General features: G+C 46.5%; 4 protein-coding genes and 1 non-coding gene across 11 annotated transcripts; 4 read left to right on the forward strand and 1 right to left on the reverse strand.

Moving 5' to 3' along the window:
• The first annotated feature begins 641 nt into the window (after window positions 1-641).
• On the forward strand, window positions 642-2,162 carry htr1b (5-hydroxytryptamine (serotonin) receptor 1B). The gene has a single exon (XM_003962700.3). It carries the CDS (start codon window positions 956-958, stop codon window positions 2,105-2,107), a length of 1,152 nt encoding a protein of 383 aa, XP_003962749.1. The 5' UTR covers window positions 642-955; the 3' UTR covers window positions 2,108-2,162.
• A 7,126-nt stretch (window positions 2,163-9,288) lies between these two features.
• On the forward strand, window positions 9,289-23,607 carry impg1b (interphotoreceptor matrix proteoglycan 1b). 2 transcript variants are annotated; one of them, XM_029833049.1, is made up of 17 exons: window positions 9,289-9,575; window positions 9,747-10,012; window positions 12,345-12,548; window positions 13,220-13,386; window positions 13,458-13,486; window positions 13,565-13,593; window positions 13,666-13,706; window positions 13,778-13,927; window positions 14,367-14,425; window positions 14,548-14,747; window positions 14,827-15,177; window positions 16,188-16,849; window positions 20,910-21,129; window positions 21,212-21,422; window positions 22,094-22,279; window positions 22,758-22,841; window positions 23,228-23,607. In XM_029833049.1, exons 2-16 carry the CDS (start codon window positions 9,946-9,948, stop codon window positions 22,795-22,797), a joined length of 2,616 nt encoding a protein of 871 aa, XP_029688909.1. In that variant the 5' UTR covers window positions 9,289-9,575; window positions 9,747-9,945; the 3' UTR covers window positions 22,798-22,841; window positions 23,228-23,607. The 2 variants fall into 2 exon arrangements, with proteins under 2 accessions (XP_029688909.1, XP_029688910.1); XM_029833050.1 differs by lacking the exon at window positions 9,289-9,575 and adding an exon at window positions 9,587-9,667.
• A 77-nt stretch (window positions 23,608-23,684) lies between these two features.
• Window positions 23,685-45,995, reverse strand: myo6b (myosin VIb). Of its 5 annotated transcripts, none has more exons than XM_029832664.1 (33): window positions 45,763-45,985; window positions 43,579-43,725; window positions 42,020-42,089; window positions 41,860-41,933; window positions 41,257-41,386; window positions 41,024-41,129; window positions 40,831-40,886; window positions 40,646-40,743; window positions 40,407-40,571; window positions 39,814-39,894; window positions 38,247-38,427; window positions 37,862-38,006; window positions 36,579-36,736; window positions 36,344-36,435; window positions 35,822-35,894; window positions 34,707-34,834; window positions 33,942-34,037; window positions 33,663-33,833; window positions 33,401-33,439; window positions 33,216-33,309; window positions 32,923-33,053; window positions 32,773-32,850; window positions 32,573-32,702; window positions 31,836-31,926; window positions 31,193-31,343; window positions 29,793-30,004; window positions 29,627-29,705; window positions 28,321-28,481; window positions 28,163-28,213; window positions 26,628-26,731; window positions 25,860-25,994; window positions 25,014-25,232; window positions 23,685-24,941 (listed from the first exon to the last, which is right to left on the reverse strand). In XM_029832664.1, exons 2-33 carry the CDS (start codon window positions 43,693-43,695, stop codon window positions 24,742-24,744), a joined length of 3,816 nt encoding a protein of 1,271 aa, XP_029688524.1. In that variant the 5' UTR covers window positions 43,696-43,725; window positions 45,763-45,985; the 3' UTR covers window positions 23,685-24,741. The 5 variants fall into 5 exon arrangements, with proteins under 5 accessions (XP_029688524.1, XP_029688519.1, XP_029688520.1 ...); XM_029832659.1 differs by lacking the exon at window positions 28,163-28,213 and adding an exon at window positions 38,926-38,934 and having other exon boundaries at window positions 45,763-45,979; XM_029832660.1 differs by lacking the exon at window positions 28,163-28,213 and having other exon boundaries at window positions 45,763-45,978.
• Window positions 45,996-52,414: 6,419 nt separating this feature from the next.
• colec11 (collectin sub-family member 11) lies at window positions 52,415-54,380 on the forward strand. Of its 2 annotated transcripts, none has more exons than XM_011617900.2 (7): window positions 52,415-52,561; window positions 52,752-52,913; window positions 52,987-53,058; window positions 53,376-53,447; window positions 53,514-53,558; window positions 53,661-53,756; window positions 53,948-54,380. In XM_011617900.2, the coding sequence occupies exons 2-7, from the start codon at window positions 52,781-52,783 to the stop codon at window positions 54,337-54,339; spliced, it is 810 nt and encodes a 269-aa protein (XP_011616202.1). In that variant the 5' UTR covers window positions 52,415-52,561; window positions 52,752-52,780; the 3' UTR covers window positions 54,340-54,380. The 2 variants fall into 2 exon arrangements, with proteins under 2 accessions (XP_011616202.1, XP_011616198.1); XM_011617896.2 differs by having other exon boundaries at window positions 52,416-52,561; window positions 52,749-52,913.
• A 7,312-nt stretch (window positions 54,381-61,692) lies between these two features.
• On the forward strand, window positions 61,693-61,766 carry trnat-agu (transfer RNA threonine (anticodon AGU)). Its single transcript has one exon. It is a non-coding gene; the product is annotated as a tRNA-Thr (tRNA).
• Window positions 61,767-69,876: the final 8,110 nt, after the last annotated feature.

The raw sequence follows: 69,876 nt of genomic DNA on the forward strand, positions 1-69,876 counted from the left end.
ACATCAATGGCCTCCAGCCCTCCCTCACCTTGATACCGCGGCCTCGTCACCTCTTGTCCTGATTATTGCAACCTTCTTCTTTTGTCTCGTCCATCCGAGAGCTTCCCAAGCTCCCTCTGTTCCCCATCAACCCCGTCCTGCAGCAGCTTTACCACCTCCCAGTTAATCTCTGTATAGTCCCGAAATCCTCTGATTTTCATTCGAGTCCATCCACAACCTCCTTACCTGTCTGACCTCCTCTACATCAGTGCCTCACTGTCCCCACCTCTAGCCTAGCCACCATTTTTGCCACTTTTAACACCATTTTAAAGCCTTATTTATATTTCTTGTAGCTTTTACTGTTTTGTATTGTTCTGCTCTTCTGTTAGATGTTCCCTTTTTTCTTTTTTATGTCCATTTCGTGTCCTTGAGTGTTTCCCAAGGGCACCTATAAATAAACTCATTATTTTTATTCGCATAGGAAACAGTATAAAAGTCATTTCAGAGAGCTAATTAAATACCAGATAAGGGAGCGGGGTGGAAACACTGGGCACTATGACCCAGCAGATAGTCTTCTCTTCGAGGAAAAAAAAAAGGCTGTGATCTGTGGCGCTTATTCGATGTCAGAGTCTGTATAAAACTGAGAGTTTGGGTTGGTTTTGGCATTCGACCACAGGGGGCCCGATGAGACTGAACAGTTCTGGAGAACTTCTGCCACGCATGCGGATTATCCCCGATCCCATTACCAGATGTTGGACTACTGCACCAGGACGCTCCACTCGTAGTCTTTTTTACGCACAGACTTAATTACGAATGAGAAAAGTTGAGCGAGGTGGATATTTGGATCCCCATCGAAAATGAAGAAGAAAAGGCCCGTTTACAATGGTCTGCTGTTCATTCTATGGAAGGTGACGTTCACCGGGACAGCTGACAACATAAATGCGACATAATATATGACACCAAGTGACTGAGAGTCATGGAGCGCTCGGGTCAAATCGAACCGACCCAGCCTGTCAACACTTCAAACGACAGCATTCTCAGCCTCGCAGATTCATCCACAGCGGCCATCAGCGCGGAGAGCGTCGCCTATCAAATTAGTCTGGCCGTCATCCTGTCCCTCATCACTCTGGCCACCACTCTGTCCAACGCCTTCGTCATAGCAACCATCTCCCACTCCAAGAAGCTGCAAACACCCGCGAACTTTCTGATCGCTTCCCTGGCCGTGACTGACCTGCTGGTGTCCATCCTGGTGATGCCCATCTGCGTCCTCTACACGGTCATCCACACCTGGACGCTGGGACAGATCGTGTGCGACATCTGGCTCTCCTCAGACATAACGTGTTGCACGGCGTCCATCCTCCACCTGTGCGTAATCGCCTTGGATAGGTATTGGGCCATCACGGACGCGGTGGAGTACTCGAAGAAGCGCACCCCAGGACGTGCGGCCGGGATGGTGGCCATCGCCTGGGTCATCGCCATCTCCATCTCCCTGCCCCCTCTCTTCTGGAGGCAGGTAAAGGCGGAGGAACTGACCAGCTGCAGCGTCAATACGGACCATATTTTCTATACCATATACTCAACTTTTGGAGCTTTCTACATCCCCACCCTGCTCCTTATTGTCCTCTATGGACGGATTTACGTCGAAGCTCGGAAAAGAATCCTGAAGCAGTCCCCCAAAAGGGTGGGGAAGCGGCTCACCTCCGCGCACCTGGTCACCAACTCCCCGGGATCCGTCGCGTCCACTAACTCTCTGCAGTGCGGGAGGCACGACACTCTGTCCAGCGACACCGGCTCTTCGGCCAGTGAGAACCAAGTGAAAGTGACGGTGTCGGACGCGCTTTTGGAGAAAAAGCGCATTTCGGCAGCCAGAGAGAGAAAAGCCACGAAAACTTTGGGAATTATCCTCGGTGCTTACATCGTTTGCTGGCTACCGTTTTTCATTTACACCCTGGTGGTCGCGACGTGCGAGACGTGTTTCATTCCCGAGTTATTCGACTTTTTCACGTGGCTGGGATACCTGAACTCGCTCATCAACCCGATCATCTACACAATGTCAAACGAGGACTTCAAGAAAGCCTTCCATAAACTTGTGCGCTTTAACTGCAGGTCAAGAACGAATCAGATGTAATTTATTATCATATTTATTCTTTGGCATAAAAGTTTTGAATTGTATTTAAAAAAAAATATATATATATATAGGAGACCTAACGACGCCCTACCATGCGCATAGACAGGTAGCGGCATCAACACCCGAAGAAAAAGCATGTGGTCAATAAATGTCAAATAAACGAACTGCTGCACTTGTTCCCACCGCCCAGAGCTTGCTTTCATCCAGAAAAAGAAAGCCTTTGTTCAGCACAAACCTTCAATTTCGAGCGAAATCCCAAGTTTTACGCATGGCGCAAATCCCTTAATCTGGTTACATAAAACGCCCCCGTGGGTAAATATGCTCCATCGTCAATAGGTGAATTTATTGCTGTGGTGTTCGTATCTTGTAAGCATTTCTGGATCATACGTCGATGCTCTGTGTTTCTATGCGATGAAAAGCCATTAATGCAGAAGCAGCATACTGATAACGCATATCAGAATAAAGATAAGGCAAAAGGGAGCCTCAGTTCATGTGCGACGAGTACAAATCTATCAACTATCATTTCATTTACAGTCTTTGCGCAAAACGGAAATGTCAGTTTTAGAATTGAAACCACCCCCCACCCCCAGAATATTGCTGAACATCTAACCTGCGCTGCTACAGTTTTTATCTACAGGATGTTATTTTCATGTTTGCCATCTAATGGTTAAAGGAGCTGAAGCCAGCTATAAAGGAGAGCTATAAAATGCTGTGGATTTGTCAGCATTGTGTTATATAAAGGCATGATGTTCCATTCGCAGATGCAGTGCAATAAAGAAGTATTTCCTTAACTTGGGTGCGAGTTTCAATGCAGCTTTAAGTCGCAATGGTGGTCAGAAATGTCAGATTTATGTCAGCTTTATCAAGCGACAGCCAATGTCTGCCATCTTGCAGGGAAGGAGGATGTGAGCAGTCAGAGGCTGTCACGGCCAGGAGTGACTGTGGGCAATGTTTCCACACACACGCGGGGAAACTCCCGTGTCATCACACATGTATCCTGCAGAGTCCCTTCAGCCTCTCACATGTACAGTTTCATGCGTGTAAAATAAGCGGGCAGTCAGTCGATGCAGTGTATTTATGATTCTAATGCTTTCACTGCTGTAGGTTAGGGGAAAGCATTCAGCAGACGTCCACAGATTACCCAAGTAGTAAAGATTAATCAGGCGATCTGATACCACACAAGCACATCTTTAATCGGGCATTCTCCCTCTTCCTTTATACGAAAGAAAAACCACAATAAAATGATGTGGCCTGCTGTGTCACGGGCGGCAAGGTCACTGTTTCAAGGTCATAACGAACTCACTGTTGCAACTAAAAAGACCGATTTGAATAGAACTAAACTACAAAATAACCCCCCCCCCCCCCACACACACACACACATTGTTACCTCGAAATAACAGCCTGTGAGCATCCAAGGCCAGTTTAAACCTCAAATCACACAAATCTCTTTTGCTGCAGGTATATCAAGGAGATTCGGCCACGCAGCCATATACGCACGTATGACGGGAGATGCTGTAAATCCCTGCTCTAATGCATAAAATCTGCAAAGCTCCTCTGTAACATATTGGATATTTGAATCCATATCAGCAGGACGGCATGCATTTGAATACACCCTGGTGAATAAACACATTCAGCCCGGTAGAAATTAGATGCGGTGATTGCACACAATGGTGGATTTATGCAACTGATGCTGTTCCCTTCCCTTCAGGTGCATCACAGAACACATGATTATTTTCTTGACGTGCAATGATTCTTCCTCTCCTGTAAGGTGAACGCGCCGGCTCGGCACAGGAGCGAAGGACACTGCTGAGGCGCTGGCAAGCCAGTGGGGCAGAACACATGTATAATGAACCTATAAAATATGCTTTTAATGAATGGAGTTTGGGTGTACAGGTTCATCAACAAGAGCCGAGCTGCCTTTAATAATGCGCCTTTCCAAGGGGACAACCTTCGACCTTGAGTGGAAGAAAAGCAAGTCAGAAGAAGGAAAAGAAGACAACGGTTTGTATTAATCAAAGATCTTTTGTCACTCAAAGGGATTGGAGAGTTTTGCCGACATGCTGCAAGGACAGATGCGCTTGGATGAGAGTTTGAAGGCGGCTGGCGTGCAAAAACCAGGCTAACTGGCTAACTCAGTTATTTACAGGAGTTTTTCCAGCGATGTTGCACAGGACACAGATTTTTGCCTTCCATCTGCTGCAGAGTGCAGATGATCCACCATACCAGCCTGGATTAAAAAAATGAGGAAAAATGAGGAAAAGATGAGGCCTCGTGTAAAATAACGTCCCCGCAGTGGTAATGAATTGGCTGTGCTTACATGTGTGACACCAGCAGTCCTGCAACGCAATGAATCTGTCTCAATTAGCCAGCGCGACCACTTGGGCCTGACATGAAATATATGAGGCAATGATGCAGCGGCGGTCAGGAGGGATGGATACTGCTGAGCGTGCAGTAGGATGCATCCTTAAGCTTTGTGTATCGGTGCTCAATGAACAGTGACAATTAACCAGCATCATTCACAGAGCCTTATAGCCCCAATTAGAGGGTGGTTTTAACGGTTTTAACCAGAGTCAGCAGATTAAATTCACCTTTGTAAGCTGAGGATTTTGTTAAACTCCCAACAAAACGGTGTTGTTAAGTGAAGAATCTAAATTTTATCTTATCTATATTGATGTCGGAGGGCTTCTGTAATGAGTACAGGTTAAGTGAGATAGAGGAGGGACCCGGTGGCGGCCCTGCCTATTTTCTCTGATTGATTTGAAACCCGAAAGAAAAAAATCTTTCAAAGATCAGGTCCGGTTTCTGTATCAGGTATTTGACTCCAGTGTGCACCTTAGGAACCTGCGGCACGAGTCAGCGGGTCCAGCTCAGCAACTTTGTCCATCCTCTGAATCTGGCTCTCATTACCGAGAGGCAGCAAATGAGATGCAGGAAAAGTAAGTGACTGTTTTAAAATAGAGCTGGTGGGATCTGGATGTCTTGTTCTCGTCTGATGCGCTGAACCCTCCGCTCAGAGGTCAAGAGTCCTCTTTTTTTAAAATCAAGAGCAGTACAACAGAGGAGATGGCAGGTCGCCGCACGACGCCACATCCCCCACCCCCCATCCCACTCACCACCTTTCATTTTCCCACTGAATGTTGCATATTTGCAAGATTTATTTCTTTTTAAACTCATCAAACACAGATGGATTTCAGTTTTGTCGAGAGCCTGGAGGGATTTAAATGAAGGCTTTCCTTCACCTCGGGATTCATTAACATATCGTCTATTGACCTTTTTAGATTAAGCATCAAAAGCACCAACATGTTCCTAATTCTGACATTTTGCCTATAATAACAGCCCCAAATGCCACATATATTAGCACGGAATGTTCCTGACACACTCATATCCAGTAAGGCCTCCAGCCTCTTTGTTGCTTTAATAACTTCCTTTTCTTCACGTGCCCCCTGCGATGACTCCATCCCCTGTGTGAAATTAATCAAGAGCTCCCTCCTCTACGATTTCACTGTAAAACATCCTCCAACAAACTTTCAATTTAGAAAGGAAACCACGCGAGCTACGGAAACCAAGTCAGAGATTTCGGTATCGTGACCACGGCGGACACACTGCCGTTTTGATGTTGAAAACAGCTTTATGAATAAATGATGCTTCTGTTTCTACAGTAGCTCAGAGTGGGCTCATGCGCCTCAGCCCTCCGCTTCAATCTCGGCTTCTTCACAGCTTGGCCACCGGACTCGCGCAGCTTCCACGGGTCCTACATTATGCAGCGGATTTACTCCGCTGCAATCAGGTGCGGATTAATATGCCGCAACTCAAAGGCATCCCTGAAGGGCTGTCAATTGACCTGACCTCCTTTTCCAGCACTCCCTCCTTTCGCCTCCCTCTCTCCTCCTCCTCCTCTTCCTCTTCCTCCTCCAACATCAGGCCTCTCGCCCTCTTGCTTTTCTGTGTCATCTGCCTACCTGGTCTTGCTCACTCTGCATACAATGAAGCCTGCCCGAGGGAAATGGGATGAAGTGGGAATCACTTCATCAGATTCTCGCCGCCGCGGGTCCATCTATCTTGCGCCACCCTGGGAACTGTGGCTTTTAACTCATCTGCAGCTCCAACAGCTCTGAGGCATCTAAACTGGCACCTCATATGGAGAAGAAAGACAAGAGTTATTAATCTCCAGACTTCCACCTGCCAGACAGAGCTTTGGATATAATTCCTCATGAACACTTGTCTTTTTTTCAAAGTCTCAGCTTCAGTGGACGTCTCGATCCACCTCTGGTCTTCTGTCGTATGCAGACGACTCAGTCATTTTTTACTGCACACAAGAGGATGTATGAGTTCATTATAATGTAGATATGTCAGACAATCGGTGATCACGTTTCTCTTCCTTCAACCCTGAAGGATCTCCTGAGGGACTCATTTAGGGACAAATCTCTCCTGATGGTTTTGTCTCACTCGATATGTTGGGATTTTTTCCCCACGCAGTCTTTTTCCCCTTCCTTTCTGAAGCTTGCAGAGGTCTGGAGTTGGAAAAACATTTGTTAAACCTCGACAACGTTGTTGCAGCAAATAATGTTGAATCAGAACTTCCTGTCATGTCCAGATTCATTACTGCTTTAAACTGTGTACACAGAAAATCTGGTCACTTAAATTCAAGTGCTCCCTTTCTATTTCTGCATGTTGATCCACTTCTCACATTAGTTCGGTATCTTCCTAAGTTTTTGGCTTCCCTCATCTCCTGAAAACATTTCCTTTCATCCTTAAATCATGTGGATTTACTTTTAGCTTTAGATTTCTTTCAGGATTCATAGATTCTTTATTACCAACTTGCCTCCTGTAGGACAGACGTCTGTGCTGCCCTCTAGCGGTGGTGTTGTCTTTAAACAAGGATCAGGCACAGACGCCAGAATTTATGATGGATTTCAGTTATTTTACTCAACTTTAAATCCTATATGTATCCTAAACCTTTATTGGACTTCCAATTGTGGTATCAAAGGATGGATATCCTTTATTTGCTGGACACTGTCTGCAATATTTGCATGTATTTTATTTGTAAATTAAAAAAAAAAAAACCTAATGAGCAATGCCACATTTTGAAAATAATTTAACAAAAACATCAAAGCACAACATCACTAGACTTTAAGATTAACTGGTCAGATTCGTGTTGGAGCTTTTTCACACCGTAGATGCCACCGCGGCTGCAGCAGGCACAGCAGAGATCACAACACGCAGGATTTTCCCAAACCTGAGTGGACAAATGCAGCTAATATTAGACATCAGCCCTGCAGAACTCCTCAGCCTTTTAGTGCAGGGATAAAAGCTAAGATCTCACTGGAAACACAGGCTTTTCCCTCCCTCAACGTGTGTGAGGAGCAAACAAAACGTGACAGAACAGCAAATTGGAGCCACAAGAGGCTGGCAGAGACCCTGTGCCTGCAGTAGAACACAGAGGTCAGAGGTCATTCATGCCTCGGTACGTTTCTGTGGACGGCTTGATTAAAAAAAATATCAAAAACCAAAGTTTTATCTGTCTGCATTTCTGGGAAAAAAAACCTAAATAAACATAATATTATCGAAGCTCAAACCACTTGAGTGATCTTTGGCATTGGGGCAGATGTTTCAGCACAGACGACCGACAAGATACTTGAGGCCCGACAACTCAGTGGCATTTTTCAAAGTGATAAAGTATCACCAGCCTAATTCGCAGCACATAAAATAAATAATTTGTCTCATGCAATCAAATGCTCAATATATTTTGTGGGGGAACTTTGCCTCCGGAGCTCCAGATGATGGATGAACCAGCAGAGGCCGCCTTGCGAAAAAAACCAAAAAACCTCGAAACAAAACCGAAAGAACGCGCTGCCAGCCAGAGACACCCCGGTTGTGTCCCTAATGAAATAACTCCTCTCGACAGATGGCAAGTACCACTTTCCTTCTGTTACATAATTTAAACTGATCCCTCTAATTGGACAGTGATTCATGTTATCAGCCAGGGAAGGTCAAACTTATCTCAGTGAAATCCTATTAGGTTCTGACGAGGATTTGTTTATGCTGGGGGAAATTATGAGCATGAATCCACCAAAAAAAAGAGTTTTGAAATAATGATTTTTTTTTTACTGTTTTGTTTTACATAAGATAATTATTATTAAAAGCTAATTATGTTCATCCCAACATCTGTGGATGAGTTAGTTAGCGTAGCATACTAAATTATACCTTCAATCATAAGAACCATGAGAGTGATCCTGGCAATGAGGCGCGCTTGGTTTCCATCCCAATCACAAGGGCTTCAAATACCCGTCGTACTCTCTGGTTCAGCCAAGCGCCGTCCAATCGGCTTCACAGTTTTCCAGTAAATTCTACTCCAGTTAGTCTACTGTGCTGTTTTGCCTGCAAGCTGTGGTGATTTTTTCCTTTTTATTGTTGTTGATTTTGACTCTGGAGAGGAATGTTGCTGGGATTATTGTTTTGCTTGACTTTCGGCAATAAAGCCAGTGTTTTCCACCCCTGCATACTGGGGTCTAACATTAAGCTCAAAACTTAACAAGAGCAAGTTACATGTTAGGACATGTTTTTAAAGTTCTTGAACTGTGTGTGTGCTTAGAATTCTGTTTGCTGCAAAAAAAAACAACAAGCTTATCAAAATTCTTTTGTATACAGATGATCACACCATTTTTACAGGTTACTTCCTGTCCCAGTCACATGACTGTCACCTGATTGCCACACTGTTGGTGTACTTCACTTGGGGGTGTAATGAGTTAAATAACAATTGTGACTGACATTTATTTGGGCAACTCTCAAAGCTAAGCAGCGACATGCTAAAACCAAAATGTGCTATGCTATTTATAAACTTGGCCTCCCGTCGGATCTTTCTGCTTCTTTAAAGACTTTAAGACCAGGCGGGCTAACTGAACTGGTTAAAGTCAGCAAACAGGTCGATATCTGTGCTGATAGAGAAGCCCAACTCTCTGTCAACATTCAATGCTGTTGTTTGCCTAAGTAGACGTGTCACCTGCAGCTGAGAATGATTTGATCCCACCTGTCTGAACACAGCACAATGATCTTGACCTCTGACCCTTGATTCTTCACAGCTGGCATCCAAGGAGAGCTCCCTGTTATTTTCAATGTGTGATCTAACGATTATTCCCGCTACTGATGTGAGGGTTTCCTCGGGGAAACGGTGATAAAAGGGGTGAAACCATGCAGAAAGCTCAAACGGTTGAATGTCATGACTGATTACGATCCTGACCCAACTTTGCTGCTCCCAGGGAGGAATTTGAATTTATTCAGACGGACACTCAGAAGGGGCCGGGTGTCAGCGATCACGCCCAGTGGCCACTGTTGGGAGTGGTTTGCTGGTCTGGGCTGGTTTAGATCTCCAAGTTCAGCTCAGCTGACAGATGAGGGACCAGCAGGTGCCTAACAGGATGAGGCTGGGCGGCCACGTGGCCCAATACGGATTACAAGCAGCGAGAAGAAGGTAAAGAGATTAAACTCCACAGAGCAGCTTTTTTAACCTCGCAACTGTTGTCACACCATGCAGAAGGAGACTCCCGAGCCAAAATTCCACCGGTTCGCCATCTCTCATTCCTCTTTTTCTATTCCCTCCTTTGTTTGCTCTGCTCATCCATCCATGCAACCACTGTCACAGGGACTCAACGGTGTCCAGGAGCCTAAATCCCTGCAGGACTGAGCTGGAGCTGGGACAGAAGTGGACAGGACAACCTGAAGACTTTGTGGTCACCCTCGTGAGGGGACTTTTTCAGTCTGTCTCAGGTTTATTAGGTTTGCAGAACTTCTCTTTACAAATGACAGCTCAGGACTTGGGAAACCTCTTGAATTAGCCCACCATGCTCCTGAAGGTTGGACTGTTCCTCACCTTGTGTGTGTTTGTGCTCCAATCAAGTCAAGCCAAAGGTAAGAATCCTGCAGACTTTCTGGGCTCCAAACTTATTTGAGAGTTTTTAATCTAGTCTGAGTCTTGATCAGAAAAAAAAAGTTCCATATCTGAACTGTTTGTTTCATGTAGGTAGATTCACAGAGCTTTCCTCTCTCTTGCTCTTCTACCTGTGAGAGTATACTGGCAGGGGTCTAATTAAGGCATCGGCAACTTAAGTGATAGTAACGTCATCCTCTGCTATATCGAATTAAGGTCTCTCTCGTGCTGGCTGATGCAAACATTTGACTTTTGCAAGCACCTCAAACAACCAGGGAGCCTTTAAAGGCCACATATATTCACTGTAAAAGGGGGAGCAGGTGATAGCGACAGCAGTAATACTTGCGCCTACGGTCACTTTGTGTGCGTGGGTGAGCTCATTATCCTGAATGAAACAAAAGCCATTCTGTTCCCAGTGTTGCTGGATGCTAATCTCTCCTGGCCCTACAGCGCGGTCTTTCTGTGGCCGCATTGGAAATTATGACCCACCATGACCCCCCCCTCGCTCAGGCCTCCCTTTCTATTTCCGCATGTGCGGGTCGGGCTTCCCGAGAACCCATTCAAAGCGCCGCGTCGGCACTGATGATTTGGCTACATTTCAGGCTAACGTGTGGACGTGGTTTATAATTGGAAGGTGTGCAGAGAGAATGAGTTCTGCCTCGCAAGGCCAAACTGGGAGATATTTGCCCCAGTGCGTGTCACTGGTGTCAGGCCAACATTTGGAATGAAGAAAAACAATAGAGCTCGTTGTTGATGTCCAAGTGTAACGCTGATTGTCAGAGTTTTTTTGTCTTCCCCTGCACCGAAAAGCAAAAGAGAAACTGTTCGTAATTACTTCTTTGTCATTCAAATTCAGTGTGAATTGAGTCAGATCTCACCACTCAAGAAGGTTTTGCTCAAATTATGTGCACCCTGGCTCTCAGAAGTTGTGTGTCAATATAAAGGCTGCTTTATTATAAAAAGCGCCCTGAAGGCTTCCACCTGACACTACAATGAGTTCCTTTCTTCCACACCAGTTGCTAACTGTGTTGTTTGTCGCTCTGACTTGCACAATAGTATAGAAACGCCTCCCTGTAATGACTAATTCATTCTCTTGACTGAGGTGATCAGGAAATGAGGTCAGCTTTTGTAACGTTTGCAACACGTCGCTGAGGTCTTTTGTAACCTGATTTTTCACATGCTGTTGCTCACCTGGATGTTTATTTTGGTTCTTTTGGGCTCTGCCGTTTATAACTCGCCTTGTTTCAGAGCCTCGGTGCAACAGAGGCACCCAAAGGCACCCAAAGGCACCGCGGCAACGGTTCCTTTGAGACACGAGAGTGTTCTTCACGCACTCCTCTTCGCACCTCTTGGCTCTTTGCCACCGTGGGGGTTTTCTTCTTCCCAGCGAGAAATGAGCATCTCAGTTTTAAAAAAAAAAAACAGTGACATTTAAGGTTCAGGAACACGAGAGAGCCGAGGCATTGCGGTAAAAACTGGATAAAATTATTCATAGTGCACGTCCGTGTGACACTGTGACCAGTTTGGAAGAATCAAAAGGGAGTGATTGGATGTTTATTATTTATGCAGCCATCACCGCTGCCTCTCCGCCGCAGCAAGAGTTACTCTGTGATGTTTTTCAAAACAACCCAGCAGGGTTTTAAAGCCAACAAGCACAGATGGATCTTAAATTCACTGATAAACTGGTAAACAGATCAGTTATAGTGTAAATTGTGATGAATGCAAATGTTGTGACGGGGCAACGGTTCTGGCGTGCAAAACAAGGTCTGGACGCCCAAATCCTTGGAGATGTCCACAGACCTTCACCTTGAAGAGCCCTCTCCCAGCACAGGGATGGGTTGTGACCACACCTAAATTGATCTTTGTTGAGTTCATCAGTGTTCAATCAGTCTTTCCACAGAGGCTCTTATCATGCTAGCGCTCCCCATGGCAACAGCTCCGCATCCAGTTGATGCATCGTATTTATTACACTAGCAGAACATAATTAGCTCCACCATTGACCAAGGACATGGGCAAAATACATCAAAATCCCAGTTATGGACCAAAAAGAGAGAAAGTGGGCTGGGAGTAGAAGTGGTGCTGAGACATTTTCAGAGCACCTTAAAGCTAACTTAAGCAAGTTACCATCCCCCCAATGTTCAGCCCACCTCTTGAGGGCAACTTCCTCCCTGACAGCCCGTGTTCTCCATATGATCCGGCGTATGTACTAAACAGACAGTAAACAGTATTTTTTTTCTCTCTGGAGTGAAACTGGACCCCCAGGATCACAGCCATCGAGGCCTTCCTTACAAATTTTTTGATTCTGATTCACAGACGTCTCCAACCACGGTTTACCGGGACTCCGGGATGTAAAGTACCGACATTTCTTGGATGTCTCCAAACCAGCGAGGCACGTGGCGGCACGCTTTAACCACCGGCCGAAGAGGTCGCCAGTGTTTGGCTCAGGGGTCAAAGTGTGTCCCCAGGACACGATGAAGGAGGTCATCAGCAGCCATCGCACATATTACAAGCTGAGAGGTGAATTCAACTCCGAATTTCCCCGAAGGTGTCAACATTCCTGTAGATCTCCTCGGTGCACAGACAGCACATGTGTAAACATGCTAACTGTTTAGGAAACAGATGTTTCCCTTCCACAATTAGGCTTTTTGAAACTGTTGCTCTGATGCATTTGAAGAAAATTGGTTGCGCGCTTTGTTCAGAGAGGATGGTTTGTCGGCGACTTCTGCCGCCGCCGCCGCCGCCGTCGGAGGCGGTTAGCCATTAAAATATGGTTGCGACAGCTGCGGCAGCAGGCAATTTCCAAACAAGGTTGGTTTCATTTGCTGGCGGTAATCAAATCGTTTCCTAAATTAGTTTCGCACAAATTTCCCACAGGCTTGGGGATATTGGACAATGTGTATTTAGTTTCTCGCACTGATGCAAATAAAACGCAGGGCACTGTAATTTCAGGTGGCGTCTTTGAGCTCAGCCTTTTAATATTTCTTCCTGTTGGATGCACAGTTTGACCTTTACCGGAACAGACGCCGCTGCCGCTCCATTTAAATCACATCGGGTTGAAGCAGTTGGCGAATTAATGAATGTTTTAATGAATTTTAGGGCGTTCATGTCGCAATAAAGGTGAATTAAAATGTTTTTCCAAGGAGACACACTCAAATCTCCTATTTTTGCCTTTCTTTACATCTTTGCAGTTTGTCAGGAGGCGATTTGGGAAGCATTTAGAATTTTCTTCGACAGGGTCCCGAATTCTGAGGAATACAGAGCTTGGGTCTACGCCTGCCAGCACCAGAACCTGTGCATGGATGACCTGGCGCAGAACTTCAGTAGCTCCCAGGAGCACCAGGACGTGGTGGCCAGAGTGAGTCCACAGCCAATGTTCATGTTCTGCTTTAAACCTGCAGCAGCTTACCGTCTGTTTCTGACCTGCAGAGAGTAGCCGAAGGAGGCGGCCTCGAAGGGTACGTGCCAAGCTCCCGAAATGATCTCATTTACTTGACTGTCCCTCAGCTAAACTACGATTAAATCCTGCTTTTTAGGTTTGCTACTTCAGGGCCAGGAAGAGAATGTGAGTTAATGGAACACTAATTCAACTTTATGACTTCGGCAGTGATGAGCTAAAGTCGTTGTTCTCTCTCAGGCAACTGGATGCAAACAGAGCTTACAACCAACGCTGCTGCAGTAAGTTTCCGAACTCCATCCAACTTACTGCGACTGTAATATCCTTAAAAACGGTTCCTTCTACCTGACAGATCACGGAAGACCCCGACGCCAAAAAAGAGAAAAACGAGGAGTACATTGTTGAATTCAGGGTCACCATCGTGGACCCCGAGTACAGCAAGCTGCTTCGTGATCCCGATGGGTCACAATACAACGACATTAAGGAAGAACTCACTGCCAAGGTGACCTTCGATTTCAGAGGGCTGGAAGACACTGTAGTAATATTTTGGGAGATGACGCTAATGGGCTTTATTGTAAAACTCACCCCTGATTAAAGTTCCTTTGTTATTAAAGAGCTGAATGTTGCCTGTAAGGACTCAGATAACATTTCAATATTGCAGCAGTATTAAAGATATTATAAGATAAAATCCATCTCATGTTGACAGCCAGTGCGCTCAAGAAAATAATGCAGCAAACACGTGTGTGCTTGGGTCTCGTTTCTGGGTCTGATACATACGTGAGAGAATTTCTTGTGTAGCTTATTGCTTTAAAGATTTTTAGGTATTTTCTAAGGAGAAATGCAACAACATCAGGGGTTCTTTTTAGGTGAGAGCCAAATAAAGCACAGGACTGTTTTCTGACACATGAATTATATTTTCTTTCTTTCTTTTTTCTCAACAGCTAAGTCGTGTACTCGAAAAAGTCCCAGGCTTCAAGGAGATCCGTGTTTTGGGATTTCGGTGAGCTGATCGTGAGACACACATTTTTCCATTAGACCTGCCATTCAGGATTAGATCCGAGTATTCCTGGTTGGGATATCAGAAATCTCACTTTCTTGACTGCGGTTTGCTCGGTCCATCAGCTTGGAGGACGTGTCTGTACGTTATGCTGTGGTCTTTAACGGAGAGACCGAGCTTGGCGATGATCCCGACATTCCGCAGGGGCCAGACAAGGAAAGGGACGAGGACGCTAATGCCCCAAAACTGAAATACATCATTGTCAAGGCCTTGAAACAGGATCCGCTGCTGCCGTTGGACATTCAGACGCTCAGTTTTGAGACCGGTGAGCATCATCGCCACGCAAGGTTAAAGACTTCTTGACATATAAGGTTAAAGCTAAATGTTTAACTGCTCTTCTTCAGTAGCCACAATCTATCCTGCGGATCAGTTTGGTCGGGAGGACATCATATCTGAGGACACCATTGTAGAAACACTCGGGGAGATTGTTCCGCCCACTCAAAGTTTCTTCCCCACTGTGGCGGCGATACAGAACTCTTTAGAAAGTCTCCACAAACTGGAAACACACACTTTTTTGCCTTACATCCCGAACATCCTCCCAGAGGTCACCCCTGCTGCCACAGAGGCTTCTTTATCGGGACTGTGGGAACAGCCCGAGGGGACTGCAGAGGAACCCGCTGATGTAAGAACACTGGAAACTGTCACAGGACAGGGTCCCGGAGGTGAGACTGAACAGGAAGAGCACCTGACTGCAGGTAAAACCCCATCATTTGGCTTTATTTAAAACAGGGTGCAATAAGTTAATCGAATCAAATTGAAGGAGCCAAAGTTTACTGATTAGCTGTGTGTATGAGTGTGATGCGGAGATATTTAGAACCTCTAAAACAGGAGAAAGTAGCACCCTTTGATCTATAAAAAAGACTGCAATGATTGGACAGAATGGAAAGGCGACACAATGAAGATGGTTGGAAAGTGCTCAGCAAACCAGCTGAATCATTTGTGTATTCACTCAAACCTGGGAAGCAAAAAAGTAATTTCTTTTTATGTATAAATCCATGTCTCATTTAGCTCTCTTTAAAACCACGAGCTCCCGAGTGACCCAAGTCGCGTAAAATGATCGATACCCAGACGCGCCGTACCTGCATGGGGCATTTCTCAAAGGAGGTGGAGACGTAGTTACCCAGTGATGAGACACTTGCAAAAGAGGGAAGAATCTGTGTGGTGATAACAAACAGCAAAAATATTTTGGAGTAATTTACTCACTTTTCCAAACCAGAATCATGTGGAATTATATCATCAGTATGACGGGAGACCTGTGAAAAAGCGAAAAGATTATGAGAAATGGTGTTTTTAGGTGGCATTTATGATCACGATGAAGACTGGTGTAATTTGATTAAACACAGAGTGAAGCAGGAGGAAATACTTAGCCCGGAATTTTCCAAAGTTCACAAATCTGCTTAGTGGCGCTGGTACAGCTCAGCTATTGTACTTGATTTCAAAGAACCAAACAATTAGCTGGATGGAACCATCTGAGATCCTACACATTAGCTAGGCTTTCTGGACTGAGAGTAGAAACACTGTCTTTTATATTAGCATTGCTTGTGTATAAAATGTCTAAAAATAGTTAATTAATGGACTCTAGAATGTAAAATCAGTGAGACTCTATTTCTGCTGGTCTCACACTAAAAACACCATAAAAATTACATCATACCAATTTGACATTATCAATATTTTCTTTCAATTTTCTCATGCGTTGTACTTACAGAACCTGATCTTGGAGCTCCTGTGGGGCAAACTGAGGACTCGGCGACTCCAGCCACCCAACCAAAAGATGAAACTCCGTCCACGCTTGCTGAGACCGAGGCTGCGGTTTTTACCATTACTGAGATGTCAGTCGCAGGATCTACAGCACCAGCCTCAATACCCCCGGCCTTGGCAGCTCCAGCTCCAACAGCTCCAGCCCCAGCAGCCCCCTCTTCGAAGGCACCATCTCACGAAGACGCTGTCCAAGGCATTAAACCAGAAACAGAAGTGGAGCCTCTGCCGCCGCCTTCAGAGGATGGCGAGGACTCCGAGGGCCGAGGCCATGGAGGGCAGAGTGGAGTTAAGCCTGACGTATCGCTGGAGAACTCAGACATTCAGGAGGACGTTGCTTCCAATCCCAACGTGATGGAGGCAAATGTGAACGAACTTCAGGAGGAAGGGAGTGGTAGCGGCTTGGCCTCGGAGTCTGACGAGGGTCCCTATGAATCCACCGCTCCTCCATCTTTGCGACAAGCCAGCACTCCTCTCACCAACATAGTGGATAACAACCAAGAGTTAGTGGTTTTCTTTAGCTTAAGGGTCACTAACATAATGTTTTCTGATGACCTGTTCAACAAGAGCTCGCCAGAATATAAATCACTGGAGAATACCTTTCTGGAGCTGGTAGGTACACTAGCATTTGTGCTGGATCTTTGGCTCATGCATGCTACATTGTCATATTTGTTTGTGTTATAGGTCAACCTTAAAGTGTGGGAAAAGTTTGAAGGAAACTTTTGCTACTTTACATTTTAGTTTAGGACAATCTTTGTGTTGTTTAGTTGATGTTTAATCAAAATGTTGTTCTGCACACGGGAGAGTGCACCTTATAGGAAGCCTTATGCTACGGTAAACAATTATACATTAATATATATTTGCATGGTTTAAAAAAATGTGGTAATCCGTCGCCAAATTCTTCATGAATGTGCAGTAATATTACAAGCTAAGCTATATAGTTATTGTGTTTCACTCAGACACAGCACTCTGGGTCGAGAAACTCGCCAAACCCTGGAGCTTCCAGTAAATCGGGGCCTAGGAGACAGACAACTTTAGCCTCCATACCGGTATTTTCGCTTTCCATGTTGGAACTACCTCTCCGATGCCTCAGAGAGCTTTTGATACCTTCACTAACCTTCCTGCACCATAGTATCTAACAATCAGATCGTCACTAACATTACTGACACCCTTGGCTTTAGGGTCTGCTTTAGCATTAATCCACTTTGTGGCTCTTTTGTTCTGTGTTTTGCCTTAATGTTTACAAATGTGCTAAAAGTTGGGAACTCAAATCGTGATACCAGTGCACCCAAGTGGACAAAGACTTCCAACATTGTCTGTGGACTGGGTGGAAATCTGAGCAATATCCAGATGTTGGGCTTTTAACATTAATCTGATTTTGATGTGCTCATGCGAAGCTATAGATGCTCCTTGTTGAAGGTGTTTTGTACTAGCAACCATGGATATTATCATATGTTTTATTTTAGAAAATCCAGAATTTATTTTTGTATTTTTGTCTGTTCTCAAGAAGACTAACCTGTTTGTTGGAAGCCTTAAAAACAAATCTGCAGTGTAAATAAATCGGCGTACAGCAGAACAACGTGACGAGCGAGAGTTGGGCAGCTTTGTGAAATTTGTATATCAGGAAACTGGATCAATTTTGTAGATGTTACAGTGCAAACTAGCCAGGGAAGTTTGGAATCATGAGACTTGGGTCTCCCTTAGTCATTGTAGGACTCAGAGGTTTTTGACTTGTGCTAAGAAGCTTTATGTAATTCTGGTAACACACACACACACACACACACACACACACACACACACACACACACGCACACACACACACACACACACACACACACACACACACTCTGCCCTATAAATGGAGCCAATCTGCTTAAGCCACCAGTCAGTTTTGCTTGGACGTTAGCATGCATGTTGCATCAATGGCTGCTATAACGCGCTGGTTTACACTATGCAACAAAACTCAAATAAAAAGCAACAGCCGACAGTTTGGAGACATTTTCTGATCACACATTCATGTGAAAACTGCTACTATTGTTGCCATTTTTCCTCTTCCCTATCATGTGGCAATACATCCTTTATCTCTCCTCAACGTTGGAAGTTGGCCTTAGCCGCGGTCTTACAGGTGTGACACCAACCCAGCACCTTACAGCAAGGGTCACAGCAGGAAGAGTGGTCTCAGTTTCAGATTACCCCAAGGGCATGGGCATATTTTTAGACTTGCTTAGATTCACAACGCTACATAAAGGATTGATGGATATTGGATTTGTGCATTTTCTGTCACGGAGGAAATGTGAGCTACGGGAGCATGTGAGGAACAAATGTTCCAGATTTAGATCTATAGCTGAATGTATGCTTTCAGAGTAATTTATTATCCATTTTCCAACAGTTTTTCCCCCCACTGCATTGAAAGTAACACTCCATCTCCAATCTTTAATGGTTGCCCAAACTGTGGTCTCTGCAATTCTCCCTATTAATCAATATATTTAGTCCCTCGGCAAAAGTAATGTGGCCAGATGTTTGGAATGGTAAGTATTTGCATCTGCTCTCTGCTATTCCAACCAGTTATCCTTTAAATGGGCTTTTAGGGACAGTTGGGAGCAGATATTCCGAACCGGTTCAGTCTGGTTACTGAAAAAGCAGAAAAATATGCAATGGATTGTCAAATTGTATCTATTCTGCAGCCCATTTAAACGGACATAATGTCTAGCAGGGGAGGAGGCCCCATTTGTAATGCTCTACGCTTCTTCCCTCGTATATTACTCAGATATTTCCTCATATATACGCTATATATGAACTGTTAGCTTCCACTGGCTTGCAGTCCCCAATGTTCCCCACCCCCTTCTCTCACTCCTGTACCTACTGGTTTGTGAAGCAACCTGTAAAAATTGGACATGGAGTTTGGAACTGATTTAGCATAATAGCATGCCGGTCAGATTTCTTCTTCTTGACATGAGAGAACAGATGTTTCCAAAGACATGAACCAGTAGATACAGATGAGCCCTGACGTGGCGTTAATGTGGCTGTCGGTGGCGTCTCTGCCTCTTACAAAAGCTCTTTGAGCAGAAATGTTGTTGTGCTACCATCCACTCTAGAGGCTGAACCGAGGGTTGCTGGGGGTTTGACTTTGACCTTGCGTGGAAGGCAATAGCGCTCCAGATTTGTATTCAATCTGCAGTGAGCTTGTTGTAATTGACATTCGTGCATTGAGACAAATGGCTGACCAAACCACGAGCCTTATCCAGCTGTTGGCTCGCAGCCATTTGTTCAGGATGTATGACCCCTCTGGCTGGCCCCTCTTTTTTTTTCAGAGGCTATTAGCTATATGGAGCTAACCCTCTGTGCGCTGTCTGCTGGTGATAAGGTGAAGTAACCTGATCAGAGAAGAGCTCCTTAAGGTCTCTAATCTCCCGCTCGTCAACCGGGGCCAGCTAAAGTATCGTAATCTCCTCCCTCTGGCGCTGCAGCCGTTTGATGTTTACCTCGTTTGTGAGGAAGGTGGAATGGCCAGGAGGTGTGCGGTCCAGATCGATAAGCATTACCTAAGCTGGTTGACATCCTCAGTTTCACTGCAATCATCAGTTACCTGAAGGTGCAGGACTCCTGCAAGTAGAAACGACGTGCTCCCCCAAATTTACTTTGGGTTACAGAGTTGAGCCCAACCTTATTTCTGGATCAGCATCATTATATAGCGCATTAGCTTAGCGCTGGAATGGATAAAAGTACAGTGGCTATTTTCTCTACATTTTACTTGTAATGACATTATTTTTTATGATCTTTACTGCCTTGTTAGTTTAGCTTAATGAGCTCAGCGACTAATTGTACTGTATGAAGAATGAAAATAGATCTTAACTTCTAGCCATAGGAACTAGGAAGAACAGAGTACTAAATTAGCATTATTCAATGCTAGCTTATTAACTTTGAAGAGGCACCCAACATCTCCATGGGGATAATTTATAAATAAGATTAAAGCTGCCATTCCAGTACATTTTCTTTGTAGGGAAGCTGCAGTTCAAACAAAGTTTGTATGCGTTCTGCGCATCAGCACTTAACGTAAGTCACTGGACGGTCGCTGTCGCTTCATTCCCAGGATTTATTTTGGATTTGACGTGTCTTTGTTGCCCTGCGGGATGTCCGTAAGCTTCTAACCAGTGAAAAATCTGTCATATCTGGACAATAAATACATTTTCATGTGCTTTCTGCTTTTCCGCGAGAAAAAGCACAGAGTAACGACTGATCTTGAACGTGCTGACGCGGGTGGCACCAGATGTGACGCGTGACGCTAAATTAGCGCCGTCCAGTGTCCAATACAGATCCTCTTGATGGTGGTTGCGGTGTGCCGGCTGCCTGTGGACGGCACGGTCAGGACGGCGGTTTTAGGTTTCCAGGAAATTCATGAAAAATGTATAGACCTTTTGAAGGGGAACGACGACCTCAGCTTGACTGGGGAGGTCAGACCCTGAGTCTTCTGCGCTCCTCTCAGGAGGATTCAGGTCTCTCTGACTGACACGAACAACATTTCATTAACCTAATCGCCCAAGTGGAAACTTCATGTCCCCGTAGACTCCGTCTTTCTCCCCACTGTCTTTTTTTTTAGTACGTTAGACAAGAAATGGTCAAACTGACGCAAGAGAAATTGATCTGCTTTTGTCGTCTGACCCCCCCCCGACAGCTTCTGCCGTATCTGCAGTCCAATCTGACCGGATTCAAGCAGCTGGAAATCCTCAACTTCAGGAATGGCAGCGTGGTGGTGAACAGCAGGATGAAGCTGGACAAGCCGGTTCCGTATAACGTCACCCAGGCGGTCCACTGTGTACTCGAGGACTTCTGCAGCGCCGCCTCCAAGCGGCTCGACATTGAGATCGACAGTCGGTCTTTGGAAGTCGAACCAGGTGAGGCGCTGGTTCCGGCCTTCCTCTGAACCCGCTGGGAGGAGCTCATGGTGTCATTGTTGCTCTCCTGCCCCCCCCCCAGCCGACCAGGCGGACCCCTGCAAGTTACTGGCGTGCAACGAGTTCTCCCGCTGCGTGGTGAACAGCTGGACGGCGCAGGCGGAGTGTCTGTGTGACCCGGGCTACAGCACCGTGGGGGGGCTGCCCTGCCAGAGCACCTGCGAGGTGCAGCCCGACTACTGCCTGAATGGAGGCCTGTGTGAGATCATCCCCGGGCACGGAGCCACCTGCAGGTATCCAGAACCTCCAGAACACGCGAGGAGACAGGCAGGAGCACAAGCAGCCGATGGTGCTGATGAGGTTAAAGAGAACAGGAGAACCGGATCTTTGATGGGAGGAGACTCGTTTAGACCTAGATTAGATGTGGAATAATCCAGATGTGATTCGGACTCTCTCTCTAGACGACTCCAACATACACCACATGTCTGTTCTCTTGTGTCGCTCCTTCCCACCTACCTTACCTCCCCCCATGAGCCTGGTCCTGCTCAAGGTTTCTTCCTGCAGAAAAATTGCAGCCGGTACTCTTCTCTGTGGGGCTGACAGGATGTGTTGAGCACATCTGGACCGTAAAAGAGAGCCTGTGTGTGTTGGTTTGGGCTGTAGCGCTCACTCGATGGTGCGTTCAAAGAAAACGCAGAACCAGATTTTCAGATAAAATACTGAGATGATGATAAACTGTCCTTTCTACCAAATTCTTCAGTAAAATCTGTCGAGATCGGACCAAAAGCTGACTCATGTGAAAAAGAGTGTGGACGTTAAGGACATTTGAAACAGATTAAACCCCCCCTGAACTCATCACCAGCCCTTTAAAAAGCCCGAGATGCTCATTTATGCTAGTTTTCAGGCTGAGTTTATTAGTTCTGCCCTTTTGAGGCGTGTGACATTTTCCTCCGTGTCCTCTCAGGTGTCCCGTCGGCAGATACTGGCACTTCCACGGCGAGCGCTGCAACGAGCTGGTGTCGCTGCCCGTGGACCCCCCGCTGATCGCGGCCTGCCTCGTGGGCAGCCTCTGTCTGGTCTGCGCCGTCATCGGCGTTTTAATCTTCATCAACAAGAAGTGCTCAAGCACCAGAAAGACCGTCGCCGTGGTGTGAGTACGACACCCCCCACCCGCCCCCCACCCCCACCCCCACCTTCACCTTTTCAGGTTTTTGTGTCGCCATTTCCCCGTGACGTCGTCTCCTTTACGTTGTAGGCAGACTCTGGCGCCTTATGCCTTTGAAAACACCCTGAGGGTCAACCCCGTGTTTGAGAACGATGACGGTGTTTTGACTCAGGTGTCCACTTTGCCTTACGCGCCCAGTCCCGCCTCCTCCCAATCCCAACGCTCCGAGCCGGAACATTATGAAATTGAAAATATCCGTCTGAGCATCGAGGTACTTTGTGCTGCCGCGCGGCTCAAAAGACTAACGACTAACCTCAAGCTGCGTAGCCGCCTAACACCACGGCGTGGCCGCCATCTTTGCACGCTCTTCTAGCGTTCCCTCCAGCATCCCCGAGTCGCCTCTGCTCCTGCGATACGCTCTTTCGTTCAAATGCCAATCACTCTGTGCCTGTCGTCTCCGCAGATCCCCCGGCAGCTCTACACCACCAGATCCGAAAGGTTAATGTCGGAGATGGTGGACTTCCACCACTTTATCCCACACAACGAGGTGAGGACCCCCTTTTGTTCTCAGAGAGACAGTTTCGAGGAGCCCACTCTGTGTTTACTGACATTCACGTCGATATTTTTCAGCTCTATGATGTTTCCAAAGGTAAAAAAAGAGCTCTTTAACTCTTGTCTCTCATACTAAGCAAATCAGTTTTGACAAATTCTATGCGTGGAGGGTTAAAAAAAAAGACCTTGAAATGACCTCTAATAAACTCGCTGATCAGTCTCCAATACTTTGCCGCCGTTTTGATTTGATAGGAATCTCGGGACTGATCTCTGGGAAATGATCTTACTTTTCCCACATTTCTGGGGTGATTCCAACTGAAATGATCCTTTTTCACCCCCCGCCACACACACACACACACCCCTCCCGTCTTTTCTTTCCAGACGTGGCGACGGCCAAGTGAACACAGACACAGGTGCTGCGTCTTACGGCCGTCAGACGACTCCTCTGACGTGACGGTGGTGTGAGGAGCCGACGTGTGGGAGGGGGCCCGGTGACCTCGGCCATCCCAGAGTGGTGCTCACTACCGTTGATAGTGATTATGTCTCATTAGCCAGACAGCTGCAGGCGTGACGGCGAACTTAGGTGGTCTCGAAGTGGAACCTGATATTTATTTCCCGTATTATACAGTAGGAACATTTCCTGCTTGGCAAAGGTGGTCGTTTCCTCACAATGAGGTATTTATTGTGTACAAACATTTTAAGTTTAGACAGTATAGAAATCCTCCCACTTATCGCTGTCATTTATTTTTTTTACACATTTGAAAGGAAATAAATGTTCTTTTCCAATAAAAGGGATTTGTCAAACACTTTATTGGAAGAATGGGCAGACAAGCAGTAGTCTGGGTCCTACCTGGTGTTTATTAATGTTTTAGCTAAAAAAAACAACACAAAGGAGATGCGACAGGAAGCAAAGTACAAAACACATTCAAAGTGGAAGCAAAACATGCGCTGCCGTTAATTAACGTTGAAGCAAATATCTACACCAGTGGGCCTTAATTCTATTTTAATCAAGCTGATTACTTAATGGGTAGGAGCCTCGGCTCAGGGATGACCTCAGTGGTACGGCAGCCTGGATGTCACAGTAAGCTGCGCTAATCCTGTTAGCTGCTGTTAGGGCATCACGGAGCATCGCGGGTTGCGTGAATTAAGTGGGGTCTTGATACAGCGACTGTGTCGCCGTTTGTCCTCCAGAAATGCAACTCAACTCAAAATTAAGGTACCGCATGACTTTTTCCGACGAGGAAAAAGTTTAAAGATCGACGATGGAGGCGAATAATCAGCTTAAAACTATCTCACACGCACCAGCACGTCACACGCAGATTACACCGTTGAGGCAAATCCAATTGAGAGAAACCAAGCAAACATGAAAACCTCTATGTTGTTGTCACCTGGCTGATTGCTAAACAATACTAATCCAGCATGCATACGCCGCACAAAATGAGGAAAAACTTAAGCTATGACAGTGAAATGCTAATTCCTCGATCTCCAGTACTGATGTCACGGCTGGGCCGATGACAAATCCCCATCATTAATTCAAACATTTTGAATTATCTGCATAGACCAAAAGCTATCTCAAGTGTTCCTACGTACAGTGTAACATTCTAGCTTATTGCATAGCATTGAGGTTAGCATTAAGGCTACGTTCCTGTTAAGGCTTTTCTCAGCGTAACCCAGGAATATGAGGCCTCTATGGGGAGTTAAGGCACCGCTGTGGTGTTTCACATTCAAACACAGGCTGATTCAACACGAGTTACACGGCAAAAAAGTATAAAATGCAGGTATCTAAGAGAGAGAGAGCGAGCGAGAGAGGGGATTCAGGTGACACCGTGCTGCATCAGCGTCACGATTTGGGTGCCGGGCAAAGTCTGTGCTCATATCTGACCGCCGCGCTGGTTTCACTTGAGGAGGCTCTGGAGCATGGCGGTGGCGTACGTGGGCCGGGCCTGCTTGTTCTCGATGGCTTTCTTTAGGTACTGCATGCCGTCACAGCGCTCCCAGATCTCTTCAAACTGCCTGGGGAGGATTTCGGCGCCCCTCTTCCTGGTCAGACCCGTCTCCTCCAGACTCAGCTCGCACATCTCCATGTCGTCTTTGCCTGAGGAAGTGACAAATGAGTAAATACGTGGGGATTCTGTTCTTGCTCTCCATGGGTGGACTGCCGAGTCACCTGCGACCAGCACGATGGGTTGCTTGTCCGGGTGAAGCTCCATCTGTCTGGCTATCCAGGGTCCGTCGAAGTGGGCGTACCACCAGCCCTTCTTCTTATTGTGGGGGTCTTTGTACTGGTCCGCGGGCCTGATGAAGGGAATGCGGAAATAGCGCTGCTGGCGGTTCATTGTCACTTCCTGATGCTGCCCCGTGGTTGGGGGAGCTGGGTTCTGCTCAGCTGCAGCGACGAAATGGAAATAGTGTTGTTTCACTTCAAAGCCTTCCGTACATACACCATCAAAGAACAGCGGTGACAGGATGAAAACAGCTTTAAGCCTCTTTAAAAATGGCCTTTTTGAGACCTTTGCTGCACCAGGCTAAGAACAGGAAGAACCCAGAACAGGATCCAAACATCACGCGGAGAGGCTTTCAGGAGCCATCACATCAAAGGAGAGAGGGGAGTAAATATAGCGGGAGCACTAGGCACCGGCGGATCTAATGTCCCCGTTCCCCGTCAAATTTAATATTTGTTGATGAGATGGAAAAAGAAAGGAAATGCAGAGCACCGCTGAGCTCTCGGGCGGCTAAATAACATTTGCACGTGGGCGTGCATGTGTTGGTGCCGGTGACCATGCTTGGTTGCGCCCTGCATTAACTTAGCAAAGTGGCGAGGCTGTCACGCTAGCAGCTAGCAAACCTGACAGGGCATGGCTCCCAGTTATTTCCTAATTAGAACAAATATTTCTGGCAGAACCAGACAGGAGGGAGGCTGCGGTTCATCCGCGCCCAAGTAGCTGATCTGTGTGCAGGTAGGTCACGTCAGTGGAGCAGGAAACACGCGCAGGACATCAAATATAAGACCAACCATAATCGGTGACCGATTTCGGAGCCCTCTGATCGCTTCCGTCATCGTTACGCTTCCTGTTCTTGGACTTCCACGCGTGGTAGACCTTGAGGCGCCGGTGGAACTCCTCTCGGCAGGCCGCCAGCAGCTCGATGTCTGTGAGGACACAAATGATCACATCTCCAAACATCAGCGACTGCATCAAATACGTCACTGAGCGTTTTAGCGGTAGCGGTGCTGCGTTCAAGCGAACCCTGCAGCAGCTTTGTTGTGGGTTCTGGCGCTTGCACTGTTTTCCACTTTAATCAACCCCAGTCCCACCAAAACAAATGAGCCAGATGTTCCTGGAATCACAACGGGACCCTCGCTGACCAGATCGCCTTCACAGCTATCAAAGGGCCACGAGCACGCCGCCATGTTGGCGGTGCTTTTTGTGAGATGACTGGCGTGGAACGGCCAGGAAGGGCAGGGGCCTGTCATTGTCCGTAATGGCGATAATTTCCCCTCTCCGACATTTAACTGCCTGCTGATGAGCAGCTAACAGCTGTTGCAGCGTCCAGATTGGTCTTTTGACTTTCTGGGCACGCTCTTCATGCAGCTGCATCCTCAGATTACGCACACAGACGAGAAGGTGGGGGCCGAAATTTGCACGCCGCAGAAAGCCGTTATCAGTTGTCCCAAATAATGTGGCAGAAGAGCAGCGCACAAACACACACAGACACACACACAGGCCATTTCTTTGATTAAGGTGGAGTCATGCTGAATGTGGGCGTGTTGGGAATTTCTCACCGCAGGAAGTGTTGATGACATCGCGCAGCTCAGCGTATTTCCACTTGCTGAGGTCGTGCTTTTTCACACCGGCGGCGGCTTTGGTTGCCTGCACCTGAGAACCCCTGTGGCGAGGAGCAGACAAAGACGAGTGAGTGGATTGAGGGCTTCCGCCTTCCTCCGACTATAAATCTGATCCTGTTCGGACACTCTGGTGGGAGGTCGTTTCTTAATGCACACGGGAGTTCGTCGGAGTTACAGCGCCGAGAACCCCCCCCCCAGCTAAAACAAATCTGTTATGTCACCTTCCTGGATCTGGCTGAGAGGAGGAGGTCCATTTCCAGGCAGAAGCCACGAGCATGAAGAGGAAAAACCAGGTATAATTATGCTTCGACTGCATCATGTTGTCTGTCTGTCCTTCTGCTCGAGTCGTCCGATTAAATGAACATTAAAGGAGCTCAGCGGGGAGCTGATTGTGGTCTCACACCATGATCTTTTAATTGTAAAATGCCCTTTACCCCCAGAATTATGACATCAGGCAAAGTCACACGGAAAAATGGAAAAATGAGGCAGCAGGAATCCGCTGCCAAACTTTGTTGGCCAGCCAGGTGTCCAGCTCCCCTGCTGAGCTGAGTCTGCTAATTCAATAATACAAAAGGATTTAGCTCCTCTATTTACAGTCCGTGTAGCTGCTAATGTCTCAGGGTGCAGGATTACTGATCCTTCAACGGTTAGCCAGATTACAATGAGCATTTATAATTCCTATGGACTGGAACGATGAAGCGGATTCAGGATTATTCTGGATCAAGCGTGTGCCGATGATGTGGCAGGAGGTGAGCGGGAAAGAGAAGCTTCAGCGAGAGGGGTGTGTGAATGCTGCTGCTGGCTGCACGCGCTCGTGGCCGTGAAACACACGTGAGGCTCGGAGGCTTCTTGGCAGCAGAGCTGCTTGTGGTGGCGTTCAGGTGGCGTTCAGGTGATGCCAGCGAGATAATGCGCTAGATCTCGAGACCTCACCTTTTGGTGAGGAGTCCAGTTTTAGAAGGCATTTAGGCATCAATCAGTCCATAAGTAATAATTAGTGTTACATATTCACCTCGCCTTTGGTTGGTGATGTTGTTATTAAAAGGATTAGACCAAAACTACAGGACAGGACCGAATGGACGGGGACGAGCTACAGGAATTTGTCTCCATTGGAGGGGAACCTTAAAAATTCAATGTTACCCCAGCGAAATAAATCCAAGTGAATTTCATGAATTAACCATCAACAGCATTTGATTATAAACTATAGATGAGGATTGTATGGACCTGAAGGCACCCTATAATTCTACACAGCTAATGAATGTTAGTAATTAAGACTCTAAATTATGACTGTTCTCTAAGCACTAAGTACACATAAATCCACGCAGACGGTGCAGATAACGCCCGCCGGGTCATTGAATCGCTGCATTATTATGACTGCTTTATCAATTTTAATGAGCGGATGTGTTCAGGACTAAGGTGCTGCTCGTGTTCGGCGTGCTCGGGACAACGGTTAGGCTGAGCTGGGATCTTACATGGCTCTGGCTGAGGATGACGAGATAGGAAGCTCTGAAAAAGACTCAGCGCTACGGCAAAAGACAGCAAGAAGGAAACAGGCGGTTACACAGTCAAGCTGACGTCAGAGCGACAACGTTGTGTGACCCGGAGGTGTTCTGATGCTGGCGCCGCCCACCTGCGCAGGCTGGCGTCCGTCTGCCCCTCCTCGCTGATGAGCTCCGCCTCACTCTGAGCGATCCTCATGGCTAACTCCCTGTCCCTCCTCTCCTGCTCCAGCATGGTGGCCCGCTGGGCCTGCTCTTCCCGCTCCAGAGCCAGCTGAACCTCCAGCTCCGCCTGGGAAACAAAAACAACATTTCTGCTCTTAAACTCCACATAAACCTCCTTTCCGGCTTCCTGCCTGATCCTCAGAGAACTCTGCAGCCCTGCTGCTTTCCCAATCCCGATTAAGACATTTTTATCCAGGTTTTATGCTGCTAATAAAGCTCTGTTGGGCATTTGTCTAGACAAAACAAGGGATCCGACACAGCGCGGGTCAAGAGCAGTCAGCAGCTTCCAGCCTTTTCATTTATATGCAGTTTCAGACAGTGGCAGCACACATGTGAAATGATCTAGAACGGCCCAAATAATGTCCAGAATGGAGGAGGTTTATATACCGACGCCTCCCCAGTTAGGAATATATATTATTCATAGTGTTGGCTCTTTACTGCAGCGGATAAGTGGCGTCATTATATAGCATTATATTCCAGAACAGCTCATCTAAATGCTGAAACAGAAGTCACCGTTCTCTCAGAATAACGGTAGCCGCCCCCCCACCCCCCCCGAACATCTCATGAGACCGATCGCTCACATCTGAAGTACATTCATTACACGACTGTGAGAGAGATGATTACTGGATGTGCTGCAGCCATAAAACAAACTGATGAGGGTCTGGTGAATCGCGGGAGTGGACGTGTTAGAAAGCAGTCAGAACGGGGTACGTCTGGGTCCCAAATGTTCCCCGTTGCAGATGGGATCCACGCACGCCGCAGAGGCAGATTTTGCAGGGTATCTCTGGAGTCATGCACATTATGGCAGCTTAGAGCAAACTGCCCAGATACCGGAATGACAAATGGATCCGGGGACAACAAAGACCGCGGTGGCGTCCGTGGAGGACAGAGGAAGGTCGATGTGCAAACTGTACGACAGCTGTGGGTTAACATAGATGAAAGATATCAGATATTGATAAGGTGAATATGAGGAATATGAGAAAAAGCTTCCCTTTGGGCCGAGGAGAAACTTTTAAATCGATGCAACTGAAGAGTCCTCGTATTTTCTTGGCCAAAGAGGGAAAAAAGAATTCCCAATTATTCAGACGTGATTGTGATTACTAATGAAATAAATCAGGCACCACATAGTTCACCACTCGCTCGCCATCGCACTGATGACGGGAGGGAGTCCGGCCCGTGCGACAATTTGAGGGATGATAAGTAACATCCGACCTGCATCGCTTTCTCCTCCTCCGCTCTCTTTTTCCGATCTTCCTCCTCCTGCTTCCTCTTCATCTCCATCTCCGCTTTACTAAATTGTGGAGAGAGGAAAAAGGCTCACTGTTACACCATTACATTCACTCCCCCCTCCGCTGTCCCCTCCGTGTCCTTAGCTTACACTCTTCTGTCATCTTCCTCTTGCTTGCGTCGCTGCTCTTCGGCCTCCCTCCTCTTCCTCTCTTTCTCCATCTCCCCCTCAATTTTTTTCAGCCTCTCTCGCTCTTCCTCCTCTTGCTTTTTCTTCTGCATGGAGGTGAGGAGCTGCTCCGAGCGCTTCACCAGCCCCTGGTACTCTGTGTCGATCTCTTTCCAGGTGATGGTCAGTGTGGCCTGGAGTGAGTCAAGAGGAAGAAGAGATGATGTTAGAAAATCAGGGAATACACTGAATCTCTAAACAGACTCACTATTGTTTCTATTAGAGCCGGATTTTAAGGCTTACAGCTGTCTAAATAGGGTTGATAGTGCAGATCAGAGGAAAAATAAGAGTCAATAGAACTGCCTGGAGAGCTCAGGGAGGGAGATGTAGACAGATCTGGACCAGCCTAGAAAAAAGATCTGCTTTATTTATTGTTTCTAAGAGCACGGCGGGCTCCATCATTCCCATACGAAAGACATGTAGGACTCTTCCAGGGTTCTTCCTACAGCTGGATGTCTGATCCTGTGTGGGGTGGAGAAGGTTTCAGTCCGACAACCAAAAAACTGGGCTTTATGGCAGAGTGGAAGACTCCCAGGACCCCCAGTGATTGTGACCTGAGACTTCACCATAAACATGGAAGTCTAATACTTTCCATACCTACTGCATCCTTTGTGTAAGATTTCAGTGGCTAAAAAATGGCGGGATAGGGATCTTCATTTTATTGCTTCTCTTTTCCAACACCTTGCTAGTGGGTCTTTCACCGTGACTCGGCGTCTTCTGCATCAGCTTTCCCATGTGGCGGTGCTGACTGACACTCTGAGGCCGATTCCCCACCATGCTTGTTAGACAATCAGCAGGCAGATGAGAGGTCACCGCGATGGAACGATTCATTAGTGGGCTCCCTAACAGTTGAGCCGGGTGGAATAATGACAAGGTCCTGTCCCCGAGGTACTGAGGCCTAGATGGCAACTGATGCAGCTCATGCATTATTCACCCCGACACACCATCGCAATTGAGCAGTTGGGAGCGCTACTGCCATAACAGCCGACACTAGAGATGCTAATATGCTAATACGCTAACAGGGATCCATGGGCGACGTGGGAGGTGGACTGGGTGAGAGGGCTCATGAGTCACAGGTGCCTCAGGTACAGGTACCTGTTGGTTGGACAGAGACGACAGCAAAATAGCTGATATAATGGAGCAAACTGCTAAATTCTTATCGATCCCTTTTTTCTCTGAATGTGTCTGTGTTTTAAAACTGAGTCGATGCATTTGATTCTGAGAAAAGGTAAAAAAAAAAAGTTATTCACCGTGCTGACATCCTCTGTTTATAAAAGAGGTGAAGAAGGACGGAGCTGCTCGCGGTCTGATCGATGGCTCACCTTTATCTTTGCTAACAGGGTGTCAATAGCGGTGGCCAGCTCCTGAACCTGTCTGGCCATCTCCGGCTTGCCCTCCTTCAGCCCGTTCACCACCTCGTTGAACTGCTCCATGTGCTTCTTCAGGTTTTTGACCTTTACCATGCCATCGATGCTGTAAAGCACCAGAAACAACTTTAACATAGATTTAGACGAGCAAAAGGCACAACAGCCTACCAAAAACTGAACAATTAGCAGCTGCTCTTAATCATCATCACTATTATTCATTCTACACGGAATACACCCCATTCTGTTTTGTTTGCATTAAAAACAGGTATATGACATATCAGCTAGCACCAGACAGTACGTGTACATGCTGCTATGTAAGATTTCCCTCACAGCCATAGATACACACTGCCGCTCACGATCCAAACGTGTTCCTAAAAAGCTATCTGAAAACAATCATCTGGATGGCTGCATTCCCCAGAGCCATTAAAAACACCCTCCGGTGCAGCAGGGCTGTATATTTTCCTCTAAACAGAACAGTGATGTATCACTTTCCCACAGATAACCTTCCGCATTGATTTGAGGTCTCCAATTCACAGAAAAGCCCCAAAACCAAAAGGCCCATTGTCCAGTAAAGGATGGAGACACAGGGGACACTCACCGCGGCTTGTGCTTCCGTCTGCACAGCCACATGCGGACCGTCTTCTGAATCTTAATGCAGGCCAAAGCTCTGTAGCTCATCTTGTTCCGAACTAAAAAAGAAAGGAGAAAAGCCATGACTGCACGATAACGCCATCTAAAACCATTTTCAACGTTTAAGTAGTTGTGAAGGAAATCTGTAGGTGCATCGAGTTCCTTTGGACACCTGAGAGGCACGTGTGTTCACGCAGGGGCAGCGGGTAATGGAATCACCGCGGCTGCTCATAAAACAAATCAGCAGAATCCAGCCCGCGCGTCTGCATATGATAAAACCAATAAGTTCCCATAGAGCGTAATGGCTTTGGCATCTGCTCTAAAATACTGGTGCGATCTGCTGGAGGCTGTAGTTTTAAATTACGAGAGTAGATGTGATGTGAATATGATTCATGTCAGCTAAATCCTCCACTCATCCGGCGCCTGATGGAAGAGGCTGTTTATCACGACGGTGCGCTGAAGAGGCTGCAGAGTGGTGACTTATTTTAAATAGTTGTTCATCTCTTTTTAAAGTCTGTCACGAGCCTGGGGCTTAAATCAGTGATGAAAGAAATTAGAAAATAGTGCAGCTTGTTTGCAAGTTGCTCCATTCCAAATGTGCACAGTAAGTGGTACATTTGTGGTGAGTGAGGCCTGATTTTAAAAAGATAAATTAAAAAAAGGGTTTCTGATAAAACCATGAAGGTTCCAGTGTGCTGCACCTACGTTTGATGACAGACAGGCTGCACCACTGCACCTTCTTCCAGCAGCTGCACACCAACCAGGTGTTGACCTTCTTCAGCAGCTCCGCGAGGTGGTCCGGGTCAGACTTCATGATCTGGTCGAACTCTGCGAACTGCGAGGAGACACGGGACCATTGGCGTGTGGAGCTTTCGGGGATTTCCTGACCTCGGTGCCACCCTTACCTTCCCGGGGCGGAAGAACACTCTGGTCAACCCAAACTTGAAGTCATTGTCATTCAGTCCCAGAGCTTTGAACAGAGCCTACAGGGGATGGAGCATGAGCAGAGTAAGTAAGAATAAGAAAGAAGCTTGGCGGATTCACTGCTGCTGCACCTTGCAGAAGAGTCTGGGATTGAGGCGCGTCAGCTTGTCAGGCATGTACTGTTTGTACATGTTGTAGAGCGCGTGGAAGGGAGCTCTGGAGGGGAAGCCCCCCTGCATCAGGTCCAACACCGACACCATGCCTGAGCAAAGACACACACGCAGCACGTCACACACGCCTCTGCTTCATCCCTGCCAGGAGCACACTTCAGCTTCCATTTAATACAAGAATACACGGCATTCCGTGGGAACCGATGTGAAGAATTAGTGGCTTAAAAACCATAAACGCAGCGTTTTTGTCCCACCTGAGCACTGCAGCTGTGACAGAATCAGAGCTCCTTCGAACTGGTGGCTGACCATCTTCAGGTTGGGTTTAACGCATCGGATGAAGCTTGAGCCCTGAGAGTGCAAAGGACTGACCTCAGAGCAGCACATACGCGTAGACGCCTGCCCATCTGACGCTGAGGCGTAATCGCAGCTAAATACTCACTGTACTCCGGAGCTTTTCCAGCAGCAGGTTCAGCTGCATCTGTGTGAAGAAGAAGAAGAAGAAAAATGGCCTGAAGAAACATTTTAAATGGAGCCATTTGACTTAAAAGGACAAAGTCAAAGCAAATCAAAGCTTCAGTCTGACATAAAGGCCGTCTAAAGGAGATAACCAGAGCCACAGCAGGAAATTATAATCCAAAATGCCCCTTTTTATTCACAAAGTCAAGGTGACAGAACAAGAGAAGGAAACTTTCATCCGTCACCTTAAACTTGTTGCCAACGCTGATGAAACCAAGCTTGCCCGACTTCTGTTTGGAATCCTTTGTGCTGTTGGAGTTCTCAAACAGCTCTTGAACAAATTTGTCTTTGGATTCACACACTAAGCTTTCCAAGGACATGTGGAGGGCGTCGTTATTCTTCTCCACAAACCGAGTCTGTAGACACGAACAGAGGGTTATGCAGCAGCGATTTCACGCGGCCGTTCAAATCAAAACTCAAAAGGTGAATAAGAACTTGATTCCACTTCATAAACAAATATCTACTGTTTCGTAGCAGACGGCTCCAGCAAAATGCCTGATGATAAAACCCTCATCGTCCCTCAGATTTCTGTGAACGGCCAACTTGGACTTCCTGGGGACCTGAGTGTGGAGAAGGGGAGCAAAACAAACAAATGCCATCGTCAGGATCTTTCTAGCAGAGCTGTTTATCCACCCCAGCTGGAAAATGAAACAAATCGGTGGAGCCGAGAGTATTCTTTGGGATAAAAGTGGAATATATGTGAAAATATGCAATCGTACGGGAATTATGGATCGAATCTTTACCTTAGCGGCAACATGTAACAGTTTCAAGCATGTTACTATCTAAAAACGAGATGTTTTATCAGCTGGGAAACAAAATCACATCAAATGGGTTCATTGTATAATCTGTGTCATTTTTGTTTCACTAATGTAAAAAGGTTTGACAACCGGAGGACCGGCCTTTATCTATGTAATAACTTTTCCTGCAGCTGAGAGCTGAGGCAACCAGCAACCTCTAATCTTAAGATTGAATTGATGTCAAGGCTAGAGATCTAAAGGGATTTCATGCTCACACAGATACAGGCAGCACGGGGAACAATAGTGACACTGACAAGGGACAGAGGATGGGGTGGGACTGGGTGTCACTTAAATAAAGGCTTTTAAAACAAGCAAACCTGAGCAAATGATGTCAACGCTAGTGCAATTACCAGTCCGTTTCCCTCATAAAATAACTTCTAGAGGGATTAAGTGAGAATAAAACGAAGAAGGGAGAGTAAGACGAGGCCTCACTGTCAGCCTGAAGTGGTCTTTGTGCTGGCTGTGAACAGCTACAGTGAAGTGCTGGTCGCTGGGCTGGGGGAGACGGTTCTCCTCATCCAAAATATCCAAGACTCCCACCATCTTTGCCTCCACTAGATCTGGAACCAGCAGTGACGCTTCATTAGAACCTGAATTCTAAACCGGACATTTATGAAAATGCCATGTGAAATAATAAGCAGGTACGTGGAGCCGGAAGCAAACGAGACCACAGCTGGCGCGATGATGTCACAAACCTCTGGATCATTTTTACTACTGTATGCTCCAGTATTATTTATCTCATGCCTTGTTTGCAACATGCTACCCAGTAGAGGAGGTCCTCAGGGAGAAGATCTGCATAAAAAAGGCACTTGTGCATAAATCATCCGTCTTGATGGGTGAATTAATCGACATGCCGAGTGGTCATTTGCAAGTCATAAATGTTATCAGAGGCTGTCAGTTAACCCCACACCTGAACAGCCGCAGCCTTTGATATACAAATGGGAACGCTGGCTCCTTCATGCGACTAACACGAGCATCCGTTTGAAAACAAAGACGACAGAAACGAGCGCGATCTTCCCGCCGCATCGAGTGGGCCCGTCGGCCCCCTCCGCCGCTCGTTAGCCCGGCTCCCGCGGTATGCGCGGAAGCGACGGCGCGCCTCATAATGAGACGGCGGCGTTATTGTCACCCTGCAGTGTCCTTCAGTTGCTCTGAAGTTGAGCTCGCAGCACGGGAAATGGGGCCCAAATTGAAATCCACGTGGGTGATCTCTTGTTGCACTTGAAACAACCGTCGCGCGCGCGCGCGGCTGCGTGTGGGTTCGACAGGCAGCCGCCTCGCTGTCGGGAAGACGCAACACATGCAACACATCAGCCTAATGATGTTCCAAAGTGTCGTTCCGGGGCCTTGCTTGTCGATGTCAGTGCACCTCCTGCATCGTACAGTGAATCCAGACATGTTTGACTGGCGACAGTCTCCATGCGTGAGATGGGTCGTTAGCTCCAGGTGGAGACATAATCAATTTCTCCCTTCCTCAACCAGAACAGCGTACACTTGTATTCTAGAATATCTTTATGCATTCAAGGCTGGAGCTGACATTTGCTCACCTATACAGTCCTGGTTGTCAACGTAATGCACCTCGTTCACGCCCAGGCCTTCCTTTTGATACAGTTCTTGCTCCTAAATAAGGCACAAATAGGAAAAGCTAATGTTAACGCAGCGTTATGAAACCATTCCTTCATATTTTCATGGCTAGAGAACCACCGCGATGAAAACTAGATGCAGAAAGAACAAAATTCAAGATGATTAGGATGTCTGAAGCAGAGCAGTTCCACTTTAAATGGAGAACTTGGAAAAGAATGAAGTTATAAGATCACAGAGAGATAAGCCTCGTCATGTCCCAGGAGAAATTATCATTCTAATGAGACAGTCTGCGAGGATCAATTTAAGTGCAAAAACCCTGAAAAAAGCAGAGGGAATGAAGAAAGGGAGGCCTTGCGTGCCAGTTTTCTCCCAGCTTGTGAAAGCATCAGCAAGTTTGTGTTGCGAGTGACGTGTCGCTGCGGGTTTTCCTGGGATAATTAATAAAGCCACAGCAAATCACCTTAATCCCCAGGCTGCCCACCCACCTCCTTCAGGATGCGCTCGTTGAAGAACTGCTGCAGCTTCTCGTTGCAGTAGTTGATGCAGAACTGTTCAAAGCTGTTGTGCTCAAAGTACTCTGAAATGGGAGGAAAATAAATAACAATATGCAACGCGGCTAATTAGGGCAGCAGGGGAAGTTTGTTCCCAAGCATAAACTTAACAGGCGTGTATATCTGATTGGGAGGGAGCTACGGGCCAAACATGATCGGGTTTTATTACCAAACCCAGCGATGTCCAACACTCCGATGAAGTTGGAAGATTCCTTGAAGGGGAAGCATTGGTTCACTCGTTTCACCACGTGATCAAACAGGCGGCTGTAGACGGCCTTGGCCAGAGCATCGCGGGCGTTATTTGCTTGCTCCACCTTGAGAGGCACCCTAAACGGAGGCAAAGTGGGACAGTAAGAAACTGTCTTAAAGTAGATTGTTGCAATCTCGCCAGTTTCTCTCGTCAACAGCCCCATTTCCGCGGCTGCTGTTGTCTGGATGCAGCGTGGTCGCCCACAGGGATGTTCCTCTCTGGCCTCTATAGCGGAGGTTTATTAAAACTACACGCTGAACTTTAACCTCTGATAAATACTTCAGTGGCGCTTGAAAACAATTCACCATTAAATTATCGGGAAGGATTATCTGTATGCACAAAGCGCAGCTACAGCGTGACCCAGAGATCAAGTAGGCTGTCCCAACAGGGACGATGGTGAATGTGAAATCAAAAAGGTCTGCCCTTTGCAGGCAGATACTAAGCAACCCCTTCTTTGATATTCAAGCTGTCCTCCTAAGAATAGAAGAAGACCTGATCGTTTTAAACACACGTCATGCTGTAAAGTGTTAAAATTCATCTAGCTGATATCATATGCACATGAGTTAGAGACCCAGTGATCCCCCACACACCCCTCCTCTCTACTTAACCTCCCAGGGGTAGGGTGGATCTGTCTGGGGCATAATGACAAAGCCAGCTCCACCCCCCCCCCCCTCCCCCCGCTGCACCTGCTCGCCAGACACTGAGCCTTTACTGTACTGCGCCACACTCCCTCTGCCTCTTCAGATACAGGTTGCATTATTTATGTGGAGAAAACACTTTGAGGCCAGACAAGCATCTGGCCCTCCTGCAATATTAATCTGTCAGACCCGGCTCTATCGCTCAAACACCACATCATCACCAAAGTACATAAAAAGTGCAGACATTTTATTAAAACATGCAGGAATACACTTGCATATGATTCGCTAAAGTTGACATTTCCATCGGTGTAATACTTGACAATAAGGCTGCATAAATATTCAGTGTCTAGACTGAATATAATCAGCTTGATAAACACCCCCCCAGTATTCACCCGCTGATGCGTTAGTTCAATCCTGATGTTTGTCTCTGTGTTGGTTTAACTTTTCCACAGAACAATGTGTTACTGTGTGTTAAAAATGTGTTAAAAAACAACACACACACACACACACGCACACACACACAAAAATGCAGAACACTTCGTGGCAGAGTGCTGCTGTTCTCACTTGATAACTGTTCCTTTGGCGCCCCCTGCTGTCGTGAGCATGACTCTCGTTGTGAGGCTCACACGCAGATCATCCTGGTCCAAACCCAGCAGCTCTGCACAGTACTGCAGAGTCTGACTTGACTGATTCTTCAGAATGCAACCACCTAAAGCATGGAAGAGTTTAAAAACGTGGCCCCACTGCAAGCATTTATCATACAATTACAGTCTTATATCACTGTGGCTTCACTGCTTATTCAGAACTGGCTTAGAAAAGATTATATAAAAGACTTTCAAAGCAACTAAAAACGCGAGGGTTATCAGAACGACACAAAAGGTCAAGTACAAACTGAACAATCTCCCAGATTTCTCTATTAGCTGGAGTTATTAAGCTAAAAGAGCCCTACCTGAGGAGCTTCCCGTTTCTTCGAAGCAGACATTCCCCAGATGGAGAACACCCGCGACCACCCTGAACAGGTCCAGCTTCTCCGTGTCATCCAGACCAATCCTCTTCATGGCCACACACATCCTGTTAAAGTCGCCCTTGTCGTCCAGCAGAGGGTCTTTCAGAGCGCCGACCTTAAGATGCTGCCCAACAAGTCAGAATCAGTCAAGATTTAAACGGGAAATAAAAGAAAATATTTAAAGAGTAAATCAAACATGCAATTCATGTAAAGGCTGAACAGATCTCCTTCATCTAACCAAGCACACAATAAAGATGTTAAAGATTTATCTTCAAAAATCCAGCATTTACCCAAATAATTCACATCCTATCAGCTGGTGAAATGATGCAAGCGTCAACACAGACACGTAAGCTAACATGGGGACAGAACACCGACTGCAAAGATCCACGTAAATATCAATGAAAATATTCTACTGTGGAGCCGAGTGCCGTGAAAACGATAAATCGGCAAACATTGTCTTTTCCCACTAAGGCGACACACCAACGAGCATGCAAGAAGGAGGCAGAAACGTGCATTCTTGCTTCCTGTTTGCTTTAGAGAAAAGGCAGCTAAGCAACACCTGAGGGTTTCAGGGTGAGAAAGAGAGCAGGAAGAACACAGCTGATGAGGAAGGAAGGATCACCTTGTTGTCCTATGGTACAGGGATGGACAGACAGGTGGAAAACAATAAAGTTAGTGCATGTTCATAATCTGCAATATAGTGACAACAGTATCAGTGCTTCCAAAGGAATTCAAACCACAGGAACAACATGCAAGACAACAGAGTTGAGCTCATATTTGCCCTGAGAAATCCTTAATTCAAGAGGAAATTTCAGTTTTGCTCCTGCCAAAACGAGGAGACTATTTCAAAATAAATAAATGTAAATCCAACGCTCTCTGAGCTCGGAAACATAAATGGATGCGTGCATTTAAATTCCTGCCTCCCTTGTATCTCGCAAATTTAAATATAACTGTTCTAACAAGGATGCCACGATATCAGCTTTATTTACCAGCACCCAATTTTCCCGAAGCTTTAATTAACATAAAATATTATTCCAGCTGAGAAAAGGCGAAGTGAAACACATAATTAGCCCCTGAGAGAGCAGCGCGTCACACTTACTCGGCTAATTGTTTTATGATATTAATAAGGGGGTGTCAGAACCCAGTCCTCGAATGCTGCAATCCAGCCGGGTTTTCTGTCCCTCTCGGGCAAAAACCGCTTTCATCAAGGCAAGTTGGACCCAGGTGAACGTCGCCTACCTGGTAGTGTAGAAAACCCGGTTGGGCTGTGGTCCCCGGCGGACTGGGCTCTGAGCTCCCTGCCCTAAAGGCTGGAGCACAGGCTGACGTTCTCTATCCGGATACATTATTCTATACAATCCATCCAAACCCGTCCGTTCTCTATTGCTTAAAGCATTAAATATTGTTAGCGGCCAGTGGTGAGTGCAGATGTTGCCTCAGAGACCGGACCACAGCTGTCCGAAACAATTATCCACTGGGGCGATTCAAGTGAAATGGGATGTGACGTTACCTCGGGACTCTTCCGGTTCTGCATGATCTGCTTATCGGAGTCCAAACTGGCGAAGAACCTGGTGCATCCTCTGTTCAGGTACTGCGAACGAGAGGAATTCATTGAAACACTGATGAGAAAAACGATGCGTTTGACAAATGACAATCAGAGGCTGCGCTAATATTTCTCGCAGGGGGGACGCGTTATTGATTTCCAGCCTCTGAAAGATCTGCTTTGCTCTATTCCAGTGCTGCTTCACAGCTGACTAACAGCGAATGGCGTCGGGTAATTGGCTCTGTTGATGTGGGTGTCACTTCAGGGACCCGATAACGACTCTGTGAAAAACATTCACAGCAACAACTGGAGCTGCTTGCTGTTCCGTTAAGTGTTGTTTTGTAGGGCATGTAGGGAAAAACACCTTTACACGCGCCTGGATTGACTTTATAATCACATCCAAACAGGAAGGAATTTATCTGTGTAAGACTTTCTCTTCTCCGGAGGGAACTCCTCATCGACACTAAAAATAAGCTCATGTGACGCCTGGATGGCAGAAGTGGCGGGCTTATTAATATTTAGAACAGTCGCACGTACGGCTGTGTCTCCCACACACTGACCCTGAAGCTGTCAGGAGAGTCCAGGTGCAGCTTCTGCTTCAGCTCCTCGGACGCTCCGGCACACAGCCTGTAGAAGATGTGGTAGTTTCTCTCGTCGTTGCTCTGCACGCAAATCCTGGACTTCTCCAGCAGGTAGTGAGAGACGAACCCGCCCACCACTGCGTTCTGAGGACAGGAGTCGCCGTCAACAACGCACGCACTACCCGGAGCGAAATGTTCCATTTCTCAGCGTGCGTTACCTTCTCATTGAAGTGTATTTCCACAAACTTCCCAAAGCGACTGCTGTTGTTGTTCCTGACCGTCTTTGCATTTCCGAAGGCCTCCAGAAGAGGGTTAGCTGAGGTTCAAGACAGAAAACGCCCATTCATTGCCCCACTGCCCCCACATACAGCACGGGGATAGTTTTGCTCTGTTGTTAATTCACCTTCAACAATCCTCTCGTCGATATCTTGACCGCTCCCATACGTTGTGGTGAGATATCTGTGCAACAGGCGTGAGAGCCAAGCAGCGGTGAGGATGAAGCAACAGAAGATGAAGAGCAAACACAAATGTTGTCCCTCTGCTGGGAGACAGACCTGCAGCGTGTTGCCGTCTGGGAAAGATGACCTCACACTAACCTGAGCACAAACTTGGTATTTTCCGTTTTCCCGGCGCCGGATTCCCCCGAGACGATGATGGACTGGCTCATCTTCAGAACCTTCATGTCCCGATAGGCTTTGTCAGCTAAACACGCAAAACAAATGAATGTAGAAAAGACCTTTAGCTCTACTGCATAATTGTGTTATTACCTAATATTAAATGAGTGACTCAAGCTTCCCACTACGGGTACGGTGGCAGGTAAAGCTCTTACCTATTGCATATACATGAGGCGAAAGCGTTCCCAGCGACTTCCCCCGGTACTGCTTGATGGCATCAGGCCCATACAAACCAGGGACATCGTAGTACGGATTGACAGCTATCAGGATATTGGCTACATAAGTCTGGAACAGAAAATAATCCACTTCACATGGAGAAAGTCAACAACTGAATAAATGATTAAATAATGAGAACCAACAGGTGAAAATGAGCCGACTGGGACACACCCACCCATCTACCATCTGTCCCTTATATCCTAATTGGGTGACTGGGGTCAGATTGAGTTTGCTAGTCTGACAGTTTGACCCTTCCCTCTTTACCACCTGCAGCTTTTCCCCACTGGGAAGCAAGGGTAAGGATCCCTCTCTCCGTCTGTCCTGCAACCTGTTACTCTATCTGCTTACGATGCACCACAACAGAAGGGATGCAGGAAACGTACAGGAACCAGTATAGCGTTAGCCCATGGCGACAGATAACACCATAAGAGATCCAAATGCAATGTTGGTTCCCTGAAGAGTTTAACTCCTCTATAAGACCTCAGTTACTGCAGATTACCAAAGGGAAAAAAGGCTAAATGAGAGGAAGGAGAAGCACATACGTAGATGTGGTCTTTATTGTATCGCACTCTGACGTTGTTGAGCAGCGTAGCCTCATTCAAGTACATAAGGGAACCTGAGGGTGATAGTGAGGTCAGATAAATGAGCTCATTATCGGGATTTTTGTTCAATACTTAGACAGCCACCGGTGCGTTCACTTACAGTTGTCATCTACGTGTTTGTTGACGTCGTCCTCAGCTGGGAAGACTTGGCTCATGGGAGCGAGAAAGGTCTGGAAAACAAACGAACCAGTCAAACCTGAGATTATTGCCCAGGTTTACTGGTTCCTCTGAAAACTGCTCCACAAAACAATTGTTCGCCAACCCCCTCCCCCCTCCGAAAATGTATATTAGAGATCATAAATAGATTAACAGACAAGATTAAACATGAATCATTCATCGCACTTAAAGATCCCAGTAATGATGTTCTGCAGACGCGTTCGCGGGCTAAATTAGCCGGCGATGTTCTCGCTCTATTGTTTAAGAGTCTGAGTTAATGGAAATAAACTCAATGGAACAAGCCGGCTGTGAGAGAAACAAGGCCGCAGACATGGCAGAGTGATGAATAATTTGGATGTAGAGCAACCAGATCTGAACACCTGAGTGAGTATGTGCATGCAGCAGCCACTGTTGTGAGTCATGTGACATGATGAAAGCACACCAGTGGTTGGTAACGGTAACATGAAGTCCCCTCATCAACACAACTCTCGGTTTATGAACAGGCAGTAAGCATAAACACAATCTGCTCTGTGTGCCTGTCCACAACAACACGTGGCAAAAGTTGGACCAAAGCAACCTACAGAGAAGAAGTGGAAGCTGGTATGAGGTTCGAACACGGAGCCTGCAGCGCTAATGAGCAACGCGGTGAAAGAAATGACCCTCAATGGGCCTTTTATTCTCTCAGTGAATGGAATTTTGAGGCATTTATGCTTGGGATAAATGATGAGGGGCATCCAGAGATCAAAACATGAGATTCACTCTGGCTCATTCTGTTTTTTTTTTTACTCTGAAACTACAGCCTGGACATTCTGATTGTTCACATGTAAGTTAAAAGAAGAAATAAAGATGCTATCAGTGTATTTGTGCAAATTGTAGGAAACACTGATGGGGGGGTACTGGTGCTATGCATGTAGTTAGCATTACTATTTTCTAAAATATCTCTTTAAAAACATATATAAAAGAATACGTTACAACAAGGATTGTTATTAAGTCCCAAAGAACCACCTTCATATATAACCAAGTGTCCAGAGTGAAGACTTCCTGGGACACCTGAACAGAGCAGAGCTGTCATTAACAGGATTAGCAACACATGTGAACATGTGTTCTCATCTCAGCTGGGAAACTGCGATGGGAACGCTTCACACGCTTGAGCGCGGCGCACCGCACGTGTGTCACGAGTGGCTTGCTGGGGACAAGAGACGGCTCAGGTGTAACATGTGGCCTTTACCTCCTAATGAGCAGCTCACCCTCCGGGCAACACTATCAGCACGCCTGCTGCTGCCGCTTCTTTACTTATTTATACCGGCGTGCGCTCGGATTTCCCACATTGGCGTTTAGCACCTTTCTAAACTGCCTCTTTGGACTGTGTGGCAACGTTAAAAATAGTTGAAATGGTTTCATACGTGACTGCGAACAGGTGTGTGTAGCTCCATCTGGAAATGGACCTCTGGGGCGTGTTCACCTGTGTGTGTGTGTGTGTACCTGTGTGTGTGTGTGACCCACCTTGCCCTTCTGGTTCAGCGGCTCTATGGTGAGCGCGTCAGCTCCGATGTCAACGATCATGCCCAGCTGGAACCCATCGGCGGGGTGGGGCGCCCACACTGGCCTCCCATCCTCCATGACTCACTTCTGGTCGGCACGGCAACACAACTGGGTGAGAGAGTGACAGAAAGACGGACACAATGAAGTTAGAGGGGAAGGAAAAAACAAAAAACACGCAGCCCGAAAATAGAAATCCAAATTACACGCTGCGCCTTTGCATGTAAACTGGAGGCTTTCGGCTCAGCGCTGCTTGTTTAGACGCATAAAAGCTGCCCCCCCCCCCCCCCCCCCCCCAACAAGCCGCTGCTCTTTTTCAGCGCCTCCAACGTTTTCACTACAACAGAATCTGAAATGATTTATGAAACCAAAGAGGGAAACCTGAAAGGAACCAACTCCCCTCAGAAAAAAGGTCAAGGGTTCTTTGAATTAAGTGCACGGCCTTGAACATTTTTAGTTACACATCCTACGAGCACATTCAGACAACAGCGTCTTCCGATAACATCGGGTCGGAGGTTAAAGCCGTGCTGCACGCCTGACAGAATCAAACAAACAACCGAGCATCTTCTGGGAAAAGTGCTGACGCGACGCTTCGGTATCCTCTTTTCAGGATTAAGGTCAAACACCAGAGAGAATAGTGCAGGTCCTGGAAACTGCTGACGCATCCTTTAATTGGGACTCACCGTTGAACAGGTACAGCGACTCAGCAAACAGGAGAGCTGGAAACACGCAACCAGTTATGATCTGACATTCTTCATAGATCACCTCATGCTTGTTTTAAAAAAAAAAAAGCACCAGCACAGAAAACCCCAGAATGTTTGGGGAATGTGTGTGTCTGCTACTGAATGTTATGACTCCGATAAGACGGGAAGACAAGCCTGCATCTGTGATTATTGCGATGCCTTATTTGCATTTTTAATCAGTGTTTAGAAGTCCACTCGTTACCCTGCTGTCAACACAGGCCTTTACACCAGAGGCGAGATCGTCGTTCCAGAGAAAACAAACTTGTCGCACAGCAGATTGAACAAATAACTGGAGTCGACTTTCTGACATAACAAGGACTTTACAAAATGTGGAAGGACACAGGATAAGATTAGCTTCACAATGCGTTAACTTCAGCCTTCACAGGGAGGCGCTGGGGGGTGGGGGGGCATCCTAAAGACTGTCCTTAGATGCCAGATAATCACAAAGCTACATTCCTCCCTTCAATCCAAGTTTAATTAAAGTGCCTCAATGCAGGAAATGCAGGTTCAAAATGACAAGGGTGCCGCCTTTGATTGGGAAATGTGGTAGAAATATTGGTGCTGCTCTTCAGGTCTCTGACTTCTGCTCATTGGAGACCTTCGGGATCCTCCGGCTCTCTTTTCTTGTTTCTTACATCAAGTCAAAAGGCAGCCTTACACGCACTAGAACCATCACTGAGGCCTCTCCATGACAGCCCAAAGCAGTTTCACATAGGTAACTTTGACTAAATCCTCTTAGTGTTTGACCCTAATCCAGATGGACACAGTGAGACGCTCCGGCAGATTCAAATCTGGGAAATAAACCTCACCAATAATTTGCAAGGCAATGCAAAACAGAGGGGTGCTGCGTGTAGGCCAAGACACACACACACACACACACACACACACACACACACACACACACACACACACACACACACACACACACACACACATCCTGTCTTTTGTTTCCTGTCCGGCCACCAAATGTAAAGGAACACAGAACAGGAATTAGAAGAGAGAGAAATCAAAATAAAGTCCATAAAAGCCTCTAAAGGTGGCCACAGCCACGACGCTTATACCAATCAAGTTAAAGAAACCGTGCCAAAGAGTGTTTAAACTATTGTCAAGGTTAGGGATTATTATAACACGACTTCCTATGAACACAGTTATTCTTGTGAAGGCAGTGTTGCAAAAAGATATATTTACTGCCTTTTTACTGTGTTTATGTCTCACTTAAGTTTAACGCATTTCTCACAGTGCAGGCTCAGACCAACATTATTATTTTTTTTAAATTAATTCTAACCCTAATAATTAGCATACACAGATATTAGCATCAACAACATTCATTCAAGAAAGTCCGTCATCATCCAGTTACAAGTTTGAAAAAAAAGTGTAAGAGTTATATAAGAGCATCGGCGCTTACGATTTAAAGGATCCTCCAGAGGTTCAAATGTGCGTTCAGGGCGACTGCGGGGAGTTGAAAGCCTTCATGCGGCTGTGCGGATGCAGCAAAGGTGCAGCCGGCGGCTCCGTCCTGGACCGGGAGGTGCAGGATGACAGCTCACGGTCCGGTGAGCACCAGTGACGTCACACACATGAAGGCGCGTTGGCGGACTGCTCGTAATATCCTGTATTCGGGTTTTCTTTTCCTTTTCCTTTGTGATTTCTTTGCTTTTCAGCCAAACACATACCTGTACTTACATGAACACAAATACTCTACGTAGTCTTTTATTACATTTAATCCACAGTTTTTTGCTAAACTACACATTAGCCAACGCGCAACTGCTTTACTGACTGGTGTTGAGAATTGTCTTTATCTTGTTGTTATGTGTTTCACCATATGTTCCTGTCTTCCCTTAGAAGTTAGGCAAGGTAGACTAAATGTAATTAAGAACAGAGACATTTGCAGGATTGTTGTTTGATCTACTGTTATCTCAGGAGCCAGTCAGGCAGGGGGTGTCAAACACTCATTGTAAACAGGACATCAGGGGGGTTGATGATGATCACATTTGCATGAAGAATGGGATCTGGCCTGGGAAAACAATGGAAGAGAAGAACTCTACCAACACCAAAGGGACTGGAGGAAGAGGACGGGGACATCTCAGCGGGGGATTGCATGGACATTGTGAATTTGCATGTGTGTGACTATAAAGGACTGGGCCAAGGGATAGTTAGCTGGTCAGACTTCGTGCCCTGACAATTAACTTTGTTGTTGCTAGGGTTATGAACTGGCCCGGAGCTCTGTAATATTTGTGTCTGGAATTGGTTCTATTGTCAAATACATTTTGAAATTGGTACTTTACTTCTCGAAGTCTTCATTCAACGAACACGCGGATCGGCAGCTACATACAGGAGGTATCGCGATCCAACAATTTGGTGACCCCGACGTGATGAAGAGAGAAGTCATCTGAGGCAAGGAATTCAACAACGGTCACTTCGGAGGACAACTGACGACAAGGGATCCCTAATAAAAAGGTAAGCAGACACCTGTTTAATCAAGCTCTGCAGATTGGCTATTTCCAAAAATTTGTCGTCACTGTCAATTGAAGTGTCCTAGTTATAAATTCCAGATACAAATATAAAAATATTGACTGCAGGAAGTACTGTTGAAATATACAGGGAAGTACTGTTGAAATATACAGGGAAGTACTGTTGAAATATACAGGGAAGTACTGTTGAAATACACAGGGAAGTACTGTTGAAAAACAGGGAATAGACGGTTAGAGTAAACCGTAACTAGTACAGTGCTGTAACGGTTAGAGTAAACCGTAACTAGTACAGTGCTGTATTGCTGTATGCAGTGCACTGTATATGAAAAAGATTTGGGTTGGGACTCGGAGCGCAGTTGACGGGACGGACACTCCCGACGCCCGAGATTTGTGTTTTTGTGTGGGGTGGAAAAGTGCCAGAGTGAACGTGAATTAAAAGGCTCTTTGTCCTTGGGAATTAACCCCCAGAGTGGAACCGGATCAAAGACGTTTGATCTAGAAGCTTGTTTCACTGAGGCACTGAGTTGACCGTTGGAGTCATTCACATTCAATCTCACTTGGGAGCATAGTTAAAGATGGAACTGGATTGTGGAAAAGCGTGTAGGGATCAGGGAGAATGTTCTCCCTATCCTCAGTCTGTGGAAGAACAGTGGAAGTGGACTCTTGATCAGGTGGTGAGTGACATGAAAGAAGTCAGGGAAAGAGAATTGGATGCAATAAAAAAGTTGTGGAAGAAAGCTCAGAAGCAAAAGATCCTTCCCTCTCCAGAGGTGAAGGTTAATTTAGCTGAAGCATTGTTTAAGTGGGAGTCAGAAATTCACACTAGATTACAAGATCATTTGGATAATCCAAAATTAGGGTTTATAGCAGGAAAATCATGGCAAAAACAGGGTAAGCAGTTAGAAGATAGGCGTCGAAGGATACATGTTGTGGCTGTGGCATGTGCAGCGGTGCACTATTGCAGATCTGGGGGGGTCACACGAGTGCCCAATGTAGAGAAGCCTCCATTAGAAGATTTAAATCAGACACTGACACTTAACACCACTCTTTACCCATCATTACCTACTACCTCTTCCCCACCCCCGTATCAATTGCCAGTTTTGACTATTAACAGTGGTCAGTTAGATGTGGACAGAGATAAAGAACTGCAGGAGTTACGTGAGACAGTGTGTGAACTTTGGAGACAGGTCAGCAGAATGAAACAGGGACAGGAAGAGATGGAGATAAGTTAGGAAAAAATGAATTTAGAGAGGAAGCTCAGGTGGTTCGCCCTAAAACCTCGCAACAAACTAAATTTAAAAAACAGGATAGTCAGAAATCTACATTAGATATTTTTAAAACTTCTAGCAATCAAATAAAACAAGTAAAAAGAGTTGATCCCTCAGGAGGATTTGCCAGGGCTGAGCGCAGGGAGGAGAAGGCAAGATTGATTTATGGCAGTGATAAAGAGGAGAGTGAGAATAAGACAGATACATACAAAATTCCGGTTACATTTATTGGGGAATTGGAGCATCAGGAGCATGTGCATCCTCAGACAGAATTATATGAAAAGGATCAGGGTTCAAGTATGGGAGATTGTGAATTAGAATTATGGGAAGAGAGTGAGTGTGAGTATAGAGGTGAACCGTTGACAGGGGCCATAAATAATGAGGAGGCGGGTCAAATACAAATACACACGCGGAGTAAGGGGCCCGTTTCAGGAATGCCACAGTTCCAGCCCCCTCTGATATAGAAAAGAGGAGGACAGGAACCAGTATATGTTCCATTTGCTATTACAGATATCAATTGTTTAGTGGATAAGATGCCCCCACCCGCAGAGGGAGGTGGCAAGTGGATGTTTAGCCTTTTTAGTTTAACACAGAGCAGGCAGCTGGCATTAGGAGATTAAAGAGGAATGGATGTGTGCCACAAGGTGCCATCCTGGCTCAGATAATCTACACATTACTTTATTCCGTCAGGCAATAATTTTAGGACTTCCACAATTAGTGAAAGAAGCCATGGAAGGAAATCCTGACCTTCCAGGCAGTACGGCGGATGTCTGGGAGAGACATCTTTCACACCACATCAACACATCTAAAGCTAAACAACAGGGAAAGAAAGAGGAGGTGGTGACAGCGCAGGAACAGCTCCTAAAAATGCAGTTAGATGAGGCACGGAAAAAGCTTAATGATAAACGAAAGGAAGAGAAACAGATGGTTCAGCAGTTTTCTCGGCAGGTGCAGCCAGATCAGTTATGTCCGCAACAAGATTTTGCTTCGAGAAAAGTTACAGGGAAATTTCTGGATGATTACATCACCGTGTTTGTGTGTTGGGCCTGAAGGTGTGGCTGCACAGGTTGACCTTACTGCTGAACAGAATGAGTGGTATGAGAGACTGTAAAGGAAATGTTGTCATTTCTGGGTCTCGCAAGCTATAATAGACATTTTATTCCTGCATTTTCAGAAAAGTCTACGCCCCTACGTACAATGGTGAATGAACAGGGAATGCGTGATTTGGCAGCCCGGGTAACATGGACAACTGAGGGAGAGAAAGCGTTCATTGCCCTTAAACAGGCATTCTCCACAGCGGCACATTTGGCAGTTCCAGATTATAAAGATACTTTCTTTTTGGATGTTTCTGAAGGAGAACATACAGCAAACGGTGTTCTCTTTCAGAAAAAAGGGGGTGACAGGAAAGTATTAATGGATGCAAGTATAATACTGGACCCCATTGAAAACAGGCAGCCACCATGTGTAAGGCATGTGGCAGGGGTAGCAATTTTTTTTTTTTATAAAAAACAGCACATTTAGTGATGGGTCACGCTCTGACGGTACTTACAACACATAGCGTGGTATCACTGGTCAGCTCAGCAGCATTCACCATGACCTCACTTAGACAGACCAGGATGGACAAGATTTTAACTGCACCACACATAACACACACACATGAAGGGATAAATATGGCAGGGTTTAACACAGCATCAGGCTCACCTATAAAACATGAAGTAGAGATGAGGCAACTGACACAGGCACTCATGGAGCCAGCGGAGGTCGCAGTTGTAAAGTGCAAAGGTCACAGCAAGGAGTTTAGAGGGAAAAAGTAATGAGGCGGCAGATCAGGCAGCAAGGAAGGCAGCAGGTTATAAACCAAGTTTCAGTTTGTTGTTGGTAGAGAAAACGGTTCATGAAATGCTTACAAGATACGACAGGGAAAGACTTGGTTGTGATCAAGAAGAAGCTCCTCCACATGAAAAAAAAAAACAGTTTGGAAGGAAAAGGGGGGCTGTGAAAGTTGAAGGAATTTGGCGGGTCCCAGACGGCAGACCTGTTCTCCCGCCCGGTCTGTTAGATGCCGCTCTGGAAGAGGCCCACGGCCTGACACACTGCGGGAACCACGAATGATGCAGAGAATGCTCAATATGTACACACTTTAAGGTAAAATTAACAATTCGACCACAATTCGAAGTTTCCAGTTGCCCCAATGGGCAAGAAAATTATAGATTTCACTGATATGATAGACCGAGTCAATGGGTTCCGATACCTCTTGGTCGCAGTGGATGCATACACTGGCTGGCCTGAGGCGGTTCCCGTAAAAATAGAAGATGCAAAAAGTGTTATTAAATTTTTTGATTAATCCGGCACATGGTTTCCCCAAACAAATTAGATTTGACAATGGAACTCATTTTAAGAATAGAGATTTACAATCCATAGGCCAGCCCAGCATTTTTATGAAATGTAGATTTTATTTTGTTCAACTAAAAACGAATCTCTAAGTTCTCTCCCAACAGGCAACCTCTGTAACCAGTCAGTAAGGATCCAGGAATTCCACACACAGCTGAGTGGGTTCTTCTGAGAGTCATCAAGTAAAAGTGGTCAGAGCACAGGTGGACGGGCCACTTTGAAGTTGCAGAGCAAACATTACTTGTTAACCCTAACCCTAACATACTAACACCCTAACACATTAACCCTAACACTGGTATTACTGGAATCAATGTACCCCAGCAGATAATTCACAGAGAACGCTTGGACGGATCGAGGAACATCTAAAGACGATGGCACCATGATTAAACGTCTATTATTCTTCATTACATCAAGAGGAGTTGTCAATGAATTGTTGTATTGGCCTAGCTTAGGCTAGGCCAAAAGGGGGATTGTTGAGAATTGTCTTTATCTTGTTGTTATGTGTTTCACCATATGTTCCTGTCTTCCCTTAGAAGTTAGGCAAGGTAGACTAAATGTAATTAAGAACAGAGACATTTGCAGGATTGTTGTTTGATCTACTGTTATCTCAGGAGCCAGTCAGGCAGGGGGTGTCAAACACTCATTGTAAACAGGACATCAGGGGGGTTGATGATGATCACATTTGCATGAAGAATGGGATCTGGCCTGGGAAAACAATGGAAGAGAAGAACTCTACCAACACCAAAGGGACTGGAGGAAGAGGACGGGGACATCTCAGCGGGGGATTGCATGGACATTGTGAATTTGCATGTGTGTGACTATAAAGGACTGGGCCAAGGGATAGTTAGCTGGTCAGACTTCGTGCCCTGACAATTAACTTTGTTGTTGCTAGGGTTATGAACTGGCCCGGAGCTCTGTAATATTTGTGTCTGGAATTGGTTCTATTGTCAAATACATTTTGAAATTGGTACTTTACTTCTCGAAGTCTTCATTCAACGAACACGCGGATCGGCAGCTACATACAGGAGGTATCGCGATCCAACACTGGATGGGAGAGGCACCAAATGTTGCCTTGAGGGCCATGAATATTTGAAACGGAGGTAATGTAAAACTTTTTTGGGGGGGTTTGAAGGAGACACCCGATCCACCCTTGAAAGCTGCCACTGGGTTTGTAAATCTAATTAGGATATCGGACACTCCTCTATTAGACCATATCTTATTACTCACTCCTCATGAAAGCATGTGAACATCACATTTTCTTGAGTCATTTAAAAAGCAATATTGCAAATAGTGTGGACTTGAGTCAGTTTGAAAATGAAAACGTATTTTTCCCCTATTGTAATGGCACTTATGTTTCTTCTTGTTCGTGTGAGCTCAGAGAACTTCTGGTCGCCCCTGCCTCCTTGCGTGGGCAATAGCGCCCCCGGGTGGCCACAGAGAAGAGGCCGCAGGATCCCAAACTCAAAGCAATTAAGATGGAAGCAATGAAGTGTGGAGAGGAAGACAGGGTGCACTGGAGAGGATCACCAGAGAAACATGCAGACTATGGGGAAATCAAAGTAGCAGAAACATAGGAAAATATATGAAATTAAATATGCATTTAGATACAGTCACATATTTGTGGTTCAATTTAGAAAAAGGAGACTCAACTGTGTATCCTCCACTGCTGTTCTACTACTACCGATAATATTAAAAAAGATGATCATTTCCCTATTTAGCTTCTGTTGAGTTTTAAGAATGAATAAAACGGATCTGTTCCAACCACTGAATAAATTGTGATTTTATGAAACAGCTGAAACACATTTTTGCTGTGTTGTGATGAAGTCGGGTCCTCGGGTTTCTCAGGAACCTTCCACCGTCAATCACGCCGCTGCTTTCCCAGCCAATTATCTGGCGGGCTGCAGCTGTTTGAGACTTTATCTGTGAACTGTTTATAAAAGTCCAATCGTGCACACATTCTGCAGAGCGTGTGCAGAGGAACATGAAATGCTTCTGTAGGTCCACCAACGCTTCAAGCTTTGTAAACCGGGGATCTTTTTCTTCTGTCTGTTTGGGGTAAAAACACACTCTGCAGGTAGGTGATTCAGATCTTGACCCATTCATATCAATGTTTTTTATTTGCTGGACTTCTACTTTAGGTACCCTCAAATCAATCACCAAAGCTGCTTTTCCTTTTCATTCTTTGACAATTGCTTTTAAAATAATAGAGCAAAAGAAAGACCTAACCTAACTTTATTTAACCCCTTTATTCTGGTGTTAAGTAGGTGGTTGCCGAGCGTCACCGGTGTTGAGGATGAGCAGAGAGAAGGTGTTATTGTCCCTGATGCTGATGTCCGTGCTGAGTTCACTGACCCGACACACCGTATGTGCAGAGCAGCTGACAGAAGAGTCCTGCACTGTTCAGATCCTGGTTCCTGGACTCAAAGGTACGACAACAGTGACCATTAGAGACAGAAAACCAAGGAAAATGGCTAAATGGCTATTTATATTCTTTTAAAGGAGACCCGGGTGAAAAAGGGGAGAAAGGGGCACCGGGGAGGCCGGGAAGAGTCGGCCCAACGGGAGAGACTGGTGTAGTTTCTTTCTCTCTATTATGAACAACAATAATTTCTTGTTTGTTTGTTTATTGTTTTCGTTCCATCTCAATCCGGGGGCAACGTTTGTGCTGCTCCAGCTGATAGCGTGCTCTTGCAGCACCACCAGGCCGAGAGAGTGTTTACATTAGGGTGGGAGATGGGAGGAGAAGTGGTCAAGTGTTTACTGAAGGCCCTAATGAGGAGGGGAGGTCACTCACATATTTGAGATTACACACATTCGGCGCATTTTCACCTCAGTGGAAAATTGGTAACTTTTCTTTCTTTAACCTGCAAACATTTCCTATTTCCAAGGTCAACCTGGGCCTAAAGGTCAGAAAGGTATAATGGGCCGTTATGGAAAAGTGGGCCCAAGTGGAATCAAAGGTAATCAAACATTTCTGTTTCAAAGCAAAGATTGGATTTAATGATTTGCTCCGGTTTATATCTCAGGGGTGAAGGGAGACATGGGGGATCCTGGTCCAAGGGGAGATCCAGGTGGGATACCCAGTTTATCCAGCAGATCACTGCCAGAGAGATGAATCCATTTGGGAGAATAGGCAGAAATGTGCTGTAATCCTCGCATATTTGCTTTACCAGGAGCTCCGTGCGAGTGCACGCCACGGAGGAATGTGATCGGAGAGATGGATCTCCTCCTGGCCCACCTCTCCTCCGAGCTGAAGTTCATTAAGAACGGTATGTTCCCAGCACTATTTATCGACTCCACCGTGTGCGGTCGGACACAAATTTCCACAGTCGGTTGTCGGTGTCGTTAAGTCCCGGCGTCGGTGTTTCTGCTCCACCTGTTGTTCTGCGAACGCCGGCGTCATCGGTGTGAGATTTATAGAAATACAAGTGCTCATTTTTCAGCACTGCCCTCCCTGCAGCTGTTGCTGGCATTAAGGAGACAGACACCAAGGTCTATCTGTTGGTGAAGGAGGAGAAGCGCCACGCCGACGCCGAGCTCTACTGCCAAGCGAGGGGGGGCCACCTGGCCATGCCCAAGGACGAGGGGGCTAACGCGGCCCTTGGCGAGTACATAACCACCGCGGGCCTGAGCAGAGTCTATATCGGCATCCACGACCTGAACCAGGAGGGGGTCTTCACCTACGTGGACCTCTCCCCCGTGACCGCGTTCAGCAAGTGGAGGAACGGTGAGCCCGACAACGCCTGTGACGCCGAGGACTGTGTAGAGATGCTGGCGTCTGGGGAGTGGACAGATGTGGCGTGTCAGCCCACGATGTACTTCATTTGTGAGTTTGACAAGGACAGAATCTGATATGAGAAAAACAACAAATAAACCACTGGGGAAATAAACAAACCTGTGTGTGTTTGGGGCCACAGTCTGTAAATAAAACAGAACTTTATTGCCAACTTAACTTTAACTACCAACGCCGTTAATCTCACGCTGCGATTCATTAGCGTCTCAGACAGCTGCATGAGTGACATTATGCAAACTGTGCACTCAGATGGAAGTATTACATTTTATCAACAAACAGGACAAATGAAAAAGATGAGATTTGGCACAGAATATCACATTAAAATGTCATATTAGTTCCACTTGGCTGCCTTCAATCAGGGAAATATGGCCGACGGCATTCATTTTATAGTTCTGTTTATGCTGAATTAGATCCAGCTGTCAGACACGTGCCATCTAGTGGTTAAAAGCTATACTGCAGGAAAACGTCACGAATAGGTGCAAAGGTCTGCAAGTTTCATTTAAAACGATTAAATAAAACTACAAACATATAGGAAGGCTGGAAATAAAATTTAAACTATTTGAACCGTAGTCCGCGTGTAAAATTAGTAAATAACTGCTACAGTTTTATGCAACGTTTAAAGCGTAAACCAGCCCCGGATATTTAGAGTGGAGAGTACGACAGACGTCAACAAAGAAAGTAGGGAAAACAACCAGCAATCACGTCGGTTAATCCTCTCATAATTGAAATGCATCCCACTGAACGTAAACACAACTTTGTTTATTGGGCGAAAAAAAGCCACAAGGGGCGTCAACAACAAAGTGATTACATCACCGCCACGCAGCGCCCCCCCCACGGATCCAACCCGTCCGTAGCGGCCTCACACTGCGTGAAAGTATTAGTTTTGGAAGCTGAGTATTTATCTGATGTTGACGACGCTGATTGGGCAGATGCAGCAAAAGAGGCTGAAATTACCCCGAGACGGCGGGTTGGAGCTGAACAGGCTGACATCATGTAGAACATGAAGCATCTAAAGACAGGGGGCGTTTCAGCATCCGGCGCACCAGGTAACAACATGACAGCAGCAGAAAAAAAGACATATTTTAAGTTTATGACATTTTTATCTTTTGGGAAACCTCTGCAGTTGTTTTTGTCGTGTGATTAATAGCGGCTGTCTTCCACCCCTGGCTGCTATTGTATTTAGGATGGGCATCCCAGCTGAGATGATAACCGACCGAGTCGCTCTAAAAAGGGGAATTTGAATATGCATGATGCAGTTCTCCTAATAATGCAAGCCCGGAGTCCCTTAAGAAATGAATAATTAATGCGGAGATGAATTATGCATTTAATTGACCAGGACTTGTCTGGCATAAACCAATTAGGTGCCATTGTTGGTGCAATCTCTGGTTACCACTGTGGTAAACAACCCGGACAGCTCCGTCCGACGGTGGACAGGCAGATAATCGGAGGGGCAGAAAAGTCTTGTTAATGATAAATGTGAGCAGAATCGCTGGGGATAAAACACCCCCTCCCCCAAACCTCCACTCCAAATGGAAGTTTAATTTTGTACCACTCTAGCCGTGGTCCATCCCTCTACTGTAATGAAAAGACTCTATTCACAAAGTCTTGTTTAAAGAAGAGCTGATTTTGATGAGAAAAAGGTCCATGAACGAATAAGGGAGGCATGTTTAAACTGAAAATATCAACGCGCGTCTGGGTTTGTCTGCATGTTTGGTGCTGAAATAAAGAACAACTGTCTGAAGCGGTGCAACACATCTCCTCCTCACTGAGTTGAGCAGGTTGGTAATGTGACCTGTGGAATGTTGCTCTGCTCCTCCAACCCAGAGCTTCCCAAACATGCTGAATGGCTGACATGTCCGGTGTAAGAACTGGGATGTTCTCAGCTTCCAGGAATCGTGTTGAGATCCTGGCAACGTGGGGACGTGCACGATCATGCTACAGCATGAGGTGAAGGTGGTGGATGACTGAATGATCCGACTGCAGTCAGGTGGCGACCCTGATGAGGACCAGGAGCCTGCAGACGACACTTTCTGGCAGAAATTCTTTGTTTATGCAAACCGACTGTTGCAGCAGCTCCCAAACCACCTCGGAGGTGAAGACGCTGGACGTGGAGGTCCTGGGCTGGTCTGAGGTCACCAGGCCGCTTGATATAGTACAAAATTCTCTGAAACCCCTTTGGAGTTGTGCGTATGAGCCTTCCTCGTGTTTCCGAGGCATTAAAATAATCTGTTTCCCAAACAGTTCAATTCACCTGACTGTTTTTATGTGTCGAGCGTGCTGCTGTTGGCGCGGAAACGTGTAATCTGATCGGGGAAAACGTGCACTCATTTAACAGCAGAGTAAGTATCTGCGGAGATGCGCTCAGGTGGCATCTTATTCGCCTCCTGCCAACACATTTGTGCCATTTTACCGACACACAAGACAGGCGAGAGTGGTTTTGGTCTGTCGACATGCTAAATTCCTGCCGTCGCGACGCCGAGTGTAACAGCTGAAAAGCACATCTCTGCACACGCAGCATTTCAATTAACATTTCCCATGTGCAAAAGTCGTTGGGGGGGATGGGGGGGGGGGGGGCGTGCACAATTCGTTATGAAACGGCGCTATCATCAATCACTGTCTGCGAGCAACATCAAGTTACCTTTGCCTCTCACTTTGATGGCTAATCCCAGCAGAGACGGGCTGGCCCACTTGATCAAGCGCGGCGAGCCTCGTAGACACATCATATGCAGAGTAGGGTGGGGAGGGGTGTGGTGGGGTGGCTTCAGTGACTAAAATGAAAAAAAAAAGGTCTCTTATTCAAACCAGAACTGGGAGCATTTGTATTGTGATTAAGTAGACGGTGGAGTGCTTTGAATCCATGGGAGGATGGGGCCTCCGAGGGCTGCAGATGAACACCAAATCAGCCTGTGACAATGAGAACATGCCCAGTCAGCAGGCTGAGGTGGGAGATGGCGGCCCCCCTCCCCGGGTGAGCGCCGCGTCTTACATCTGATAGTTCTAACCATGAAGGATGACAACGCCGTGGCAGGTGCCAATTTTTTTTCAGATGGAGAAAAATGTCCCGGCCCGTTTTTCTGTTGTCTCCAATTGAGGAGCATGAATATTTATTGCCAGCATATCTGAGGCTAAATGAGATGCTGAAAACGATTCTACGCTCAGAAACTATTAACACAACAACAACAACAACAACAACAACAATCTTCTCAATTGATGCTCAGGTTTGAGAAAACATGAATGAATTCTGTTTAAATGGCAGCAATTGCAGTTCCACACATGGCCATTAAGGGGAGACAGAGACAGACCCTTGACTGGGTTCCGCATCCAGCAGTTTCAGTCCAGGATCAGACATTCACTGCTGGATTTGACTCCCTCCAACTCTGTCTCTGATCCACATGAATTCATAATCACCGTCTGACCATTAAGCAACCTTTGGGGGGTGGGGTGACACATGTGACAAAATCTGCCCACTCCGTCTCCTCTGACAGCTGTTTAGATTACTGATTGCGGGCGCATTTATAGGGTCGTGTCTGCCATTAATTCCTGTCCAGACTCACAAAATAGGAGAGATCTGGTCTAAAATCCCTGTAAAAATCTGCAGGGAACACGCCCACTGAGGCTGTGTAAAACATAACCTTGTTCCTGCAGGCCTGTGCTACAGGGGAGGGAGGGAGGGAGGGAGAGAGGGGGTAACAGAGCACCCAGCAGTTTCTGCACTACTGATTGGGACATCTGGTCTGGGGCGACCGCTGAAGCCTGAACTGAAGCTCCCCAGCACGCCGTGTTCCTGTCAAACGCTCGTGGATGTGCTGAGTTAGGGGCTTCATGGACCTGAAGAGCGGGTGAATTGGTGGTGGGGCTGCAAACGAGTGAAAGGGAGAACAGAGTTATGACTCAAAGTAATTTCATGCCGCGGGTTCTGATAGTGAGCAGCGCCGACGTGGCCCGGGTCGACTCAGGAGCACCCCAGAAGGCCGACTGAAGCTTTTATTAACCACGCTGAGTGACATCACTGATGACTCCCTTCTGGATGAGCTCACTGGCGACTCCTGGTAGCGTTCCCCCTCCCAGCCCCACGGAAAAACAGCCCGCCCTCACAGGCCCCCGGAGTGTCTCCTGCAGCCACGGTGGCTACAGGCCGCTCGGGCTCCACTTTCTGGCCCCCTGGCTATCATATCACAGTGTCCTCTTGTTGACTCCTGCTCCCCACTCCTTCAGAGGGACACAGATTACCCGTCGCTCCGTCCCCTTGAGCCTCTTTCACACCAGCTCCACCTCTCTCCCCCCCCACGCAGGCAGCCGGCTGCTCCCACAGGACGCCGTGCTGGAGATATGCAGGAGGCAGACTGACCTCAGCTTCTCTGCTGCCTGTTTTCCCAGTCCTCCTGCTGCTTGTGCTGCCTCTCCTGGCTCCCCGGCAGCCCCTCGTCCTCTGATTTCTCCTCCCCGAGTGACGCGGCCCTGATTTCGCTGTGTGGATTTAAATAAGATCTGTTTACATCTCACTGTCAGACTGTAAACACGCAAAACAAGCTGCTCAATTTTTGATCGCCCAGCTGTACTTTGATTCCGAACTTCCCCGCCAAGCCCCTTCCCCGTCACTCCAAGACGAATCGTGGGGTGCGGGACCAAATTAACCGCCACCCGCTGCTACGCCACCGCCGCACCTTCCTTTTTGATCTGGAGCGGCTACGTGGACACCTCAGCGGCAGGCCTGAACTCTGTTTCAACTCCCCTCGTGTCGTACGAATCGAACAAACTTCGCTTCTCTTTTGTTGTTTTTTACCCCCCCACACTACCCCCCCCCCCCCCCCCCCCCCAACTACCCCCCCCCCCCCCCCCCCCCCCCAGCCCAGCAATAACTGCAGAATGTTCAAAAGAATACCAACAGGCTGTGCCTCTGCATTAAAGAAAGCAAACAATTGAAGAAAACACTGCCATTTCCCCAGAGTCCATGTTAGCGAGCTCGCGAGCGCCGCCACCGGACGTGTGTTCTGGTGGAAGCCCGAGGTCTCTGCACCACCCCCAGAGCCAGCTCGGGAATCCAGACGGGCAGCTGCGGCTGAGGGGAAACATCAAATCTCATCTCAGCGTGGGAGCCGTCCCTCACCTTGCTCTCCTGCAGAGGGGACCAGGAGCCTGCGAGGAGAAAATTGCCTTATGTGGAAGCATTAATCCAGATGTGTACCCTGCTGAACATCCCTCGGAATTCGCCACCGCTCCTCCTTCCGTATTCCCTACCTTCTTCCGTCCATCCTCCATCCACAACCTGCTGCTGTCTGAAGAATAACTTGTTCCCTGTGACTTCTTCCCTTTCCCCTTTAAGCTTGTTTGGATTCTCTTTGTTTGATCTAGCCTGATAAATAAGACAAATGCTGTTAGAAATTCATGGTGGCCTCCGTTTTCATCAATAAATGATTAGTTTGCCACGCTCCCCGGTGATTGATAGGTTGTGCCGGGTATGTATTGGAAGCAGATGAATTCGATACAGTGGGAATCGCAGGGGAACCACAGTCATGAAAAATTGAGGTCAAAGGAAAATGTAAAATGAAAGACAGGAAAAAAAATAAAAGCGTTGCAAATACAAGTGACGCCCCGTCGTTTCTTGTCTTCTTCCTTGCAAAAAAGCAGAAAAAAACAGTCAATAAGGAAGCGGAGAGGAAGCGGGGAAGTGCCTTCATCAGTGCCCCTTTCCCTCCGCTCCCCCCGCGCGGGCTCGCGTGCACAGCCAGGGGCCAGAAGAAACGCACATCTGAGCTGAAGATGACCAAACAACAAACAGGCAGGTGTCCAGAATCCCTGCCCTCTTCTCCCTACAGGGGGGGGGGGGCTCCTGCATCTCTCCTCCCTCCCCCATTCTCTCCAAGACCTCCATTATCACTAAGAAATCTGTTGTTGCCAAAAGACACATTTCTAGGTATATATACGTGTGTGTGTGTGTGTGTGTGTTTGTTCTACATGCCTCGTATGAGCTAAGCCTGCGCTGCTGGTGGTGTGTGGGTGTGTTGGGGGTGTGTGTGTCTGTGTGTGTCGGGGAAGGGCGGGGGGTGGGGGTGGGGGGTAGTTAGTTATTTTCAGTGAATGTTAAACAGAAGGAAATATCAAACACCATTGAGGGGTCTTGAATCATGGATGAATTCAGTCTGGTCATCTTGTTGGAAAAGCCTTGTTAACTGTGACGTGTGTGTGTGTGTGTGTGTGTGTGTGTGTGTGGGGGGGGGGGGGGGGGGGGTCTATGTGTGAATGTGTGTGCCTCTGGGGGTATTTTAATCACAAACACATTAAAGTAGCATTCAAAACACATAGTTTTAAAGTTTCTCCATCCTGCACGTGGTGACCTTTGACCTCTGTGTTGAGGTTCCTCTCCTGTGTGTCTGACCTTAAGTCCTAATCTCCATATCAATGGCTCTCCTCCCCACCTACCACATGATTGATCAGCTGCGACGCGCTCGAAGGAAGAGACTGTTGTCCGCAGCCACGGCTTGATGAATCAGAATGGTCAGTAGGGTCATTTATTCATTTTATGTTGCTTTTACAACATTAAACATCAGCCGCGGGTTGACAGCGCACGATCATTTTTCTTTCTGAAAGCCCTTCACAGTCTGAATTTGTGTTTTGGAGACTGCCGCTGCTGTCACTTAAATCACTGGCAGCTGTATTTTATCATTCGCTTTATATTCTGTGTCTCATTCCGCAGCCAAAGACAAAAGTGGGTTTGTGAGAAGACGCCGTTGTCATCTGGTGCTGGTGAAAGCAGCCGTCACTGTCAGCTCAGGACCCCGGGACCAAAAGTTCACGCCGGCCGGACGTAGTTGTGGCAGAGTGGCCGAGGCTCTACGCTAAATAAATAAAAGCCTCGACAGCAACATTGATCTCCTGAACAGGATCGGCAGCGGGAGAGGACGGGAGGGCAGTAAAGAACGGAGGGCTCCTCAGAGAGGGAGCATAAGAGACTGCCAGGCCGGACTTGTAATTGTGATTAATCGCTCTTCTCAGAGGGCACCGTGTTCAACGCAGACTGACAGGAGCCGAAGGGCAGCGTCAGGGCCGGCAGCTGAGGGTGGACCTTTGATCAGGCAGAGCTCAAACTCACAACAAGCCTGATGCGACTCAAAGCAAACCAGCTCCTGTCCACCACCTGATTTCACCACCGCCCGGGCCTCCTCACCTCACATCCGTACGTGGTTCCCGGCCACTCTGAGGAGCTGATGTCGCCCTGTCTCTGCGTGTGTCTCAGGGAATCTGATCACCAACGGTCACTTTCAGAGGGTTTATTTTCACCGCGTCCCGTCACTCTCAGATAAACACCAACAGCATCTCTGTGGGCGAAGATCTGACATATCTACAATGCAACGATGCGTCGCTTCTTCTTTTCTGCTGCCATTTTCTACTCACCATCATATAAGGCTGCCACAGGCGCTGTGGCTTAGTTGGTTAAAGTGCCTGTCTAGTAAACAGGAGATCCTGGGTTCAAATCCCAGCAGTGCCTTTGTACCTTTTGTGGTGGTGATGGACTGACTCCATTTACCTGTTCTGGGTCCAGTTTACCAGTCCAGCATTACATTTGTAGAGCAGCAACAACTGAGCTTGGTCTTACAGGAAAACCCGATTAATTTAAGTGTTTGAGAGAGAACCAAGAAAACATTTTCTAAATTAAACAAGTTTCAGAGGTGTAATTTAGTAATACAGACATTCATTAGAGATTTTCTCTACCTTGCCAAGTAGCGCAGCCCAAGAGAAGGTGTTACCACACAATCATTCTTGTTAAAATTCAATTTTGAAGCCGCTAATAATCTAAAATAATTTGGCAAAGGGGCCCTCTGTGGCCTCAGAAAAATAAAATTACTCAGAATGAGCCCCAGAAATGAAAATAAGATGAACAAAGAAATATCCATTAAAAATTGGCGCAACCCAGCTGGATGGTGTTTCCTCCCCCACTGAAAGTTGAGGCCAAGACAGCTGACGACGAGTGTCGGGATGAAAGGTCCTTTGTGCGCGGCGACCAGGAAAAAGGCACATAAGTGGTCTCCCAATGAATGTTCCAGGTAGTTACTATTTCACGCTTGGTTCAGTTTTACTTTATTATCAAGTCCGGTCTTTTTCATACGCCTTTACATCAGCTGCCAGGAAAATGGTCCAACCGCCAATTACAGTAATCACCGTTTTCATAATTATGCGGGTATCGCGCAGACCTGCTCGCAGCAACGACACTTTGTGTATAAGGTGTGTGTGGGTGTCTCCTCTGTGTGGTCTTCGTATTTAACCACGTGTTTGTTCCAGATCCACAACAGGCGTTGGAGGCCCATCGCAGCGCACGCTTGTGTGCGACATCTGTCTTTTCCATGTGCTGTGGCGACGTGCATGCCGGTGCCTCTGCATGGAGCCGTGCTACCTAGTAGCTGCACTCATTTAAATACACTTCGTTTGCTCTAATAATCCTCCAGGGACGACAACAACGAGGCCGCGCGTGCACGCGTGATGGATGCAGACAATAGTTGAGGTGATATTACTATTCCGGGCAATTTCGTTCAGCTCTGAAATAAAAGGATATTGAGTCTTATTTAAGCAATCAATAATCTTGAACATTTTGTTTTAATGAAAACTATAATTTCTAAGGAGTGGCAATTACACCAGAGGGGAATGTTTTGGTGTGGCGATGATTTTGCTGCCGTGTGCACTTTTGCAATAAAGATATTCTTGCTGAGGTAATTATTGACTTCTGGGGCCAGTTCCGACCCCGGCTAAAGACCCCATCAATAGCCTAATTCATTACTTATTGCTTTTAGTCATACATGACTGTTGCTGATTCAGAGTCGCTATAGATTGAAGACCATTAGATAATGAAAAAATAATATTTCCACGAACAGAGTCAGCTATTTTTTACAGGAAGCGTCAAAGTTGTTTGCTAACAAATCCCGACATGATTCCCTAGACTAGTTCGCTAAGACCAGAACTGTTATGATGAACTTTTAGGCATCATTGCGTCATCGTGATGGACAAAACAGGCTGGAAAGGCAACGGCTTCAGTCTCGGCGCCCTCATCAATCGGATGGCGAGATGATAACGAGGCGCCGGTATGAGTCATACCTCAATGGGAGTTTGGACGCATTTCCTCCCACTCCTGCGCTCGGGCGCGCTTATGAAATCACACACGCAGGGCGCGTATGCATACAGTAGATATTGATGACCGAATTCAATTACATGATTACATTTTCAGCCGAAGCTTTAAATGATTTATTGGAATGCATTTGGATGGAGAACACATCTGCAGACAGTACAGCGGTGAGGTGGCCGCACGCCGGCGTTATTGACCCGTGCGGTCCGCGGGCCAAATAAAGAATAACGAGATTCAGCATCTCTGCCAAGTGGAAATGTCCGCTGGGAGCGAAGGCGGGCGATCTCGGTGGGAGAGGGTGGAGGATGGCGGGGCCGGAGTCTGATGCGCATTTATCAAAGCCTTTCTTATAATCACGCGCCTGACTTTTGTTGGGCTCTCTGAAGGTTGGGTTTTCCTTTAGAGTGCACTCTGTTAAAGAGCTGATTGATTTCGCGGGGCGGTGAGGTCTGCGTCGTGGATGTCATACACTTTACGGAAACACAGACAAGGGTGGATTTGGACGCACCGTTGCGGAATTGTGTTTACAACTATCATTTGTTTTGATTAAACCACATTGGCTGATTTATCAACCAGTCAGCTAAGCATTTTTCTTAATTAATATTGTTAGAAATGCCAATACAACCCAAGATGTTTGATCAATCGTCTTCCTCTCCCTAAGAATTTGGTGATAAAAAAATCAAATCGTTATTGACCGGTGCATCGATCCATCCCTTTTCTTTTTCCAATGCGGCCTCATTTCATTTGTCTCTGCACTTGTTTTTCTGTGCTTCTATTCCCCGAAGCTTAGGCCCGGCATTTCAAAGGCCGGATTCTCCCCATGCAAGGTCAACTATAATCAACTCTAGACAATGTCACCGCCTTGCAGAGGAAGACGGCTCCTCTGGGCTTTTAAGGACCTACTGAATTATACCATTCAATTACTGTTCATTAGACGGTGTACGGCCATTAATCAGACGGCGATGTTCTGCTCCTTCACAGCGGGGACAATGAATTCGAGAAATGCATCCCGGTCCTCCCGTCTGGGTCGCTGTTTTCAGCTGACATGAACGGCCGAGGGGCCGCCTGAACGCACCACTCTGAGCGGTCTGTCTGCAAGTAAAGTTATCTGTTTCGAGCAGCTCCGGCTCTGAATTTTAAAAAACACAGTCATCAGAGATTTACTGCATGTGTGGGAGAGTATTACGAATCTGATACATCACTGAAAAGGGACAAAGCTGACAGATTTACCGATCAGAGCCGCTTATGCATTGAATATGACTAGATGATGATATGAGAAACTGATTTATGTGTTTGAGAAGGCTGAGGGGAGGAAGGCGTCTCGCGTGCTCTGCAGAACGCAGTCACGGATGTCCTGGTTTCTCAAGGGTAGGTTCATCAAAGCATAAAAAGTGGTTGCAGCTCACTGGCAGAAGTGGCGGCCCTGGCGTTCCCCTCCATAGCACCTAATATGCTCATAAATAGACCAATAATACACTTTGCATTACTAGTTCCTTCTATCACCAGATCAACCACATTTTAACATCCAGCCAAACTAATTTATGTAGATGGTTTATAGAACATTTCTAGTCATCTCCGACCAGTCAGACATTACAAGTCACGTAGATTAACACATTAATGGCACTGGTCACATCACCGGGGGAATCACCCAACCAAATACTTTCATACACAGAAGCTGGAACATTAGGGTTTAGAACCGATGTTGTCTAACTTAAGCCCCTCCTTTTTCCCCTATAGCCCCTTTAGTCCAGGGAACTCACTATATATAATAAGACATTCTCCAACCACCTCTGCTTGACTGCTAGGATTACGCTACATCACTTCCTCTCTTTAGTTCACTGGAGAGTCTGTTCGCATGAACAACGTAAGGGACCTGCGCCAGGTTTTACCTGCTAGCGAACCGAAATCCATGCCAAGATTTTATTTCACAAAGAGATAAATGCCTTGATGCCGGGCTGTCACACATCTGATCATGATAAGGCATGCTTGGGCAGTTTCATTCTAATTGACCATTGTGGTGTTTCAAAGCTGAGCCCGTTCACCGTTACCCCGGGTGCGGTCGGTCCTTTCTGGTCAAAACTCCAAAGCGGGCTGAATGGGAAATGAAAAACTGTAAATCCCTACACGTGGTTATCTTTTTTCTTCAATTTAAAGCTCACCCTGTCGGCGTGACACCAGGAAATTCGCTGCTTCCTGTTTGCAGCATGCTCCCAACCCCAGCCGGGGCTTCCACCCGCACTATAATACGACTACACAGCTACACAATTTGTTTAACAAGGGAGCGCATGTTTTTTCAACGTGCACGTTTTTCCTGATCCACCCGAACAGAGATGCAGCACATGTGAAACCGTTCAATTATCCACATATTGACAGCACTACAGGTTGGCTTGGAGCTCTGGCTGTGATTTCCCTGCAGGGGCTACGCCGGGCATTTGAAATAAATGGTGGCACATTATTGTTTGCAGACTCCAGACCTACATACTCAATTCTCTACCCCCCCCCCTTCCATCACATTACTGTTGCTGTTTATGAATGGGTTATGCCTCCCATTCCCTAACTGTCAGCTTAGACATGGAGATGACACAGATGCGAGGCAACAGGAGACTGGAGGCTGCAGCGGAGGGAAGCCAGATGTGAAAACGAGTGATCTGCAAGGGAATCCAACGCACTCGCTTAAACCTGCTTTGAACCAAAAATGTCAATACCTGAGCCAGATTTATTCTTTGAAACCAGCTGGAGGGAAACTTGGAGGCCCGTTTCTGATGGCAATCCATCATCAATGGGCTCGTCCTGCTTCTTTCATGTACTTTTATTGCAGTATCCCATTCTGCCTTCCACGTCTGAAGGAGGGAGAAGCTCCTCTGCTCGGTTTAGATGAGATTCTCCTTCAAAAGTTATTGGCACCATACACAATGGCTTTGTAATTTATGAGAACTGTTAGGGCCTTTGACAGAAGTTGTAAAGCATCTTGACTGATTGGGTAGATCAGTGAGACGTGTGCCGTCACGGCGTGCTGTCGCCTGCTTGTGCGCGCGATATGCGGCGAGTCGCGTGGCTTGGCTCTGTCACAGATAAATTACTCCGCACAGTCAAATTAAGTTGTTGTAAATCACCTCACAGACCCGGGCCTGGTCCTGAGTGACGACCTTTACGCCTATTTGACTTTAGGTCTTATTTATGTTAATCATATCCGTATTATACAGCCAATAAAATTGTGCTGTATCCCAAAAGGTCATTGTTTTGCAGCAGACCGGGAAAGGAAAAGGAAGGCAAAACAGCCAAGTGTTTGGACTCTTGACCTGTTGTGTACGAAATACTTTCTTAAATGTTCTCAATGTTCGCGATGCCCATCACAATTTCCCTGTGTTACTTGAAAAAGCCAAACAACCAATACACGACGTCAGCTGGATAGTCTCTTCCCTGCAGAAAAAAAGCAGCTTCCGTGTTGAAGTCCATCCAAGTTTTCTGGACCAGTGACAAATGTTTCACCCTGAAATTTGCCGAAACAAAGTGAACTTAAATGAAATACTTGAAGGCAACTTTAAATTTATAAAGACAATGATCCAGATTGCAGCACCATCTGAGCTTTTCGGAACATATGTGTATCATTTCCAGCACCATAAAATCCTGATTTTAGGTCAGCATTGTGTAATATCACAAACTTTGTCACATGTCATTAATCTAAGTAAGAATCTCATATAAAAGTGCACCGTTTCAAGCTCCATATACAACACAGTATGTGTTCTATGGGGTCATCATGCATCATTTTACGTTAAATGGGACTCTTCCAAATATTAAATTCTCATTAATCCTCCCAATGCATGTTGTATATGTCATCATCTACTACAATAACTATAAAATAGAACATTTGTTTGATATTTCTTTATGTTTCAGGGACCCCGCTAAGGGAGAACGAGCCTTTGAGAGCGACTGTGATGCAACAGAGACAAATGTATGTTTTTCTCCTTCTTCATTAAGCACAGTATGTGTCATGAAAGGCCCTCAGAATTCCGGATGCTCCCGACAGCAGCGGGCCTTTTAAATGCATTCAGATAGTGAAATATAATAAGTTCTGAAGACAGCAAGTTGAAAATCAGACAATGTGACGCGAGCGAGGCGCTGGCGTGTGATCTCCCCCTGCACTCGAGACGGCGGGCTCTCTGAAGTACACCACTGCCCAGTTGCACATTAGCTTTGATTGCCGGTTTGTTGTGTGCGCGGGCCGTTGCTTTGAATTGCTTCTCGAGATGAAAGCCAACCTTGTCCACAGTGTGTCCACTGCCGACCGCTGCTGTTGCTTATTTGCTTCAGGCACCATCAAGGGCTGCCAGACTATTATTTATTCTATAGATCTGAACCATGCTGGACTGAGCATTATGTATAATTTATCATACAATACATCCCAAGACACCACCCCTTCTCAACTCCATTTTAATCCAATGCCTCTTTTTTTTCTTTCTGCATGTGAGTATGGTCAATGTTTGATCCTGCAAAGGTGAGTCTTTGTTGAGTCCAGCAGTTACACTTTGATATTTAGCGGCTCCTGCGGTGAGAATCACACCACTTAGTGCTTGTTTTTCTCCCCTTCTCACTTCACTTTCCCCGAGGACGCCGGACCAGAGAACATTTCTTTCTCCTCCGTCACCAAAATGCCAGCTGCTCCTGTATGAGATGAAGCTGTGTTATAAACCAAATATAAACGTCTTGCCGCTTGACAGCCCCACCGTGAATATATAGCCTCCTATTTCAGTGGATATATTGCATAATTATGTATGGTTATGAATATTACATGGAGCCTCACACTGAGTGCATGGTAAGACGCCTAATTGCAGAGTTTAATTATTAAGAAGCAAAGGTCCTGAGCGGGTTTTGTGCAAAGCACTTTTGATAAATTATTTTTTGCAGTTTTCTGATGAATTATTTTGGAGCCTTGTGTCTAATCAGCAGGCATAGTGGATGGCATAACTGCTCTTGAGAGAGACTTATCTTCCCATGGAGAGGAATTACTATGCTGATTAAATCCACTGGAATCAACTAATACCTTAATGGAGTGGATCAGAAGAATGAATCACTCCCTCTCGCAGCGGTGGCTATGAAGAACACAAGGGCGCCGTGATGGTAGAGCGAAGGCTATTGCCGCTGACCCCGGGGCACGTCTTTAATATTTCTGCACGACACGGGGGAGGTGGGAGGTGTGGGAGGGACTGGAGGGAGCGGCGAGTGATGTTACCCGCTGCAGCAAACCAGAGCGCTTCAGATTACACAGAGTGAAGCAGTGCTTCACTTTATACTTCACGCGAGCCACTTCAAGGAAAGAGTCCAGAGCGGCCGACTAAACAAGGAATGGTAAACTAGATCCCCCCCTGCACAGAGCGACACAGTATAAGCGCGGACCCTAACGGAGTATCGTTATGTTCAGTTGAAAATGCACTCTATGCAGAAAGGTTTAAGGCTTGACCTCAGTTTTGTGTCGTCCGATGAATAAAAGAGGCTTCCAGCGTGTTGCTTCAAATATAGGACCAGCACCCACGATAGTTTCTTCAATAAAAGCGCAAGGCTGACAATCAGAACTGCTGACCCACAGCCACTGGGCGCAAAGTTAGCATGTCCTTACTGCAGGATCAAATGCGGGCTAATAGCCGGCCTCCTCCCGCTGCCCTCCTGTAAAATGCATGTGAGTCTGGCGCTCGCAAAGCGCACTTAGGCCGCTTTCTGGTAGCCACCACAAATATGTAAATTATTGATCCATGTCAATGGGAGGACGCTAAGGTATCCAGGGCTTGTTTGGTGTAGAAGTCTCCTGTAGTGGAGGGTCAGAGTGCAGCTGTGTGTCGATAATGCGTCGGCCGCTGCGTGCTGTGGGTTCTGTGGCCAGCTCTAAGGCTTCAGCGTGCGGCTGAACAACTGGTCTTAATGTGATGTTAAATTGGCTGTTTTGCTTTCAAAAAAGAGGATTAAAGCTTAAGTGTTGCAGGGTTTGATTCACAAAGCTGTCTGGAAGTGGTGGGAATACTAATTCTGTGTACTTAGCTGCAGAGTGGCATCCAGGTCCATGTCCTGATGGTGGCTAATCAGTCTGGCTCTGGCCAGAGGGGCGCCATTCTGGGACAGGACCACACGAACTCCATTATTTGCCACTTTATATTTATTTAATTCCTCCTCCAATGCCAGAATAAATTACTCACAACATTGTTTTTTTAAAAATTCTCTGCCTTATTAATGCTTTAATATTTGATCTTTATGAGCTGCAACATTCAACATTCAATTTTGTGTAAAATGTAATTTTTTAGGAAATTTATATGAAGTTATGGAGATCCATATGCTGCTCTGTTTACATGTATTTGTCGTGGTCTGATTTGACATGTTTTCTCATATTATTCTTCTCATGTTTACGCTGGGTCCTTCTGCCGTTGTCAGGCTCTGGGGATGACTGATTCCCCCTGGTTTAGTTCTCCAGTTTACTTCCTGTCCGGTCTTGTCTCCC

The sequence above is a fragment of the Takifugu rubripes genome, chromosome 2, assembly GCF_901000725.2.
Source record: "Takifugu rubripes chromosome 2, fTakRub1.2, whole genome shotgun sequence".
Lineage (NCBI taxonomy): Eukaryota > Metazoa > Chordata > Actinopteri > Tetraodontiformes > Tetraodontidae > Takifugu > Takifugu rubripes.

Bases quoted from the DNA above. Each gene is read 5' to 3' on its own strand.
- colec11 (XM_011617900.2), top strand. From the start codon at position 52,781: ATGAGCAGAGAGAAGGTGTTATTGTCCCTGATGCTGATGTCCGTGCTG. The intron at 53,059-53,375 runs GTGTAGTTTCTT...CCTATTTCCAAG, and splicing joins CGGCCCAACGGGAGAGACTG to GTCAACCTGGGCCTAAAGGT. The intron at 53,559-53,660 runs GTGGGATACCCA...TTGCTTTACCAG, and splicing joins TGGTCCAAGGGGAGATCCAG to GAGCTCCGTGCGAGTGCACG.
- htr1b (XM_003962700.3), top strand. From the start codon at position 956: ATGGAGCGCTCGGGTCAAATCGAACCGACCCAGCCTGTCAACACTTCA.
- impg1b (XM_029833049.1), top strand. From the start codon at position 9,946: ATGCTCCTGAAGGTTGGACTGTTCCTCACCTTGTGTGTGTTTGTGCTC. The intron at 13,387-13,457 runs GTGAGTCCACAG...TCTGACCTGCAG, and splicing joins ACCAGGACGTGGTGGCCAGA to AGAGTAGCCGAAGGAGGCGG. The intron at 16,850-20,909 runs GTAGGTACACTA...CCCCCCCGACAG, and splicing joins AGAATACCTTTCTGGAGCTG to CTTCTGCCGTATCTGCAGTC.
- myo6b (XM_029832664.1), bottom strand. From the start codon at position 43,695: ATGGAGGATGGGAGGCCAGTGTGGGCGCCCCACCCCGCCGATGGGTTC. The intron at 30,005-31,192 runs GTGAGCCATCGA...GACTCACTCCAG, and splicing joins CCCTGTTAGCAAAGATAAAG to GCCACACTGACCATCACCTG. The intron at 25,995-26,627 runs GTGAGAAATTCC...GTGTCCTCACAG, and splicing joins TGTCATCAACACTTCCTGCG to ACATCGAGCTGCTGGCGGCC.